The 72,089-nt window shown below is 33.0% G+C and overlaps 5 protein-coding genes and 2 long non-coding RNA genes across 9 annotated transcripts; 1 reads left to right on the top strand and 6 right to left on the bottom strand.

The window, feature by feature from the left end:
• Window positions 1–17,610: 17,610 nt before the first annotated feature.
• Window positions 17,611–22,657, bottom strand: LOC111998737 (uncharacterized). The gene is given in 9 exon segments (XM_024030826.2): window positions 17,611–17,966; window positions 18,816–18,892; window positions 18,980–19,027; window positions 20,047–20,133; window positions 21,283–21,407; window positions 21,410–21,419; window positions 22,102–22,137; window positions 22,239–22,322; window positions 22,421–22,657. Coding segments are annotated over 8 exon segments (606 nt in total). The 5' UTR covers window positions 22,314–22,322; window positions 22,421–22,657; the 3' UTR covers window positions 17,611–17,818.
• A 1,856-nt stretch (window positions 22,658–24,513) lies between these two features.
• On the bottom strand, window positions 24,514–33,645 carry LOC112026729 (uncharacterized). Its single transcript, XR_002884396.2, has 2 exons — window positions 33,143–33,645; window positions 24,514–25,147 (listed from the first exon to the last, which is right to left on the bottom strand). It is a non-coding gene; the product is annotated as an uncharacterized LOC112026729 (long non-coding RNA).
• An 8,566-nt stretch (window positions 33,646–42,211) lies between these two features.
• LOC111998733 (LEAF RUST 10 DISEASE-RESISTANCE LOCUS RECEPTOR-LIKE PROTEIN KINASE-like 1.3) lies at window positions 42,212–49,911 on the bottom strand. Its single transcript, XM_065768580.1, has 4 exons — window positions 48,698–49,911; window positions 48,403–48,459; window positions 43,907–43,942; window positions 42,212–43,672 (listed from the first exon to the last, which is right to left on the bottom strand). The coding sequence occupies exons 1-4, from the start codon at window positions 49,614–49,616 to the stop codon at window positions 43,503–43,505; spliced, it is 1,182 nt and encodes a 393-aa protein (XP_065624652.1). The 5' UTR covers window positions 49,617–49,911; the 3' UTR covers window positions 42,212–43,502.
• LOC111998734 (PR5-like receptor kinase) lies at window positions 42,582–43,421 on the bottom strand. The gene has a single exon (XM_065768582.1). The coding sequence runs from the start codon at window positions 43,419–43,421 to the stop codon at window positions 42,582–42,584; it is 840 nt and encodes a 279-aa protein (XP_065624654.1).
• A 4,167-nt stretch (window positions 49,912–54,078) lies between the features above and the next one.
• On the top strand, window positions 54,079–61,760 carry LOC112027802 (uncharacterized). Of its 3 annotated transcripts, none has more exons than XR_010627048.1 (2): window positions 54,079–54,255; window positions 59,809–61,760. It is a non-coding gene; the product is annotated as an uncharacterized LOC112027802 (long non-coding RNA). The 3 variants fall into 3 exon arrangements; XR_002884535.2 differs by having other exon boundaries at window positions 60,489–60,930; XR_010627047.1 differs by having other exon boundaries at window positions 54,355–60,843.
• On the bottom strand, window positions 61,172–68,837 carry LOC112027784 (probable LRR receptor-like serine/threonine-protein kinase At1g56130). The gene is made up of 18 exons (XM_024060436.2): window positions 68,587–68,837; window positions 68,329–68,485; window positions 68,171–68,242; window positions 68,018–68,089; window positions 67,853–67,924; window positions 67,642–67,713; window positions 67,486–67,557; window positions 67,308–67,379; window positions 67,122–67,193; window positions 66,531–66,602; window positions 66,366–66,437; window positions 66,111–66,182; window positions 65,315–65,383; window positions 63,982–64,047; window positions 63,789–63,833; window positions 63,119–63,177; window positions 62,052–62,428; window positions 61,172–61,402 (listed from the first exon to the last, which is right to left on the bottom strand). The coding sequence occupies exons 1-18, from the start codon at window positions 68,708–68,710 to the stop codon at window positions 61,172–61,174; spliced, it is 1,848 nt and encodes a 615-aa protein (XP_023916204.2). The 5' UTR covers window positions 68,711–68,837.
• A 1,033-nt stretch (window positions 68,838–69,870) lies between these two features.
• On the bottom strand, window positions 69,871–70,766 carry LOC112027783 (heavy metal-associated isoprenylated plant protein 7). The gene is made up of 3 exons (XM_065768581.1): window positions 70,689–70,766; window positions 70,440–70,521; window positions 69,871–70,202 (listed from the first exon to the last, which is right to left on the bottom strand). The coding sequence occupies exons 1-3, from the start codon at window positions 70,764–70,766 to the stop codon at window positions 69,871–69,873; spliced, it is 492 nt and encodes a 163-aa protein (XP_065624653.1).
• Window positions 70,767–72,089: the final 1,323 nt, after the last annotated feature.

Here is a 72,089-nt window from a genome sequence, read left to right as displayed (position 1 = left end):
GTTTTGCAATTTTGTGGTTTTACTTTTTTTAGAAGAATGATTTTTTTTTTTTTTAATTCTGTAATTTTGTGATATTTTTGTGGATTTTTTATTACTCTTTTTTAGAATGAGTGGGAATAATAATTAGGGGTGGGTTTAACAATTTTTTTTAATTAAATGGGTTTTTTTAGAACGTAGATTTATTTTATAATTATTTGGCCCGTTTTACTTCTTTTTTTTAAGAATAAGGATTTGCATTTAATTATGTAATTTTGTGATTTTTTATTTCTTTTTTTAGAATGAGTTGTAATTTTTAATTTTGTGGGGTTTTTTTTTTTTTTTTTAACTGGGGGGGGGGATTAATGTTAAAATAAACAAAAAAATATGGGTGTCCTAGTCTTTTTGTTTATTGTGGTTGGACAGTCCCTTGATTCAGACTCCACGTGCGGTGCTCTTTATCATTCAATCCATAAAGACAGTGGTTGCCGGAGCATGGGACCCAAACACCCAAGTCAAAAAAACTGAAAGACTGACTGACTGGCCAAGAAAAGATAATCAAGTGGCTCCCATCTCATTCAAGTAATCATTGCCTTTTTCACCTTTGCTCCTTTGCCTTTGCTCTTTGCCTCTAAGCCCCTTCAGTTTCCTCCAAATCCCATAATCTATCTATATCAACCTTTTTCTTTTTCATTCCCTCTTAATAGTAATATTCCCTTGAAACTTGGCTAGGGTTGAAAATTGAAATTAGGGTTTTCAGTTGTCACAGTCCATTTGTGTGTTCTCCCAAGAATTTTTTCTTTCTTTTTCTTTGCCAGGAAGCACTAGAACTTATACTTTGATGTTTCTGTAATTACATATCTTAAGAGATTATATAGGTGTCATTACAAAAGTTATGTCTAAGAATGCAAAAAAAAAAAAACCCACCTCAATCGAAAGTGATATCAAATCATGTAGTTTTATGTTTTTAAATTATACCGACCATGTTATAGGCATTAAAGGATGGGAATAAAAAAGTATATCCTTTTTTTTTTTAGTATATACACATAAGATAGGAAAAAACACTTTTTTTCCATTGAGTTTCAATCGTTCAATTTGCCTTTAGTTTCTAATTTTATATAGATCCTCATTATCTCAATGATCAAGTTAACTACTAAGATTGTCTTTGATGTTGACATTATAACATTATATATTAATTGCCCAGCCTAACAATTGAAAGAACAAAATGCTAAACATTTAGTTATTGGATTTTGGAATTGCTAACTCCTAGCCAATTTTGTCTCTTAAACAAAACGTTCATTAGTTTTCTTAAAACACATTTCTTTAATTGTTTATCATTTAAACTCATCTACATATAAGTCACAATTAATGTTAAATAAGAGAAATTATTCGGTACATATAGAGTATTACATTCCTCTCATACTTTAAGGTGAGTTACATCTTTCATGTGCTGGGAATCACAAAATAAAATCCACCATTATGAAAGAGGAGGATGTCATACATTGAGTGCACTAAATAATTTCGTGTAATATCGAGCTTAATTCCCCAAGCATAATTGCATGTTTGGACCGTTGCGAATTCTTACTCTTTTGTTTCTTAGATACTTCACAAATAAATCCCACCAAATGTGAAGAAAAATAAAGGTTGAAAATAAGTGAATACGTACAAGCCCCCACCTCCCAAAAGAGAGAGAGAAAGATAAAGAGCATGGCACGTTTAACCCATGTGCCCAACACCCCCAAGTGTAACTTAAAAGGGAACAAGAAACTAAAAGGACATAAAAACACATAGCAATGAATTGGCGTAGTAAAATTACATTCCAACAACCAACATACCAAACTAATGATGAATGGGATCGATATCAAGCACTGTTATTATATATATATATGCAGTATGGTTCAGCTAAATGCATGCTTAGATGGGGAAATTTATTTTATTAAAAAGAAGAGGTTTCTGTTGAAGAAAACCACACATCTAAAGGGCATTAATAGCAGTGAACTCGATAATGACAATTCCTAAGAGAGAGTCTGGAACTTTCAATTGTGTTTGATTTGTACTAAACTTGATTTCTGATGACACTTAGTCATATCATATATTCACTACACACACATGAAGATGTACTTTCGATGCACCCACCATGGACAAAAATGTTGCACTCGAAGTTGTGTCATCTATGACCTATACAACAAAGTGTACGTTTCTCTTTCCCCTATCTTTTCTTTTTCTCCCACATAATTGTAATGGAATCAATAATATCAAGGTTGTCTCATGCATTGTCACTCTAGCTAACAGCATAATCACGTTCTTCTGGAACCTAAAGGGATGGACAATTATGCCTGTCAACAACCTGCAAGAGAATTGAAGCAAAGAACCTTCTATAATTGCAAATTTGAGATTTTTTTTTGTTCACAAGGAAGACTAAAAGGGTGTCAAGTTGCACATTTAGTTAAATTTTCTTCACTTAGATCAAGACTTTATGTTCTAATACTCTCTCGCTCTTGCTCAAGTTTGGGATGTCGATTCTCAAAAAAAAAAAAAAAGAAAAAAAGAAAAAAGAAAAAGAGAGATATGAGTGAGTGAATGTCATAAGGACGCATGTTAAGGAATAAATGCTATATTATGAATTGTAATTCTTTTTTTTTTTTATTAAAAATTTATTTTTCAATAATTTATTGACTTGCACACTAAAATTCATTTTCAGTATAGCTATATTTTGAATTTTTTTATACAATTAATTCTTTTTTGAAAAACAAAATTATTTAATTAATGGAACTATATTTCAACTTATGCCCTCAGGAAATTTGTTAATATATATTTTCTTAAAAGGAAAAATGTCGAGCAGCGACATAACATTAATTGAACTTGTGGAGAAACATGAGTAAACTGATTTTGGAGGAAGGCAAGAGCCTCTTACATCGAAATCTCAACATCATCAATACTCTTCACTTCCCATATCGAGCAAGTAGATGAGCAACTTGATAAGCGGATCACAATGCATGGCTAACAGTGCGGAATTGGAACTGCTGCGTTAGTTTCTAATTAACTAAAGATAAAAGGATTAATTAATTTAACTAATAAAATCTCTTGTTAGCTTAATCCTAACTATGGGTACAAGTTCTAATTAGATTAATTGATAATTTTTCTTGTTGTTTAACGAGAGACTTAGATTCGAATTTCACCTACATTAAAAAAAAAAAAAAAAATCATTGGTGTCTTGGTTTTATGGAATCATCATTGGATAGACGTTATAAGTTTCAAATCTTTTTTTATTTATTTATATATTTTTTTTTTTTGAGAATCAATAAGTTTCAAATCTTAATCCAAAATATATATAAATAACGATGTATAATTTTAATAAAATTTTGTACGATTTGTCATATATTGGGACACTTTATTGGAGGATGAAAGCCAAATTTGTTGCTAGAACATGTTATTGATTTCTTTTCCATATACAATCCATATATATATATATATATGTGTATATATATATGTATATATGTAACTCCTCCATTGATTAAGGCTTGCTCAAGCATATAGACAACTGAGGCAATGACCTAAGGCCCTTAAATAAAAGAAGACCCCCCCTTTTAACTAATACTATAATATAATATAATATATTTATGTGTATATTTTAATTAAGGCCCCTTTGCCTAAAAAAAAGCCCATTTTTTTGGTCAATAGAATGCATTGTGTATTAAAAAGACTTCATATTTATGTTATGTTCTTTTGAAATTTGAACAAAACCTATCAATTTATCTACAACCAATTGAGACAAGTATTGACAACATACACACCTCTAGAGTCTATTTTGTACCTTTTTGTTTTGCCAACACTAGACTACCAAAACTTGGAAAAGACTTACATAGTCTTGGAGCAGTGCTCCGAGATCTTACAAAGGGGGTGGGCTCCACACATGGGACCCACCATGGGCCCCTCACCCTTTGTGAGAGCTCAGAGCATTGCTCTAGGACTAGGTAAGAATTGCCTCTGGAGCTTTGTATCCATTAATCATTATGGCATTATCACATCACCTCACATCAACCCATTTGTTATGCTGATAAAAGTTTTTTTTTTTTTTTAAGTAAAATATTTAATTAATTAGTTTGACTTTTCCCATTTCCATTGGTACACATTTTTACTTAAAAAAAAAATATTTCCAATAATTTATTTAATTTGTATTGTTTAGGTATATTTTCATTAGTTATCTTAGAATAATTTACTTTGTATTAGTACTATTTCTTGAATTATGTGATAAATAAATTTTTATTTGAGCTCATTTAGAGTGTAAAGTGATCATGTCATTTAGTAAAGTCACAATCTTGCTTTTGATAAATCTGGTTCTATTGTTCTATACTTTCAATTTTATTTTAGAAAAATTATTCTTTTATTATAAATTGTGTTTCATTTATTTAGAAATATTTCCCAATTATAAATGTCTTCTAGAAAATATCCAATTGGATATGAAAAACTTGAGAGAGAGAGAGAGAGAGAGAGAGAGAGAGAGAGAGAGAGAGAGAGAGAGAGAGAGAGAGAGAGAGAGAGAGAGAGAGAGAGAGAGACTTGAAAAATAAATTTAATCTAAAAAATAATCCATGGATAAATTTGTTACTAGTATAAACACAACAGAAAATATGGGTGGAAATATAACAATAAATTCATCAAAAAGAGTTAGAGTGAAATTATACAACAAAAAGATAATAATAAAAATATTCATAATAATGTTCAATTGAAAAAGAAATGTTAGCGAAACTTAAATACAAAAACTTAATTAGTAATTTTGCATCTCAAAAAGTAAGAAAAATATATTTTAAATAAAATATATATTATTTAATTAATATTTAAATATATGTAAATGCCAACTTAAAGTTTTTGTCTTAGGCTCCAAAATTTGTTGAGTCAGCCTGCTATTAATGAATTAGTTTCTATTTCTATACAAATCCAAATTTATAATAATCCTAAAAAAATACATAATAACCTACATAATATTTTCAAAACTAGGACCCCAAATGCAACCATTTATAAGAGTTCTCTGTAGATTCTAGTTAATTCAATTGGTAAAATCTCTTATTGTCATCTAGGATTTAAACTTTGCATACACCAAAAATCAACTAGCATTTTAGTCTAATAATAAGAGCAATTATCAAGAAGTTAATGCCATAGTTTTAAAAGATATCGGACCTATAATCATTTTGGATAGAAAAAGAAAAGAGGAAATATCATGAGGCCAAAATTTTGGGCTCACCAAAATCTCACATGTATTGGTCCCTCCCAATGGCAGTGGTGGTACTAATGTACTATATATCTAACATAAATAACATTGACAGCCTCATTGAAGTGATATATATAAAAGGACTATTGATTAAGCTCACAATGGCTTTGCCACGAGATTTCACGTGTGTTGTTACCTACAAATGCCAGTGATGAAGAAAGCTTACCGTCCATATTGGCTTAATCATAAGAACAATTTTGTCGGAATGTTGGTGGTTACCGAGCTATATATTATATCATTTTCGTCCTATTTCAGGTCAAGCCGGTCGCTAGTTTTGAAAGTCACACACAGATCCATGACTATTCATCTAACATTTTCAGCCGTGTTTGTAATATCCTGATCATGATAAATTGTTGAATTTACGTTTATGGTTGCACTATATATGGTCCAAGATCATCCACAAGCATCCATGCAACAGTGCACAAGGAAAAAAAGTCAAGAAGATATATTTGCTTTTGTTTTCGGGGAAATTTACTTAAAAAGGTCTACAGAATATTTCATGTTTCAAGATTAGGTCCTAGGTTTTTGATGTTGTGAATTGAAGTATCAAATTCGTGAAATTATTTCAATTTGAAGTGCTTGTCCATTTTTGTTGTTCGTTCATTATTCTTGATGGTAACATAATAGAGAAAAAGGGAAACCGTTAATAAAACTTCATATTTTACCTAGGTAATCAATTTTGTGGCATTTCTTGCCGATGAGTTCCATGTGCCGAGACTCACAAAAGAGTCAAGATGTCTTTGCTTTCGTTTTTGGGGAAATTACTTAAAAGGTCCACAGTATATATATCATGTTTCAGATTATGTCCTAGGTTTTCAATATTGTGAATTAAAGCATCAAATTTGTGAAATCCCCTAACAGAAATGGATGGGAGTTCTGAACTAAATAAAGTTAAAACTTAGATAACTGAATTAAATTAAATTGAAATTACAAGACTTAATTGAATTTTAGGTAAAGTTAAAAAGTGCAATTTATTATTTAAATTTTTTTCTTATATAATGAAGATATCATTTTTTTTTTTCTTTAAGAAGCATAAGCAAGATAGATGTTGAATAACTCCATTTATTTTACTATGTAGTTTTGGTGAATAACTCCATTCATTTTATTATGTAGTTTTGGTGGTTAATAATTGTGCAATTCTAATGGAAACTAGCGAAAGGACCACAGTGATGCTCTTATCTTTATAAGAGTACTATCCTGTATGTAGTCTATATGTCTAGTGAGCATACTTGATAGGAGATAGAGACAGGCAGTAGCTAGAGAGGTCCCCAAGTTTGATTACCGCCCTGTTGGTATCTCTGATATGAGATAAGGGATTACTCTGATAGGTCTTTTAGGTCCGGTACTGGCCGGTAATGGACCTACTTACCTTGCTTGTGGACTAGTTGCAAAGCNCCTAGGTTTTCAATATTGTGAATTAAAGCATCAAATTTGTGAAATCCCCTAACAGAAATGGATGGGAGTTCTGAACTAAATAAAGTTAAAACTTGAGAAACTGAATTAAATTAAATTGAAATTACAAGACTTAATTGAATTTTAGGTAAAGTTAAAAAGTGCAATTTATTATTTAAATTTTTTTCTTATATAATGAAGATATCATTTTTTTTTTTCTTTAAGAAGCATAAGCAAGATAGATGTTGAATAACTCCATTTATTTTACTATGTAGTTTTGGTGAATAACTCCATTCATTTTATTATGTAGTTTTGGTGGTTAATAATTGTGCAATTCTAATGGAAACTAGCGAAAGGACCACAGTGATGCTCTTATCTTTATAAGAGTACTATCCTGTATGTAGTCTATATGTCTAGTGAGCATACTTGATAGGAGATAGAGACAGGCAGTAGCTAGAGAGGTCCCCAAGTTTGATTACCGCCCTGTTGGTATCTCTGATATGAGATAAGGGATTACTCTGATAGGTCTTTTAGGTCCGGTACTGGCCGGTAATGGACCTACTTACCTTGCTTGTGGACTAGTTGCAAAGCTAACTCTTGTTCTATTGGTTTGGCGGTTGCTACCAAGACAATTTCTTTATGCCCATCAAAGGACCTTGAGATGCTAATCCACAAAAAACGATACAAGGTTTGAAACTTAGAAGATTAAATGAAATGAAAATGAAGTTAGATGGCCTTGAATTTTAGGTAAACTTAGAGAGTTTAATTTTTAATTTATTCATGAAAAAATGAATAGAAAATTCAAATTGAAATGGTGTCATAAATTAAAAATGTGGGACATAATTATATGAAGTATGATATAAATTTTATTCTTTTTACATATATTTTTTTAATAGCTAAATTACAAATTGCACATTTTAATTTTGTCAAAAATTCAGTTTAATTCTGTAACTTCAATTTTATACAATTTTGTGGGACACTTAATGATAATCCTGTAACAGAAGTAAACAAAAGGACCGAATTACATAAAGTTGAAAGTTAGTTGACTGAATTGAACGAGATTAAAATTACAAAAATTGAATTAAATATTTTAATAAAATTATAAGATATACAATTAGTAAATTAGTGCTTTTTTTTTTTCTTTCTTAAGAAGATATCATTTTTATTAAGAAGCATGTGGAATATATCATTTGATTGAAGCTAGATGTTGAACAACTCCATGTGCAAATTTATCTTACTTATGTTATACAACACATGATTAAGAACTTTATCTAATCCTTGCTACAATATTAATTTGAAAAGATATATATAATTAATTACATTTATAAAGAAAACTAAAAATATATATAATACAAGAAAGAATGACAGGTTGGTATCCACAGTCCAAAATCCAAAAAGAATGACAGGTTGGGTTGTTGTTGATAAGGGAAATCATCATCATCGTCACAACAACAGTACAACTGCACTATATATTTCTGGTGATAAACCAATCAAAACAAGTCTTTATAGGAATTCTTTTTTCTTTTTTCTTTTCTTTTTTCTTTTTGAGAAACAACTACTCTTTTTTAGATACCCTGCACTAAAAGTAATGCAATATTAATGCACACAACTGATCATTCTACGCTAGCATCTCTGCTGTTTTGTGACATTACCTTAGTAGTAGCTTTGAGCTGTCCCAGTATGTGTGCTTTTCTTCTCCGTACTGCTTTGTTATTATAGTGAGGTCTGACACATTTTTTTGGAGGTCCATGCATGAACCACAAAATCAAACCAATTCCTGTGACTCATCAGAGCTAAATAATTGATATCACTGAATCATATACGGTCTAATTATTATGATAATTCAATGCCTCTCTCACTATACACGTAAATCTGCCTAGATACCGACTAAATGTCACATCCCAATAGGGGTCAGTTATAGACTTTGCCATTTGTTTGTAACTTCACAGGAAAAAAAGGGTTTCGAAGGAATGACTTAGTAGAGAAAATTTTGACATTTTACTATAATTAAAGTCCAATAATGAGGCCAGTGATGTAAGATTTTTCGCAACCGTAAACGATAAACGGTGTGAAAGTGATACAGTTCCAATTTTCAACCATAACAAGTTATGTTAGTAATTGTACAAAATATTGTGCTTACTATCAAATACTTTTGGAATATAACCACTCAGTAATCACCTAATGCTAAACTTTTTTGACGAAAGTCTAAACTTATGTCGTATTATATGGGGTATCACATTAATCGTACTCCAAAAGCTTTTAATAATTATTCGTCCTTCACGTTACTCTCTATGAAAAGGTAAGTGATTTTATAGTCATGAGCCAGTCAACTTAAACTAAATAATGGGTCGAAAAGTTTCGAAAAAACAAAGCTTTATAGCTTGACAATGAAGGATAATAGCTGGTAATTAACAAGCTAGAGGAAAAAAAGGAACAAAATTCCAACTTGATTAATTAGCCATGGTCTCAAAGGTAATAAGAACAAGAAACCACCACACATTAGTCCAGCATATGAAAGTTGTAAAATGTTTCCTTAAGACATTTCAAAAAATAGATAATCCCAAGTCCTAACAACAAACAAGAGTAGTCACAGATCACCTGCTTTTAGACCACAAGTGAAAGAAAGAGTCCCTTTTCAGTCTTTGTCTCTATGATATAGACTTTGCCTATTGACCATGATAATCTCGTTGCTGGATTCATCAAATCAGCTTTTGTTTTTTCATATTGTGCATGGTGCCATAATGTGTACAGCTAACTATTAGTAAAAGGAATTGACAACTCTAGTTGAGCATCTCACAATAATGTCGGCAATATGTAAGAGGCATGATTGAGGCACATTAGCATAACGAAGAAATGTTGGGTCAACAATACTTTCACAATAAATTTTAGGCGTCAAATTATTGCTGATTGGTAAAAAATTGATATCAATAGTGAACTCAAATTATAAACTGTAATAAATGTCAGCTAGAATTTATTGTGAAAGTGTCGTGGATGTAAAATTACTTTAAGATTCTTGGCCGATAGCTACTGCAAACTAATTTCCATGAGCCACAATAAGTACCTAACTTGCATCACTTTGTAAAGTTCATATTAAAAAATTTAACTTCACTAATAGACAATACATACGTTGCTCTTTTTATTAATTTATTTTTATCCAAAATTAATTAGAGGGAATCTTATCCAAAGATTTGAATGCTAATTTTTTTTGGAAAGAGCCAAAAGTGTCACTTAAAAAAAAAAAAAACCCCTTGACTAATAGGCACTTTGCTCCTCATTTAAAAGTTATCATGACTTCTGAGCAAGACTGTCAAAATCAGGATTCTACGTAAGATCGTTGGAGGTAGGTGGGATCATAGATCGTAAGATTGGATTGTGGATTATAAGATCTTACATTATTGGAGAAAAAAATAAAAAATACACATTGGTGTGTTAAATAATTACATAAATTATACATTTATTGATATAATTACCATACATTACTACATCTATTTGTAAGCATCATTTAAAAATGCCAAAAACCTCAAAATGTAACACTTTATTGGGATTTTTTTTTTATTTGGGTCCAACTGACACTCTCTCTACATTAAAGTGGAAAAACTTGGTTTATTGAGATTTCATTTTTCATGTAGGTCCAACTGAACCTTCTGTCAAGTTAAAGAAAATTACAAAAAACCAACATCATTTGGGATAGTCAAAATCGTACAATCCTACTGATCCTAAACGATCACAAAGATCCTTGAAAGATCTAGATCTTTTGGGCAGGTGAATTGTAAAATCATAGGATCATAGGATCCAGATAAGAATTTTGACAACCATGCTTCTGAGTGAAATTTATAATATATATTTGTGTTAAAAATTAGAACTTCATTTTCTTTTCCTTGCGTGCTTGATTAAAAAAGAAAAAACAAAGTTAGACATTTTGTTTTGTTTATAATTATTATTACCAAAAAAAAAAAAACATAATACTAATAAATTAAAATCCAATTATTTAACACTGAAAAGACTTCACCATCCTGCCCTGGATAGCAAGAATGTACACAAATAGGAGGAGAACAAGGACATTATTAGAGCAAATTAAGTAAACAAAGTTCAGCCAAGAAAACCATCTTACAAAAGTGGGCCTAATTCGAGTTGGAGCTTATCAACTAATTAATGACACTATAACGTGTTTGGGTTAATCAGTTTATTTCCTTTAGCTTATTTTACTTAAAAGAAATAGATTAATTAAAATATAATTGCACCTCTTTTCTATTGTTAAAAAATTAATTATTACCTAAAAAAGTGATATTAATTAAAAAATTAAAAGCTAATAAAAAACTTAGCTAACCCAAACTACCTTAATTTATGGAGGAGAAGGTTGAAGTGGGTTAAGACAAAAAGGGGTCAGGGGTTGGGACCCATAGTCCAGCTCGTTTAATGGTATGTCCTTCTCGAGTCTCTCTGGCAAAGTTGGTGGGTTACCTGACAATCCCAACTCAGACTCAATAGTACTGTTGGAACTTTCTTCAATAATATTCACATTTTAGATTATCAAGTTCAAAGTCCAAAATTCAACTACCTCAAATCATATAAAATTACATTATAGATTATATTACTTGGGTAAATTTACATTGATACTGTTCATTTTTCATTTAAATTTTTATTGTTTTTTTTTTATGTATTCTGAGGATGAAAAAAGATATTAGATATTGGTTGTTGTTTTGTGTAAAGAAAAAGAAACAATTAAAAAATAAAAAAATTTAATATTTTAATAAAATATAGTGTAAAATAGATAATCTGATGTGATATATTTTGAAAAGTGAGTATGTAATGTACAAAAAAGTATGTTCTTATACTAAAATAAATAGAAATTTTTGCACGAGCTAATGCGAATGTTCTAAATGAAGAGAAAATATGTGAACAAAACTTTTGTGTTATAATTTTTATCGTAACCTTGACATGTGCGGCACTGAGTGGTTAATTAATGTAAAAATAATAGTTTACCCATATATATCATCAAGTTGTATATTATGATCCTAGATTAATCGGTAAATAATGATCCATCATTCACAATCAATTATACGGTAAATTATAGCAAACGTCATGATCAACTTTTATTCTTTTGCAATCTATATGGTATCAATCCACCTACAGAAACAATCATTCTCTTACATAATTTTACAACTTGTCGACTCGTACAATTGTGAGTGGATAACGTAAAGTGATGGGTTGTACAAGACGAAAAATGTTTATCACTCATGATCATATAAATTAAAAAATTATAAAATTAGGTATGTGTTTGATTGTTTTTGTAGAATTATTCATTTGATATTCAACCCTACCCGTGGTGTACTCCTATCCTAAAGACTTAAATCATCTCCATTCACATATTGTCACGTGGATTTCCAATACTACTTGAGTGGCTGTCACCACCATCCTTTTCTACCCCCAAAATGAAGGTCTGACATAATCATTCTTTTTTTTTTCTTTTTCTTTTTTTAATGCTAAAAAATAATATCAAAACTTAAAGGGCCAAAAAATAGCTCTTAATAATATTTTATTACTTTTATCTTTGCTTTGCTTTGTTTTTATTTATGTTTTACGCATATTGTTGACCTTCTCGGTCTCTAGCCCATGTTGACGTGCAAATTGGGTTGGGCTATATTGACAAGTCAAACCTATAATAATAATAAAAATGTTAAATTATGTATTTTAATTTTCAATTTTATCCTTTGTTCGCAAGTCGAATTCAGTGGAGTTTAAAAATGAAAGATCGATTAAAACGATCATATCTTACTTTTGGGTTAGTAATTGGGATCGGTGGGTTGGGTTTTACACTTTTACTTTTACTTTTACTCAAGGCTTATCAATTGTTTTAATTTAGGTTTTGAAATTCTAAAATCATCTAAACCTTATACTGTCTTACCCTAATGTCATTATGCTAATGGTAATGACTAATGTAGCAATTTCCTTTTTAATTTTTTGAACATATTATTCTAATAATGTTTATATGACACGTTAAGTCACATGCTTGTCTCACAAATTTATCAAATATAAAGACAAAAAATTATTTCTAAAATTAAATGTAAAATATTTGTGGTCATGAAATTTTGATTTGTGAGATTGGCATGTAACCTAATGTGACATTTCAATATTATAACAACATGTATTAGAAAAAATTGTCACCATTAGTAATTATTTGTTGTTCGCATAACAATGATAAGACATGGTAAAAATAACATCAAGTCATTTTTACAACTTTATAGAACAAATTGAAAATAGTTCATGAATGAAACTAAAATTGGACTCATAATTTTGGGACCAAAATTATATTTTGACCTTAACTATTTAAGTACCTTTCCTTAATAATAAAATATATAATTTTATCCATGACATACTTATTTATTTTTAATAATTTGATAGTTATAATATGGAATGAGAGATTTGAATCTTGGACATCTCATTTGGAAATGTTGCCAGTTGATCTAAGTACAAAAGAGAGAGAGAGAGAGAGAGAGAGAGAGAGAGAGAGAGAGAGTCTCTCTCTCTCTCTCTCTCTCTCTCTCTCTCTCTCTCTCTCTCTCTCTCTCTCTCTCTCTCTCTCATATGTTAACTATATGAGAATATTCACTTACATGTAAAGTATAAAGTCTTCGTTTCAGTGTAGAAGCAAACTCTTCAAATTTATGACCAACTTTTTCTTTCATAATCATAAGGCATTGAATAGATATAGACTTAAACCTAAATCCTCCTTTGGGCCCTCATTCTCAATTTTGTTTTCGTACTATTTAATATATCTCAACATTAAAATATAAATACTAATAATAATATAATTTAGTGGTGCTTCTTTTTTATAATGTTCAATAGTAAGGTTTAAATATAAAAATAAATAATTCTTTAATTGATTCCCCACCCCCCACCACCTAAAAAAAAGTTAGGTATAGATTATCCTAAACTTATTCATGTCACATAGTACGTAAACCTTAAATAATCAATGTTAGTTGACAGATGATATATTAGTACGATTCTTCTTTCAATTGACATTACATTAACATATTGGGTGGAAATGGAATCATTAAAAACCCTACTCCATTACGTGATACATAACAACTTAGCCTTCATAGCAATCCAAGTTATATTTTATAATTTTTTTAAAGCTAGGTGTGAAAAAATTTATACCTATTACCAATATATTATCCTTCCGTCTATTATTGCACCTCACTTCTCACTTTTTCATACGACTCTTTTTTTTGGTTAAACAATAATTCTATTAATTATATTGAAGGCTATGTTTAAACGCCAAGTAACGTGGTTTTATATGTCGGCATTTGTGGTTGGTTGACCTCTCTTAAATAAATATATAAATTTTCAATTGAATAAAAACAGGAAGAAATGATTGGTTTCAATTTAATAAAACTTTTTTTTTGGGAGGGCTTCCAAATGAATATTAAGAAAAGAACTCACTAACGAATGCTTGTGAAAATGAATTACAATTACATGCAGCTTTGCTCGTAATAGAGTAATTAATAACTAGTAAAACTTCTATTCTTCAAATAAGAGATATGAGGTACAATCTCACATGATACATAAAAAACTAATTAGTATTTTGGTCTAATTTTAAAGAACAATCATTAAAAATAAACGTTATAGTATGTTCCAATTAGTTCAACTAATAAAGTCTTTGATAGTTGAATAAAAGATCTACGGTTCAACTCCTGACTACACCAAAAACCGATTAGTGTCTTGATCTAATGATAAAGAGCCGCAATCATTAAAAGCATGAAACTCTCACAAAAAAAGATTCAATAATTTAGGCAAAGGCCTTTCCAATTGAAAATTTTAATGTTTGATTTGAATACCTTTAAATTATGTACGTCACAATCATAATTACCATCTAGATTTTGCAACGATTTGATGTGAATTGCCGCCCAATAATTTCAACCAAAGTCTACATCAAATGTGTGAAACCATATCTAGTGCGCTCTCTACCATAGTGTATATTATTCGGCCCTCAAAATCAAAAGTGTTCGCAATTTCAAACTATTTGTTAATCACGTGATTGGACTATAGTATAATTTTTGGAGTCATTGTATTTGTGGTGCCATTTGTACTTCGGCAAATGGCAAAATACCAATCAAGGTCTCTCAAGTCTTGATTCTAGGACTAATTGAGTCTCAGTTTACTTCGTAAGTTTGTGTAATTTGGAATTATTGCTTGATATTCTAGATGAAAACAATGACTGAGAAAAAATAATGACCGAGAAGCAATCTAGAAGAAAATTGAATGGATTTAATTGTGGGGAATTTATAGCTTCGAGTTTGGTAGACAGTGGAAGAGTTGGATTTGTGGGTTTTCAAATAGTTAGTCCACATGTTGCTTTCATAGGAGACAAATTTATCAATTCTAACTGTGCGTGATTGGAGCAGTAAAGAAATACCAAGTATTGCAATTTTTTTCCATGCACATACTATTAATTGTTTGATAAAGACAGAAGTAGTTGAATTTCAGGAAATTCTTGTTTTTGACATTTGAATAGTAAAAATGTTTTCTAAAGCTAATGCTAAATTTAGGTGTGTGGCTGTAAATCATATCAAACTTTAAAGAGTAGTATACAGCTTTAGAAAATATAATTCTTTAGGGGATAAAATTGCATAGACAATGCAGCATGTACTACTTCTGTATATCTTTCTTTTTACAGACCCTTATGCAAAATGATGAAATGGCATCCACACCAGTAGTCCACATCAAGAAAGCAAAGGTAGCATTTAGGCCATGACAAGCATTGACAGCAATGAAGCCACAATTATCTGACCCACTAAAAAGTAAAGAGTTGGAACAATTGTGCACTGTAATAAGCTGTAGCCTGTAGGGGAAGGAACTGTGTCTGTGTAGCTTTAACCAGATAAAAAGTTTTTCATGTCTTTAGGACAAAGAAATAAAAAAAAAAAAAACTGAAAGATAAACTCTGCTTTTTTGTTTGAATGTTCCTAGTAAGTAAAAATATACCCTTCACATGTCCAATTTCAAGTTATTTCTATGGTGAATTTGTCACACTTTACTTACTTGTTATCATCCTAGTGTCAATTATCTCCTTGGAAATTTGATTGATGCATTTTTTTTTTTCCTCCTGAGCTTTAATCTTTATCTCAGTTTGCAATCTCTCTTCAATTATTAGCATACAACCGTCAAATATGATGTGTCAATCAATAGTCTTATGACTCAATAATTTTGTCTAGTTTTTCTCATAAAAAGAACTAGGATTCAAAACCGCCTCCTCACATTTGTTGTAAACAAACAAGTGCACGAATATAATGCAACAATAAGAGTTGATTTTTTTTTTTAGGTGGAGATAGTGGAGAAGGGGGAAGTAAGGTTTGAATTGCAAACATGATATACCATAAAAGATGTCATTCAAAAGTATTAATTTCTAATTACATTCAAAAGGTATAGAAAAGAAAAAACATAAAAGTTAGTGATCTTACCTTGAATTTGTTTATATATCAAAGGCACATAACATATTATGCTAAATTGATTATCTGTAAGGTTATTTGCATGTACATGAATGTAAAGGTTTTGTAACAGCAATATGGGCTCTAAAATGAGTCAGAACTTTTCCTTTGGTTGAAGTTTTTGAAAATTCGTTGAAAACTTGAAATGGAATTGCCAAGAACTAACAAAGTTCTAGGGGCAAAATGCTTCAATTCAAAACTCAAAAAGAGGTAATTTACACAAGGAAGAGAACAAGAAGGAAAGTACAGCAAAGTTTCACCATAATTGCAACACTTAAAACAACTTATAAATTGGCCAAACTCTCTCTCTCTTTTAAAATCTAATTAAACATAATCATTTTATAGCCGATTTTGCTCGTCAGCTTTCTATAATCCTTCTTTAGCAGATAAAAATTGGTCATTTTGATGAAGTGGGTGAATTGCTTTCTCAATTGTACCGGTACATCACAAATATGATTATTGATTAACAAACTATATGACCAAATGAGCTTTATGAGAAGAAGGATATAATTAAGGCCTTAGTAGAAGTAGGATAAAATCTTATCCGAGTATGGATGTAGCAAATGTTCATTTGCAATGCCCATCACAAAATTTTTCCAATGCCACTCTCTTTGTTGGACTCATTGATGATAGATGTATTTTTGTCCCCAAAAGTTGTTTGGCCTACAGCAACTTATGGTAACTGTGCTCCGCGCACATGTAGGCTGGAATTGACCCAAAAAACATGTAGGCTAGAACAAGAAGATGCTCGTCCTTTTGGGACTTGCTTGGCCTACTGCAACATATATGGTACTGTTCACATGTATTCTGGCAAGAGATGCTATTCCTTTACTCCTTTTCTTTAGGCCAAAATGAAGGGTTCCAAGGCATGCTTTTACTTTGAGGTTAGCTTTGTGGCAAAAAGATGAAATTTTCAGGACAAGACTGTTGGAGATAATCAAGACCATTTGTCCTTTGCTTGTAAATACAAAGGCTAAATTTGAACAGAGGTGCTAAAAAAAAGCATAGGGCTATAAGAACAGCTAGGCATTGATATAGGGATGGTGTTACAAAATTTAAAAGGCTTGCTTTTGCTGCTAATTGTTTATAATATCACAAGAGAAAGAAACAATAGATTGTTCTAAACATTCTTATCACCTGATTGTTGTTGCTAAAAGGGTAACCAGAGCAGAGATATTAGGCTTCAAATGCTTTTAGAGGAAAAAAAAAAAAAGGATTGTACACAGGTTACTAAATTGAGACTTTGTTGAATGGAATTGCTATTTATGTTCAAACAAAAAGCTAGAGTTAGTACTGGCTTTTGAACATAGATTGTTTTATAATCTTCGGTATGCTTTTGCCTGTGCTATAACATCGGATTCAGTGTTAAAAGCAAGATTCAAAGACCAGGCAAAAGCATACTGAAACTAATTCATATTTTGCTGAAACTCAACTATTTTCAAGTGAGAAAAGGCAGTTAACAGAATAAACAAAAGCATCACCAACTTCCAAAACATTCTTCCAAATAAATAGTAACATCAACTTTCAAAACATTCTTACAACTATGAACCATTGAACCAGCTTCCAAAACATTTTTCCAGATAAATAGTAACATCACCTACTTTCAAAACATTCTTCCTGAATATGAACTCAGTTGAGCCCCCCTAGACTACCCAATAATTTTTCTCTATATAAAAAATTTCCTCAAGCACATTTAGACAGAAGAACCAAATAGGTTCCACTCATTAACTTTGAAGCTAGAAACTGCCAGTCTAAAAACATCAGCCATTGGCATACAACCAGCCTGTGTGGCAGGAACAGCTAAACCAGCGCCGACTGCGCTGGCACTTTCACTCAAAGGGCTGCAACCACAAGAACATAACGGAAATGTTAATAAAAAAAACAAGCAACAAAGAATCTGCATCCACAAAAACAAAATTTAACTCCTTTCATCAATTTTATTTACCTAAATCAATTTAGAAAATAAGTTAGGCTGGGTTTTGGACCTCCAATTAAAGCAGCCAACTGCTTCTCAAAGATGTTACGATTTTTTTAAAATAAAAAAATAATGCCCTGATCTTTAGCTATTGGCAAAGTTTTTCCACCCAGGCTCCTGAAACAGTAGCGAAAATGAGGGAGCATATGCTGTAATGGCAATTAAATTTTACTGGCTCTACTTTTGGAAAAATTACTCTCAACGAGCACTGTAAGGCTACCATACGTCAATCCTCAAGAAAGACTCCTTGGACCTTAAATGTTTCAGGAGGTTAAGAGATTAGAAAGGTGGATCCACACAGACACACTTCGTGAATTGTTGGTACATCCCCTCACAAATCTATCCTACAACTACAAGTGCTCCTGTTTCAGATGATTTAAAGCTCTAAAATTTATCAACTATGAAAGATCTCTCATATAAACTCCCGTGTCATAAGACAAGTCCTACCTAATATGTGAATTCTACTAGCATGAAAATCTAAGCATATTTACATCTCTCTCTCACTCTGAATATTTGTATAAGTATAGGACAATAGGTATCTTGGCCATCTAGTTCATGAGAAGATATTTACACTTTTCTGGCCCAGTGTAGATCAATTGGTAGACTCTCTGTGTGTATCAAGAAATCTATGATTTCTGGTTAATGGGGATCAATTTGTAAAATATTTTAATAAACAATTTTATTTGGTATATGGCATCTAATTACTGGAACTAACTTTATATGAAGGGGCTCATATGCAGTAATTAGCACATCTGTACCAACTTCCTTAAGACGTAGATTTGCCAAATAGACCTGTAGAAATTAAGGAACAAACTCTACTTAGAAATTAACACTACTTGAAGACTTTAGAGGAGAAGAAAAAAACAAGAACAAGCTTACCTTAACAATATTTTGCGCTTCCCTTCCTTGCCGCCCCTTAGAAATAGCCTATGTATAAGAATCACCAAAAGTTAGATAAACAGGACAAAAAAATAAACAGAGATCATAAGAAAATTATATGATGATTTCTACTATAATTTTTCTTAAAAGTTCATGGCCTTAAATTTAAGATATGATTTTGTTTCTATTTTTTATAAAGGCTGTTAACTGTGCATCATGAAAATTGATAACACTTCCCTACACAGTAGAAAGAAGAAGAAGAAAACAAAGATAACGCTTCCCTACCCAGTACAATTACTAGCAAGAAAATTGATTTGAGTGAAAAACTCAAGGAGAAAAGGCTGCAGGAAGTAAGATTCCAATCCAAAGGGAAATTTGTTGAGTATTGTACTACAAAACTGAGTAATAGAGAAGTTGTATTCCAGCAACCATATAAAGCATATTCTTCTTAAGGTTTTAATTGTATCCCACATTAATTATGTCCAACATTGTATAGAAATTGATTGTGGAGAGGGGAAAAAAAATAAGATGACAGTCTTAGGTCCATCCAAGTCACAATAGAAAGCCCATAAGCACAACAAACATTGGCTCATGCCTGTGTCCTATTTACAAGGCAAAAACCTTCCATAGAATCAGACCTATCAAATCCTCAACTATTGAGCAACCCAATGTATGTTCCTTTCATTTTTTTACAAGCGACCAACCAAATGAATGTTATGGTTTGAACTTTCAATCGACAACTTTGGACAGGCTAAACATAACAATCCAAGTCCATTAACATCACAGTTTTGAGTAGCAATGAACAGGTACTAACAATCACAAATGCAACAATTGTTAATAAATTTGGAACTACACCTTGATTCCTCACTATAGTTTGTGATTTGAAAAGTCAGAGGCCAAGAAGCCATGTCTTACTGTAGACATAATAAATTATCCACATTGTTCTCAATGGGTAGCAGCAAGATTTGGAATTGGAAGATAATAGCACTGCAATAGCACAACTGAAAGAAAAAGCTAGAATAGTAAGAAAAAGGGGAAAGTATTTATGCAACAAATAAGGCACATACCATCTGGCCAACCGCAGTTGTGACAACAGCAGGTATGTTTCTGTAACACAACCCAGGGGCTTCAATTACTACAGACTGCTCAATCACCTGAAATTAAATTGAAAATCATGAGTGCTGCCCGTAGCCACTGACTCAATGATCTGTTGCCAAATCAAAGTAGATAATACAAATTGGGGCATCATAATTATAACAAAAGTGGAATCGCCTAGGCTTCCTTTTGAAGGTTATTTCAGAACTCAAACCAACCTTAGAACCCAAAACTCAAAATCCCCAACAAAATAGAATTGTTTGTCTCCCTTTGCTGGCCAATACAGAAATAACCAGAAATATAAAGGAAAAGTAGTAGATACATCATAGAGTGCACCAGTTCCACATATCACAATCCATGTGCAATCCACATTCATAATATTCTTAATAGAGACAAACTTCATAGCATTACCAACTCCCAAAAAACAGTGACAATCCAAACTGCATACTAATTATTTATAAAATTACTGTTTTGTTTTTAGTATATAACATTATAGTGAAACTAACTCAACTATAGGGGTAACACCATAGACCTATGCTGTTTCAATACATTCAAAGAATTCGAAGTATGAAGCACAAGTATTAGTCTATAACAATTTAGTTTGAAGTGGTAGAAAGATGAACTAATTAGTTAATTCAAATACGCCATCGCACTATCAGTGTTTCCTGAACATAGAGGTGCAGTGCCAAATTACTAAATCAAACAATGAGGACAGTATAAAACAACACTCGCTCTATGCCATATTTTGTAGATGACAAGGCATTTTGATGAAACAAAACAAACATAATAGCTTTCATGAAAATGCTTGAAATCAAACGTCAAAAGCTAGCATGGGGTAATTTCAAACATACATTGTCCATCTAATAGCATTTTTGGAAGATTGTTATGCTTGGATCATTAAAATAGTGCTATTTAGTGAAATCAAGAGTATGTGAATCAACCCATTGGGTGGGGGTTAAGGCAGCCTACCAACTGCTTTCCCTTTTAGAAAAGGATTCTCTCCATTTGAAATGAATCCATTTCATGGTTCAAATGAAATATTACAAATCATAATGTATGTATGTCTAGCGCCACATCATTTAAATGCATGACACTTTATACATTGCTAAATATATACTAGAAATAAAATCTTAATCATGAAACAGACTCTCTTGAAATAGATATGCAAGAGTTTAGTATCTTTCTTATTAAGTAAAAAAGAGATTTACCATGCTTCCTTCAGCTTCTTGCTCAGTGGCAAGGTCTTGAAGAAACCAGACAGCACTTCCATCATCTCCAACTTCATGCTTCAAATCTAAGAGCTCAAAAATCAGACTCTCATCACGAGCAGGTCCACAAACACTTCCTATAAAAGAAACCCACAAATTCAAACTAAAAAACCTCACAAAATTATTACTGATACACATCAAACAGAGGATTAATAAGTAAACACTAAATTTAGTACATTTTTCACTAGTCCATGTGGAAGTGACACAAATTTTTTTTCCACATGTGGTATTTTGTAATTAATACAACAAAAACCAATAAAATAATACTTCACAATTGTCAAGACAACAAGTTGTTAATGATATATAATAGATAAGTATTACGTTCACAAAACTTTCACAACACATCTTAAGTGGCAGAAAGTAATTTCAATAGTGGGTTCAAACAATAAAAAGTGATGTGCCATGATAACTAATAAAAAACTGCTAACTCAAATATTGTGATTTTTTTTTTAGAAAAGTTTCATCCTATGTTGTTCATCCCTACTAATAGCTCTTTTATAATTAGACCAAAACATCAGTTAGTTTTTTATGTAAGCGGTATTTAACCCAGATCTCTTATTTAATTACAAGATCGTCAGGGACTTTATTAGTTAAGTTAACTGTAATAACCAAATATTATAAAAATTATTGTCCATGTGGAAGGTATATTTAAAAGTGACATTAATCCAATCAAAATTTGCCAACTAAGCAGGTTGTGAAAATACTAAAAATTCCTAAGTTTTCTTTTTATAAGTAAAAAAAAAAAAGAACAAAACAAACCTGATGATCAGGGACTTGCCGAATATTGCTCACGTCCTGTAATTTTTAGGTACAGCAGCAAAGTCAATTCACAATTCAACACAGCCTCCAATGTAATGTACAACAACAGTGAAAGTAAAATACTAAATAAAACAGACCTGAAATCTATTAGGGAATGTACTAGATATTGCACCGCCATACAATGGACGCTCCGAACATAAAGCTGTACTCATTTTTCTTTTCTTTTCTAAGACAAAAGACAGAGAAACCTTAAAAACTCCGAAACAAATGAAACCAAATCACAGAAATTGAATTAAGCTTAGGAATCGAAGAATTGTACCTGTGATGAAAAAACGAAGTGAAATGAGAGAGAGAGAGAGAGAGAGAAGGGTGTAGCTAGTTTGTGAAAATTCGCGGTTTTGTGGATTTGGGTTTTTATATGGTGTGGGTTTGCGTTCAAATGCAGCGACGTCGTGTGCGTGATAATGAAGCTAGTCGAATTCCAAATCGGGTCGGGTCTATCTCTCTCTATAATCGGGTTCTCATTTTCTTGCTTATTATCCACGTCAGTATAAACGGTGTCAAAATCAATTTAACAGATTGGGTAGATTGTAAAGAAAAAATAAAAATGGTAAAATACTATTTTGGTCTCTAAATTTTAACAAAAATTTGTTTTTCATTTCTAAACTTTAAGAAATTTTTTTTTCGTCCCTAAACTTTGTAAATATAGTTTAGAGACAAAAATAGAAACGAAAAAAAAGTTTTTTTCAATAGTTTAAGAGTAAAAAAATAAACTTTTAGTAAAATTTTAAGACATAAATTAAATATTTTCAATAGTTTAGGGATGAAAGATAAAATTTTCCATAGTTTAGGAATGAAAAATGAATCATTTAAAATTTAGAGATAAAAAACAAACTTTTAGTAAAATTTAGAGACAAAAATAGTATTTTACCAAAAAAAAAAAAAAAAAACACAACCACCCACCTTAACCCAACAACACTGACAGAACCATCATGTGAGAGAGCAAAAAAAACCACTCAACCCGACAGTCTAACCGCAAACCCAACAACCTACAGCCATGAAAACCCAATTTTGCATCTCAATCTCGTCACCAAACACAAACCCAAGACGTTGTTTGGGGTCATTGGAGTCGGTAATTTTGTGGCTTGGTGGTGGATTTCAGCCTGGGTGTTTATTGGCGGTTGGGTTTTTGTTTTTGATTGCTATTTTTTTTCTTCTTATTATTAATCTATTTATTGACACCATTTGTGTTGATGTGCCTTAATTGACCACATGGAATGATTTAATTGGGTAACTTACGAAATAGTACCTAAGGTACTATAAATCTGTGCCTAAGTAATTTTGCCCAAATTATTAAATGCACTTTTTAACTTTACCTAAAACACAATTCAATTTTCTAACTTTATTTTCTCTCAATTCTGTATTCTAATTTTTAAGTTTATTTAATTTAGGCTTTCCTGTCTACTTCTATTAGATGTGTTGCCATTAAATATCTCAAAATGATATCATGTTGAATATCATTTAGGGGTCTTCTATGGAGTTTTATTTTTTATTTTTTATATAAAAAAAATAAAGGCTTGAATTGAATAAACTTGAAAGATAGGTAATCAAATTGAACAAAAGTAAAATTAAAGGATTGAATTAAATTTTAAACAAAATTAAAGAGTAAAATTTATAATTTAGCCTAAATTTAAAGAGAAGTGTTTGCTCTAGATGATAAACTTTGTTGTGTAAAAAATAATAATAAAGATAATTATTATTAGATAGTGTAAAAGACAGGTTTACAATTACATTCCTTTAATTTATTCTCATAATAAAAAATAAAGTTAGTGCAGCAATGTTTACTTTAATTACAAGGTAATTAGTGCTTTTTCTCTAAGCCATAGCCAATCAACATTATAGCTTCAACCTTAAGTTTCCCCCTTTGCACTTACTTTAGAAGTTAGATATATGAGTTCAATTGTGATTTTCTGTGATTACATTGTATTTAAGAAGACACAATTTTGCGTGACACTTCAATAAATAAATTCATATCATTTCTCCTTCCTTTATTATTATTTTTTAAAATTATAATATTATTGTCTTGTTAGTTTTTCATATTTTAAACACCTTATGATTTTTTTTTTTTTAAATAGAGAAAAACACCTTTAGAATTAGTAATCTTTACTGAATCTTATTGCTAATGTCTTGCATTCCTTTGTCATTTGAGTCTTAACAAAACTACACCATTTAGCTAACGACCTTAACATGAATAACAATTAAAATAGAGGTAGCAATCAAAGATTGGGTGGTACTTAACATTTGTAATACTAAACTGACTCCAGTAGTTATTAAGAAACGTTTTTTTTTTTTTTTGGTGAAAGACGATTCATCAACAAAAACTAAGAAGCTACAATCAGTTTAGGACATATCTTATCAAAATACATCCTATTGAGGTCATTCTTAAAAACATTTTCCATGTCCACAGGCGAACTATCAAAAGAAGAAAACTCAGCTTCTTGACTAAGACTCAACCTAGTAAGACTATTAGCACACCGGTTTTCTCGACGAAAACAATGCTTAAACTGAATTTGTTGGAAGCGAGGAACCAATCGCCTGCAATTGTCCAAGATGGGAGAAACAATGTTATTAACATAAGAGGGTTACCCAAAACATTTACAATAGCTTTAGCATCTAACTCAACAACAAGAGAAGAAATGTTAAATCTGTAGCATAACATAAGCCCTTCCCTAAGCCCCCACAACTCCGCTACAAAGCTGTTAGTAATGCTAATCCGTCTGCTAAATCTGGCAACCCAGCACCCACCATCATCACGAATCACACCACCATAACCTATTAAACCTGAGTTGCCAATTGATGTGCCGTTTGTGTTAAGTTTCATCCAACCTCTAGGCGGTCTCTCCCAATGAATTCTCTTCACCATGTTATGGGTCAGCTGCCTAGGGGAGGCCACGGAATGCATAAATTCCGCTTCATGATCTCAACAGCGATTGCTTGATGAAAACAATGCTTAAACTGAATTTGTTGGAAGCGAGGAACCAATCGCCTGCAATTGTCCAAGATGGGAGAAACAATGTTGTTAACATAAGAGGGGTTACCCAAAACATCCACAATAGCTTTAGCATCTAACTCAACAACAAGAGAAGAAATATTAAGTCTGTAGCATAACATAAGCCCTTCCCTAAGCCCCCACAACTCCGCTACAAAGCTATTAGTAATGCCAATCCGTCTGCTAAATCTGGCGACCTAGCGCCCACCATCATCACGAATCACACCACCATAACCTATTAAACCTGAGTTGCCAATTGATGTGCCGTCTGTGTTAAGTTTCATCCAACCTCTAGGTGGTCTCTCCCAATGAATTCTCTTCACCATGTTATGGGTCAGCTGCCTAGGGGAGGCCACGCAATGCATAAATTCCAGCAATTGCTTCATGATCTCAGCAGCTAGATTTGGGTTACGGTTCAGCCTATTAAAAACAAAACGGTTTCTACTCTTCCAAAGATTCCAAATTGCAAAAGGAAAGACAAATTTCCATTGGGGACTCAAGTGGTCAAAATACAATTTTGCTTCCCATTAAAAGAAATCTAGTTCAGCAGATTACTTCTCCAAAAGGAATGGTTCGACGCATTAATTCCTAACTAATTCTATACATGTTTAATGTGCATGCAATCACGGAGAGCATGAAGAATAGTCTCTGAACCTCTTTAGCAAATGGGACAAAGGGTGTCTTGAGTAATACCTCTTCTTTGAAGGCAGACTTTAACCTCAATACTATTATGAGCACACATCCAAATGAAAGTTTTGATCCTAGGAAGTGTATTCATCTTCCAAATCCCGCTAGCCGAGAAATGAGTGCTATCTTCAGAACCTATAGCAAGCTTATACACACTCCTTAGCTCAAAAGTGCCTTGAGATGAACCGGCCTAAATTAGCTTGTCAAAGCCTCTATTTGGGATAGATGTAAGAGTTGCTTGGATCATCATTTTAATCTCGAAAGGAAGCTCAAAAGAGAATTTTCCCCAATCCCAACTCGTGTCTAGCATGACATCTTTGACTTCCAGCATACTAACTTCTTGAGTAATAAGTCTCGGGATGAGGTGTCTAAGAGGGCCTCCACTAGTCCAATTACTCAGCCACAAATTTAGATTACTCTCCCTTCCAACCAGCCATCTACTTCCGTTATTAAAGGTAACCATTCCTTTCTTCATTGCTGCCCAAATAGAGGAACAAGGAAGATGATTCTCATTAACAACAGCTCTTCTTCTTTGATTGCGGTATTTCTTTTTTAAAACTTGTACCTAAGGAGTCTCTTTCAATACAAAATCTCCAATTTAGTTTGGACAGCATGGCAATGTTTCTGCCCTTGCCTGCTTGCAACCTGAGGCCTCCCTCCTCCTTGGATTTGGTAACCTTTTCCCATCCAATCCAATGAATTTTTTTGGTTGAATCCATAGATCCCCATAGAAAATTTCGATTGACTCTATCTAAGCCATCCAAAATCCTTGCATGAAGGGAAGTGCATTACATAACATAGGAAGGGATGGCTGCCAAGGATGCTTGAATAAGAATAGAGCGACTAGCAAGTGATAACATATTAGCTTTCCATCCTGAGAGCTTTTGTTTCACTCTATCAAGAACGAAATTGTAGTCCTGGGAAGAGGAGTCAAGTTGCTTTAGAAGGAAACCAAGATATTTTCCCAAGAACGAGGCAAGAAGTCAGGCTCCATACTTGTGGAGCCCACGTTTCCTTTCAATAGCTCTTTAACCAAAAAAAAAAAAACAACAACAACAACACAGCTAAAAAATTATTGTTGCTGTTAATTTTTTTTTAGCCGTAATTTTTGACTTTTCTATCAGTACACTGACAAAAAAGTCAAAAATCATGGCTAAAAAAAAAAAAAAAAATCAGAGAAGTAGTGTGCTTTGTGTCTATGGTTTTCATTTTTTTTTTTTAGAAGCGCGTTTCAACAAATATTCTGTTTTTTTAAGTGGATTCCATGCATTGTTCACGAGACCTACAAACCTCTTTTTTAACAAAACTTTCATTAAAAATAAATCTCACGACACTATTCACACATTTAATGTTTTCAGTTTTCAGCAAAATAAATAGTATCTATACACAATCTTAGTCAGTCTGAACCCAACCTAATTTGTAATGCAACATTCATCTCCTAAACAGCCCAAAGAAAAAAAATCACATCCTATTTTCATTTATAGACAAAACAGTCTAATGCTTTATTTCAACTTTCAACTCCAATCCACAATAACAATTGGAATTAGCTCTTAACAGTTAACACACTAAATGACTTCTTAAAAAATCACATATAAAATTACAACAATAATTTTTAAAAATAAACAATTAAAAGCTTACCAGAAATGTCAAATTTGAACAAATTAAATGCTAAATATTCAAAACTTCTGATAATACTTGGAGAATATTTTTTTTCAAAAGTTTTTTGAACCCTATAATACAGTCAAATTTTTGGAAACCACGAACTAAAAAAATAAAATAAATATTTATTTTATTTTTTTAATTAATGGTTTTAAAAATTGTAGTATTATATATCATAATTGCAAAACAACTTTTGAAAAAATTTCTCCAAATACCATATAATTTGAGGGAGGTTTTAAATTTAAACTATTCAACATTTAATTTAAACAACAAATTTATGTTATTGTTTCACAATGTTGGAGTACATGCTCTGACGAAGGAAAAGAAAAATAATCCAATCCATCTACGCAGAACACTTAACTCATTACTTCCAAGAAGAATGCAAACCACAATATTTTATACCATTTTTGTTACAAATCACCACATAGAGTTATGAGTAGTAGAGATATAAACTTAGCATTTTTACTCCACTTACAACTCTTCACATAGCTAGTTGTGACAAAAATTATGTAAAATGATGTGATCCTATCATTTTTCTATGAGTAATACTAGGAGCATGTACTAGCCTAGTGTTGGAATGACTTGAATTGTCAAAATTGGTGGCTTGACAATTAGACAACAAACCATCAAAAAGTTGTATAATTGCTATCTCCGTACCTCACATAAATAGCTCTCATTTGCTCCACCTTTATTTATAGCCAATGATTCAGCCGAAGTGTCACCAATGTGAAACACCAATTGTTAAGGAAGTCAACAATAGTGGTCAAGCATTTATTGCCAAAGAATTCATACAATTCAACTAGCATACTCTTCTTGATAATTCATGAATTCAATGAAGTCATATATTTTGGCTGTATATGAATATAGTTCAAGTCGGTTTTATTCCCTACCGTTTCTTGACAATTCATGAATGCAATGAAGTCATATATTTCGGCTGCATGTGTTTTAGACCAATGGGAATGCTAGACTTCTATCAACCAAGAAGTCAATAAATTTGGCTGAATCCATGCAACAATTTCGTGCAATTTCTTTGCATTTCTTCACGCATAGCAATTATGCAACTTTCTGATAGTTTGTTGTCTAATTGTCAAGTCACCAATTTTGACAATTCAAGTCATTCCAACAAATCTCCACCTTGGCTTAAATTGTATCAAATTTCACAAATTAAACTCTTTAATTGCCTCCACCTTAGCCCTTATGGGCTAACATAAGCCACAAACACTGATCAAGTCCAAGCAGTAATTTCATTGGGAACCCTAGACTCTGGTGGCTATTGCTATAAGTCTAAGAATGGGTTAATGAATGTGTCAAAGGGTACTATGGTTGTGATGAAGGGGCAAAAAGTAGAAGGTAATATCTACAAGCTATTTAGCTATACCATTGTAGGTGGAGTTGCTGCAGTGACTATCTGAGCAGGATGATACACTCTTGTGGCATATGCGATTAGGGCATATAAGTGAGTGTGGTATAAGGGAATTGTAGAAGAGAAATCTATTGGCTAGAGTTAAGTCATGTAAGTTAGATTTATGCAAATACTGTGTCATGGAAAAGCAGTGTAGGATGCGATTCAAAACAGCCACGTACAACACAAAGGGTATATTGGATTATGTACAATCTGATATTTGGGGGCTGGTACAAGTGGTCTCTAAAGGTGGAGCTCGGTATTTTATGAGTTTCATTAATGATTATTCCAAAAAGGTTTGGGTTTACTTCTTGAAAAACAAGTCTGAGGCATTTGCAAAGTTCAAGAAGTGGAAAGCCGAAGTAGAAAACTAGACTAGAAGGAAGATCAAGTGTCTAAGATCCGATAATGGTACTGAGTACAAGAATGGGAAGTTCTTGAGGTTTTGTGAAGAGCATGGTATCAAAAGGCACTTTATAGTACGAAGAACACCTCAACAGAATGGAATGGCTGAGAAACTTAACCGGACAATCAGTGAGATAGTTAAATGCATAAAACTGAATGCTGGGCTTCCTAAAGTCTTTTCAGCTGAAGCAGTGAGCATGGCTTGTTACATTCTTAACCGATCGCCTAGAGCTGCGCTTAATGAGAAAGTTGCTGAAGAGGTATGGATAGCAAAAAAAGTTGATTACTAGTTAATGAGGATATTCGGGTGTCTAGCCTATGTTCATATTCCTATCGAAGAAAGGTCAAAGTTTGATTCAAAATCCAAGAAGTGTATTTTTCTCGAGTTCGAAAAAAGAGTAAAAAGGTACAAGCTTTGAGATCTAGTGACACAAAAGGTGGAGATTAGCAGAGATGTGTTTAACGAGAATTCCATGATAAAAGATTTCAAAAAGGAAGAAGAGTCTCAAGAAAAGGGAAGCAGTAGTGATAGCAATAGATCAGTGGTGCAGGTGGAGCTAGATGAAGTGGAGTCTCAGCCAGAGAAAGAACCTTACAATAGTGATCGAGAAGATCACAACATGATATCAGAATGGCCTAAACGCAACATAAGACCACCGGTCAAGTATGGATTCAAGAATCTTGCTTCTTATTGCTTAGTAATCAGTAGCGGGGATCCTTTCACTTTTCAAGAAACAACTGATAGCTTTGAAAGGGACAAGTGGATGGAAGCTATGGTAGAGAAGATGGAGTCCTCGAATAAGAACAAGACTTGATAGTTGTCAGAACTTCCAAAGGGAAAGAAACTGATAAGTTGCAAATGAGTGTTCAGAAAGAAGGAAGCAGTATCAAAAAAGGAAGGAGAACGATTCAAAGCAAGATTGGTAGCAAGGAGATATTCACAAAGACATGGGATTGACTACGATGAGGTTTTCTCACCTGTGGTCAGGTATACTTCTATCAGGGTAGTGCTGGCCTTGGTAGCACATCAGGATCTAGAATTAGAGTAACTGGATGTGAAGGCGGCATTCTTTCATGGAAATTTGGAAGAAAAAATCTTCATGGAACAACCAGAAGGCTTCAAGAAACCTAGTACGGAGAATCTTGTCTATATATTGAAAAAGTCACTCTATGGGCTTAAACAATCTCCCAGACAATGGTACAAGAGGTTTGATTGCTATATGATTCAAATTGATTATACCCGTTGTGAGTATGATTGATGCATATATGTTAAGATGCTTGATGATGGTTCTTATATTTTCTTGTTATTGTATGTTGACAACATGTTAATTGCTGCAAAGAGCATATGCCAGGTTGACAAGTTAAAAGCATTGTTGTGCAAAGAGTTTGACATGATAAACTTGGGTACTACCAAGAAAATTTTGGGTATGGAGATTCGCAGGGATAAGGAGTCAAGAAAGCTGTGAATATCTCAGAAGAACTATATTAGAAAAGTTCTTGAAAAATTCAACATGCAAGATGCTAATCTTGTAAGCACCTTATTGGCGAATCACTTCAAATTATCTAGTAGTCAGTGCCCAAAAAATGAAAAAGAATTTGAAAACATGTCAAAGGTTCCATATGCAAATGCAGTTGGGTGTTTAATGTACGCGATGATTTGCGCTAGGCCAGATTTGGCTCATACAGTAAGTATTGTCAATAAGTACATGGCAAACCCAAGTAAAGAGCACTGGAATGTAGTGAAGTAGATATTCAGATACTTGAATGGAACTGCAGGATATGGTATCCTGTTTGCGAGGCAACATGCAGATAATTTAGTGATAGGTTATGTGGATTCAAGCTATACAGGCAATATAGATGACAAAAGCTGAGTACATGGTAGTAGCTAAAGCTGCAAAGAAAGCATTGTGGGTGAAAAGGCTAGTCAAAGAGCTTGGTTTGAACCAAGGAGGAGTTCAGTTGCATTGTAACAGTCAAAGTGTTATTTACTTGGCAAAACATTAGGTTTATCATGCTAGGACAAAACATATTGATATGAGATTTTACAAAATAAGGGAGTTGACTGCTACAGGAGAAATTATTCTTGAGAAGATTGACACTTCAGAGAATGCAACTGATATGTTAACGAAGCCGGTATCTACAAGCAAGTTCAAGCAGTGCTTGGGCTTGATCAGTGTTTGTGGCTTGTGTTAGCCCGTAAGAGCTAAGGTAGAGGCAATTGAAGAGTTTAGTTTGTGGAGCTTGATACAATTCAAGCCAAAGTGGGAATTTGTTGGAATGGCTTGCATTGTCAAAATTGGTGGCTTGACAATTAAACAACAAACTATCAGAAAGTTGCATAATTGCTATACATGAAGAAATGTAAAGAAGTTGCATGAAATTGTTGCATGGACTCAGCCGAATTTATTGACTTCTTGGTTAATAGAAGTTTTGCATTCCCATTGGCTTAGAACACTTGACATGCAACCGAAATATATGACTTCATTGCATTCATGAGTTGTCAAGAAACGGCAAGAAACAAAATCGACTTGAACTATATTCATGCATAGCTGAAATATATGACTTTATTGTATTCATGAATTATCAAGAAAAGCGTACTAGCCGAATTGTATGAATTCTTTAACAATAAATGCTTTGCTACTATTGTTGACTTCCTTAACAATTGGTGTTTTATATAGGTGACATTTCGACTAAATCCTTGGCTATAAATAGAAGTGGAGCACATGAGAGCTATGTATGTGATGTACAAACATAGCAATTATAACTTCTTCTGTGTGTATGCACCAAAGTGTAAGAAGTTAGTATCTTGCAACTTTTATCTAAATACAATAGGGTGTTCTCTATTTATTTGTGAGAAAACTAAGGGTGTATTTGAAATTTAGATTTGTGTGAGTGTTTTCAAGTCATTATTGTAATTTTCACCGTTATAGTGAAAATTTATTCTGTCGTCTCCCGTAGACGTAGGCATATTGTTGAATCACGTAAATTTCTTGTGTCATATTATCTTCTCCCTTTTCTTTAACCTTGTGTAAACAGATTTATTTCACCCAATCACACAACACCTAGTACCACCACATACTAGAAGCATGTAACTAGTTACGTATTTTTCTTTTCTAACCTAAATGACATTTTTACAATAAAATTTAAATAGCAAATTATTACCTATTAATGGTTAAGAAAATTTCAATAATGAGTTTAAATTAAAATTAATAATAAATTACTACTCTAATTTATGAAAATGGCAGAAATACACTTTTTTCAAATTAATATTTTCATAACAAATCTTAGTAGTAAATTTTAACCTCAAATTATTTTTTGACCAATAACATCTAATACTAAGATTATTATTGCGTAAAGAGTAATGCTAGAAACACATAAATTGACATAACTTTGTACCATAACTCACCATTGCACGATGAATTATAATTGATAAGAGTATGATGATGGCATGGAGACCCACTTTAACAATTACAATTTACCGCATAGCAAGTTATATACAAAATTATATCAATTTACGTATCTCTAGCAATCCTCTTGCCTAGCTATCATGGAGAACTCCTAAAACAATCCATCAACTCAGCTACCATCAATAGGGCTCTCATAAAAAAAATAGAGTTCTAAAAAAAAAACAATAAATAAAATTTAAGAGTGGGACCTGGTTTTTTTTTTTTTTTTACCCAAAATGAAATGTTAAGAAAAATAGTAAGAACACGCAAAACTAATAAAACTTTTGCCACAACTCAGCAAAAAAAAAAAAAAAAGTAATATAAATTCTGTGACAAAAGTTTTATAAAATTTTGTGTTCCTAACATTTTGCTCGAAATATAAACTCATCTTACCATCTTTGTGATCTGCTTGTGTGTGGATCTGCAGCTAATAAATGGATCGGTTATGTAGGCAAAGATAACGAAAAAGAATGATGAAGAAGAAGCCGTGGCGCCGCCGCGCCTGCAGGATGCATATATAACGAGAGAAGATTGAGAAGATGTGAGAGGTAGCTGAGAAATTATGATCGGTAGCTGAGAGGAGCTGCTGCAGAATTATGAAGAGTAGTACAGAGAGAGAGAGAGAGAGAGAGAGAGAGATGCTGAAGAGTTCTATGAAAATTAAAGAGAGAAGAGTCCAAAGTGAGAGAGAGAGAGAGAGATGGAAGATAAACAAGGGAGTAACGGGTAAGAGACAAACCCTTGAAAGAGAGAGAGATCAACCGGTTCTTGTGTTGCCACGTCACCGATCCGTGTGCTTCTCAGTTCCCACCCTCAGATTCAGAACTCTCTTGAACTCATTTTCATATCTTTATACGTGTGTTTGTTTCCTCTCACAAATAGAAACTCTTTATGTGTGTGTGTGTTTGTTTTCTCTCCGTACGGGCAGAAATTTTTTTTTGGCTTGCCACATCATCGATCAATGTGCTCAATCCTACAAGAAAATTTAAAATTTATCATGAATAGAATGCTTTTTCCGCTCCTGCAGCACAATAATTTTTAATTTTTAAACAATATTACTTGTATTTTTATATATTTTTTTACTCACACGTATTTTCAAAAAATACAAATAACATTATTAAAACAATATTACCAAATAAGCCCTCTTGCTAGTAATTAATATTGTAATTACTTAATATGTGTTCTCTTCTTACATTTATGGCAAATTCTATTAATTAAATTTAGGGTAAACTATGGTAACTACTTCTAAGATTTGGACTAAGGCCAATTAGGTTGAAAACATTTCAAAATAGATTAACTCGTTACCTAAGCACAAGCATACAAATAGAAAAATTGTCTATGTTAGTTATAACAGTATGTATGATCTAAGTGATCTTCATATAAGTTAGTTGTTGTAAGGCTGTTTGTTAGTCAAATGGTCAAAACAAAGAGTCTGAATGACCAATGGTGTAACATGTCATTTGTGTTTAGAGACCAAATTGGTCAATTTGAAATGACTTAAACCTAATTGGTATTAGCCCAAACTTCAAAAGTAATTTGCACATTTTACCCTTAAAATTATAGAGAGATTTCTAGAAAGAGCACCTCCAGGAATTCCGATTAATTTTTTTTCTTCTTACAATGACTTTTTCCTTTTAAGCTTGGGACTTCTAAACCATAGGACTGGCTTACCAGGCCAGCTTTATGATTTAGTGTCACAAACCAATGAATAGTTGACAAGTATGCACAATAGCCACATAAGCAAATTTCATCCATTCAAATCAAAACCATTTTCCTCAAACTGTTTGATTAGAGTATCTGCTAATTAGTTATTGCATATTGGATTGATTCTATTTACAAGGAAATCTTTTTTTTTTCTTGATTTAATTTATGTGAAAATGGATTGTTCACACTTCACAACCTGTTGGAATAAATACTTCTTTGGCATCACATTAGCAAATTTCTGTGAAAAGGGGATTGGTTTTCACTCCTGAGCTTGTAATATAAGGGGTTTCTTTTTTGCTTGCTGCTAATTGAGAAAAAGAAAAATGTTTTTGTTTGACTTGCTTTTTTGTTTACCTTCTTATTACTGTGATTGACTTTAGCAAAGTTTGAAGCTTTCACCTCACATTGATGGTAATTGTAGATCCTCTTTGTGTTTGTACGAATGTTCACTATGTTGGACTAGGATTTTGTTGTACTACTTTTCGTATATGACAGAATTGAATATTGGTGTTTTTGTTATGTGCCTTTTTGAGGTTAATCAATGATTTCTTCAACTGTGCTTAAATTTGGGAAAATCACATAAGCAGTGTATCTATAATTGGCTGTAAGTAAGTGTAGTTGGTCAGAATCTTTGTGCTTTAATAGTTTCTTACTTAAATCTGACCTTTTGTATAAGAAAGGGTATGATCTGGTGATAATGAGATGGGGTTTGTAGATTTTTCAGGTTCTTTTGGTGTTTCATGTCAAAATTAGGAATTATCTAGCTTATGGGAACTTTATAGCTATGTGTCATGCATTCTTGTAGTTTGTACTTGTATGTTGTATCTAGTCCTAGAGGTGAGGAGAGAAATAACTAAGCATGTGCTTACAGGTACTTAGTTAGGAGGTTATTATGGTGAACTATTTTTGTGATCTGTTATGCTAAGCAATCTGTAAAGTCATTAAGCAATAAATAACACTCAGATTGGATTTCCTTCATTTCTTCTCTAATAGTTTCTCACTATAATTTCTCACTCTTATTACTCTCTCAATTCTCAAGGAGGCCAGTCTACCTCGAATTAGCCTGAAACTTCAAGACCTGTAGAAATTTATCACTGGTCTTAAACACTAAAAACCTTGCTTTCATTAAATTTGAGTATTGACTTTGTTCTTGCCCAATTTGCACATTTCTTTGAACCACTTGAATCTATTTAAACCATATTTGACTCATAGTGTCTAGATAAGCAGCCTGTGGGTCTTAGCTAAATTGAGATATATGAAGAGAGAAAGTATCAACTGAGCTTAGCATTATCTGTAAAACTAGAACAGAATAGAAAGAAATATTGAAGACTTTTAGTAAAAATGTAAGATTTCAATCTTTTATTTTTCCATCTGTCACTCAAATTTTCGAAGTTAAAACAAAGCTGTGAGTAATTGAATTTGTAAATCATGGTGTGGTAGATGTCAATCTAGAAGACCATGCAAGAACCATGAAAGTGCATGTACTATTACCAAGCTGTCAAAGCATTGGAGAGGATCCTCTATAAATATTTAAAAGTTTAAGTGTAGCACTTATTATTATTATGCTCTTGTTGAGCCATATCAGCATAACATTTCTGTCGATTAGGATCATTTGGTTTGGTTCGGTCCGTTCTGTCCATTTTGGTCCAGTTTGGTCTTTTTGGTCCACTTGGTCCAGTTAGGTCTATTTCAGTCTATTTCTGTCCATTCAGCCCAGTTTGGCTCACTTTGGTCCATTCTAGTCCATTATGTGGGGAACGAATTTGATCTTCTGATTGAGACATTGTTAAATCAAATATTAACATTTGGTCCTTTTCGGTCCTTTCTGGTCCATTATGTGAGGAATGAATTTGATCTTTTGACTTCTGAGTGAGACATGTTGCTAGATCAAATATCAAACATTTGGTGCAGCAAACATTGAAAGTTGCTGGAAATTTACTGAAAGAGATATTCTCCAAACTAAATAGAAGGCTTTAGGTAGCAATACTAAACTGCATAAGATACCATTCCAGAATCCAAAAGTGATTCAGTTTTTTATGTTACTTGTCATCTTGGTTTGGTGTTGGACTGCTATTTCATTTAACCTGAGGACACAAGTGATAGGTTTGCTTTCATGTGCAGAGATTGAGTTTATGCAGGAGAATAGAGTATATTTATTCCAGAATGAAGCCAAAAATTTTGAAGGCTGCTAAGAAAGTTTGAAAAGTTCTCATTAGGCATTGAGACTGGGGTTACTCAGGTTTGCAAGCTGAAGGTAATTCAAGAACCATTTATGCTACATTAGAGGAGAATGGCGTTGGGAAACTTCGTTTACTTTTTTTAGCATTAGACTAACTTATCTTTGTACAGTTGACAACTTCTCAGTGATAGATATGGAATTCTAAATACTTGTGAAGTAGTTTGACCAAGACAGATTTGGATGCATAATTTGTGCAATAGAACATCTTCATGGGGTACATGCCTGTTCAGAATATAACCTCTTAAATAATAGATTTGTCATTTCAAAATCATGGATTGTTGGAAGTGGTTTTCTTCGGGTCAAAGGGAACACTAGCATACAAAGTGAGAAAGATTCAGATGGTTTGCTAAAAGGTTGTAAGAATATATAGGAAGGTAGTTAAAAAATCTTTCATGAATTATTGCTGTCCTAGTGGATAGCCAGTTAGCTTAAAGCTTCCTACAGATTCAACTGGTGATATGGGTTGACGCTATTGTTGAAGTATTAATAGAAAGAAATATTGAAGACTTTTAGTAAAAATGTAAGATTTCAATCTTTTATTTTTCCATCTGTCACTCAAATTTTCGAAGTTAAAACAAAGCTGTGAGTAATTGAATTTGTAAATCATGGTGTGGTAGATGTCAATCTAGAAGACCATGCAAGAACCATGAAAGTGCATGTACTATTACCAAGCTGTCAAAGCATTGGAGAGGATCCTCTATAAATATTTAAAAGTTTAAGTGTAGCACTTATTATTATTATGCTCTTGTTGAGCCATATCAGCATAACATTTCTGTCGATTAGGATCATTTGGTTTGGTTCGGTCCGTTCTGTCCATTTTGGTCCAGTTTGGTCTTTTTGGTCCACTTGGTCCAGTTAGGTCTATTTCAGTCTATTTCTGTCCATTCAGCCCAGTTTGGCTCACTTTGGTCCATTCTAGTCCATTATGTGGGGAACGAATTTGATCTTCTGATTGAGACATTGTTAAATCAAATATTAACATTTGGTCCTTTTCGGTCCTTTCTGGTCCATTATGTGAGGAATGAATTTGATCTTTTGACTTCTGAGTGAGACATGTTGCTAGATCAAATATCAAACATTTGGTGCAGCAAACATTGAAAGTTGCTGGAAATTTACTGAAAGAGATATTCTCCAAACTAAATAGAAGGCTTTAGGTAGCAATACTAAACTGCATAAGATACCATTCCAGAATCCAAAAGTGATTCAGTTTTTTATGTTACTTGTCATCTTGGTTTGGTGTTGGACTGCTATTTCATTTAACCTGAGGACACAAGTGATAGGTTTGCTTTCATGTGCAGAGATTGAGTTTATGCAGGAGAATAGAGTATATTTATTCCAGAATGAAGCCAAAAATTTTGAAGGCTGCTAAGAAAGTTTGAAAAGTTCTCATTAGGCATTGAGACTGGGGTTACTCAGGTTTGCAAGCTGAAGGTAATTCAAGAACCATTTATGCTACATTAGAGGAGAATGGCGTTGGGAAACTTCGTTTACTTTTTTTAGCATTAGACTAACTTATCTTTGTACAGTTGACAACTTCTCAGTGATAGATATGGAATTCTAAATACTTGTGAAGTAGTTTGACCAAGACAGATTTGGATGCATAATTTGTGCAATAGAACATCTTCATGGGGTACATGCCTGTTCAGAATATAACCTCTTAAATAATAGATTTGTCATTTCAAAATCATGGATTGTTGGAAGTGGTTTTCTTCGGGTCAAAGGGAACACTAGCATACAAAGTGAGAAAGATTCAGATGGTTTGCTAAAAGGTTGTAAGAATATATAGGAAGGTAGTTAAAAAATCTTTCATGAATTATTGCTGTCCTAGTGGATAGCCAGTTAGCTTAAAGCTTCCTACAGATTCAACTGGTGATATGGGTTGACGCTATTGTTGAAGTATGGACAAGAAAAGTAAAGGAATTTTTGTGTTGTTATATACTCCACTTATTCTGTTCTACTTGTTCATCTTGGGAGTTATCATGACATTTCTAAGTTACGGGCCTGGAGGAACCTTTATCATTTAAGAAACTTGAGGCGAAACGGATAAATGGTTATTCCTTTACTACTAGGAGAACTTTGACTTGGTTTAACTGCTAACTGCAAGAAGTGCTACTAGGTGAACTAGGAGGCAGCATTTGTAGAACCTAATTTTGATGTTGCAGAATCTAAGTTCTATGTTCAGATAAGGGAGGAAGAAAGACACAAACATCTTGATTTATGTTTAGAAAACCATGCTTGACATGCTCCCATTTTGATGAACTTACATGGCAGGAACTTGCTTATAGGTGTACATTTTAAGTTTTTCATTCATGTATGGTAACCCTAAATCTGCAGAGATCATGGCCTTGAGAGAGTTGCAATGTTTTGTAGTGTCTGCGAGGTGATGATGTATTTCTTTGTGGCTCTAATGAGAGAGTGGCTGGAACAGAAGCAAATATACTGATAAAAGGCTTGCCTTTTGTTCTGTAACTTATATGCATAAATGTTTTATTTATTGATTTTTAGAATATTTGATTCAATAAACTTTTGATGCTTATTTCCCCTAATAATTTTCTGCAATCTCATCATGGGAATATCTCATTCTGTGATTTGTGATTAAGATTGTGGATAAGCAATCTGCTTTATAAAACTATTGTGCAGTTGGGTCAAATCTAACTATAAAAGTATTAGCTTTGATTTGGTTAAACCTGGATGACTAAAGGTTCTTGATGGCCACACAAATTAGTTAGTTATTTATTTGGTTTGTTCCCCTTTTTTTTTCTCTCTATTTCTTTTTCCTGATGGCAAATTTATAAATTCTTCTTCCATTCTTTTTTACTGTTACTAATATACACAATGTCTGTATGTCTTTTATTTTGGTAAAATCTAGGTTTGGTCTCTGCTTCATGATATTAAATATACTTTATGTAGTCTAAGAAGTTTATCTGATAGTGGTGATCTAATTTATGTGATTCTCAATTGTGTGCAGAGGCTCCAAAGAAAATCTGTGGTTCAGCGCAGTGTATCAAAAAAGTGTCTAATTGTTGAACTTGGGACACAACCAATCTGATGCAACTGGTGTTGCAAAACAGATAAGGTGAATAATGGTAAGTCTTTAGTGGGCACAAGCACTGGAACATGTTAGAAAGTTTCTCATTAAGGTTCGAGCTTTGGAGAATGATCCACTGCAATGGGCATAAAAGGTACTGGAACATTCAATAAGGAAGTTTGCAAGGTAACTGCTTCAGAGCCTACCAAGTTTCTTACTACCCCTTATATTTCTATGAAAAAATTATGAACATGTGATTTAAAAATTTTACGTAATAAATTACGAAGGAGAGTTAGTGTTTCCATTGCGTCTAGCACTACTATTTGTGCATTCTGCATGTATATGCCATATAGCAAGACAAATCAATCACAATGTTCAACTCTTATTGCCAATGTGGCACAATGTTTGAATCATTAAACTACAACTGCAGGAATGATATGTGTTTTTGTTGTTGTTGTTGTAGTATAACTAGAGTTTATTAGGCAATCTTCTAGAGTCATCTCTAATTCTGCTCTCCACATTATGTGTTTGATATGAGGAGAAACCTCAAATACATGGAAGTCTATGAAGCTACTCCTAAAGAAATTCAGTCTAAAATTTAAATGATTAAAAGATATTTAAGCTAAAGACATCTATATTAAGGCTTGTTATTTTGGTTGATTACAAAAGGCCGTGCTCTCATCACTGGCGGAGGTGTGCAATGAAAGCTAATAGAAAGAGGAAAACAAGTGTTTTAACACCGTATCTAATGTGATTATAGAACAATGCCGAAAAATGTGCCTCACCCTGCTGTAGCTGCAGCTAGAAAGGATCACTTCATAATACTGATGATGATGATGATGAGAGGCTTCTTCAATCTCCTTCAATATTATTAGTCCTTTTAGACTTCAGAATTCTTTAAGAAATTGGCTGATGAGGCCTGTGACAGATCCTGTGATGCTTTTCTTTACGATGTTTGAGAGGTTTGATTTTTGTAACTTTTTTTTAATCTATGTTCTTCAATTTCTTGTTTTCATTTCTAATGAAATTTCTGCTTTTGCAGAAGTCTTTCCCAATATGCATATATATGTAATCCTCCTAGATAAAATTGATTTCCACTTAATTACATTTTGTAGACTCAGAATTAGAAAGCATCAATCCCAATTGTTTGGTTGAAACACATTTTGACAAAAAGAGAGTTTAGGAAGTTGTGCCTTGTACTTAGTTCAGAGGAGGTGATGTGAACTAATTCTCATTATTTTTGTCATGGACAGCACGTAAAGGAATATATGCTTGTAATAAATCATTTATACTGAATATGCAACAATACAAAAAGATCCACAACATGGAAGCACCACTTTCCTTTTTTCCATCCACCACATTGCCAAAACTTTAATTAAAGAATTCAATTCTTAAATTTGAACTGAAAATCTCAGTTACTAACTCATCCCAATTGCCCCTTGAGAAGCGATTCCTGCAAAACTTGACAAACATGGGGATGGCGATTTAAGAATTTATGTATTATTTTCTTCATTTTCATGTAAGCAAGTATTGAATGTCGAAGGAAGACACCAACTTGGAAACTTTCATCCAAAGCATACTTGCCCTCAGACTGAAGCCAAATACTCTAAATAGGTACACTTTATCAAAAGCTACACCCTTCCATTGTTGGCTTGTCTACAATATGAAAATCAATAACTTGTTACTTCATTGTTGTGAAAAATGTTATATATAATAATCAAAAGTGAGGTTTTAAATTGATCTAACCAAAGTGGGGACCAGTTTTTAACATTTAAATCACACAAAAGAGTCTTCAAATGGGCTTACCAAACTAACCCTTAATCTCTGACAAAGACCGTTCACATTCCTCAAAACATCTAGGATTCCTCACTCCAAATACCGTTCACATCCTTTAAAAATTTCTAGAATTAACAAAATTACCAAAATACCTTTAATTTATAGGGGATTGTAAAATTACAAATTTGACCATAAATATAAAATTAACTAATACTTTTATAATACAAATTTAAATTAAAAATTGTTTTAACATTAGGACACATAATTAGACCTTTAAAATCACATGACTTTTAATTCAATTAGGCTCTACATTACCCCATAAAATAAAATCTTGTATAGACGAATTGTCAAAGTATTAACAAAATTTATTCTTCCATGACTGGAGCAACTAATTGAGGCAAAAACAATTTGATCAAATTGGTATCAACAGCTTTTTAGGCAGGGCATGGTTATTACATACTTTTAGACTTTGTTATTTGAAACTTTTGAAATCTTTGCTATAAATATTCAGATGTAACTGAAACATTATCATTTAGAGCTTTGCAATAAGAGTCCGAAATTGGTAAGAATGTGATGTAAAATCTATGTTCTCATCTCAATAACTTGTTTGACAAATTATAAATGTTGTGATGCAAAGTGTTTTAGATATGAAAGTCTAGGAAGCAATAGCTTTGTAGTAGCATTTTGTTGTATGGCCAAACAAAATAGTGCTATTTCTACAGTATAGTTATTTTTGGGGATGAAGCAACTTTTATTCAACAGACCAGATTACAACAATATTACAAATCCCAAACATTAAGCTGCAATCTACCAAGAACTAACATCAGCCTAACACGTATTAAAAACAGAAAAAGGAGTTTTCACAAAGCTGCATATTAGCTTTAAAAATAAATTTATTTAATGTTTCTACACCAAGAGAGCTAATATCTTACATCATGCACAATGAATTGCACATTTGCGCCATACCAGATTCAGATCAAATCTTTCTATTGTGAATTCTGGAATTTCAATTAATTCAACTTTGGTAGATAACAGCTGCTCAGACTATATTGCAATAATTGTGACGACCGTTTTGTAGTGGGATGTTAAGGTGATCTAGTAGGAGAAGACAAGGAGGGATTGGGTGGCATTGGCAAGGACTGAAGGCTACCTTCTAGCATTTCTACTACCTTAGTCATTGATGGTCGGTTTGATGGAATGGTCTGAATGCACCACAAACTTATTAAAATCATCTTCCTTGCAATTTCTTCTTCCTCTTCATTTGTAATCCCATCCAATCTTAAATCCTTACCTCCTTCAAGATGCTCATAAACATATTGTGGAAAATATATTTCACTGGTGTGAGACACTCCAGCATCGATATTCTTTCTTCCTGCTACTATTTCAAGAACCATCATTCCATAGCTATACACATCAGACTTGTGAGATACTCTGCCAATGTTTCTATACTGCACTTCAGGAGCAATATATCCAGCAGTCCCTCTAGCATTCATTGTTGATACAACACTATCTTTCCTTTCACACAGTTTCGCAAGGCCGAAATCAGAGATTTTGGGACATAAATTATCATCTAAGAGAATGTTGTGAGGTTTTATGTCAAAATGCAGAATCCTTGTGTTACAGCCACGATGTAAGTATTCTAATCCTCGAGCAATGCCTATTACAATTTCATTGCGTGTTTTCCATTTCAGTAGACCGTTTTCACTTGACGATCCTTGAGTATATATGAACTTATCCAATGATCCGTTGGACATATATTCATAAATCAATGCTCTTTTTTTCTTCTCATAACAGAAACCCAGAAGAGCGACTACATTAACGTGGGAAGTTCTACTAATACTAGCAATCTCATTAATGAATTCTTCTCCATTACCCTTGGACTCACTTAGTACTTTCACTGCCACTAGACGACCATCAGGTAGCATTCCCTTATACACAACACCATATCCTCCTTGGCCTATTTTATTTTTGAATGAGTTTGTCACTTTCTTCACGAACGAATAACTCTATCGCTTTGGGGCAAGAGATCCATAATTCCTTATAAATGCCTCGACTTTTTGCTCATTTCTGGTCTTTCTTCCATAAGACCATTGCCCGCATGATAAACATTCTCTCTTAAAGTTGTAGAAAGCCACAATTGAGATTAATATAATCCCAGCCACAACTGTGGAAATGCCTGTATGCAAAGAATGGTTTAAGAATTGTGTTTCACTAATAATAATAATATTCATCAGGGCAACCACGAAAAAAAGTGAAAAAAGAAAAAAGGAAAAAGAAAAAGAAAACATGTACATCAGTATTAATAAGTATATGTTCATCCTACAGATCAGAGGTATTTACTTCCCATTTTATACAAGGGCCAGATAGCAGAACTTAGTAAGAAATACTTTTTGACAAACGTTCAAAATACCTATAGCAACTTTAACTGTCAAATTGCGTTTTGAACCTGCATAAGGAACAAAAGAAAAGTTAGACTTCTTTTTATGAGGTGGATGTTGGTATTAAAATTTATGTTGGGGTTAAGAGAGAGTGTAAAATAACACATAAAAAATTAAAATAGTTTGGTCTAATCGTCCGTATCCATAGTGAAAAGCCCTTAAGCAGCTATATTTATACTATTTTAAACTTGCGTGTTACAGTAAGCTCATAAAACGTATATATAGAGAGACTAAACCTAAAATACCCATACACTAACATTGGATTATTTTACTTACTCGACAAGTAGGCTTAATATTACTTTGCTTACACTACAAAGAACATTGATATCTCCAATATCCCCCCTTGTATTGATATATCTAACATCCTCCTCTACCTCAAAGTGAAAACTTGAAATCGCCTTGAGTTTGGAATATGAAAATGAGAACTAAAGTGTGACCATGAAGGACGGGATTAAATGTAGAATGCTCAAGAAAAATATTGTGTAAGCAAATGATGACGATCGGCAACAAATGAAGGCTGGAAGATGGTTATTGTGCCAAAGGATTGCTGCTATGGTTGGAGGATGGCTACAATAGCTAGATGATGACTGCATTGATAGGTTGGGGGACATTGGTAGAGGAACGGTGTCTCGCACATGCCATCCTCAAGACAATATTCCTTTGTTGATGTCCCCTAGGCCATCGGTGTAGCAATTCTTTGGTCATAATAGCTGTCCTCTTGTGAAATTGCAGCTTTAGACCTAGACAGCTTAACTACCAATTCTTAATTAACTTATTCAATTATTAGTCAAAGTAGTTAATTAACACAAGATTCAAATCACAAATAAAGCACAAGTTGATGATGCATAAACATAGTTAAAAGTACTGAAGTACAATTAACACAACCGCATAGAGAGAGAGCAATATTGGTTCATGAAGTGAAAACCCTTGTAGAATACCTACCAAGATGAATGTTAGAATTCAAGCACATACATCTTCAACAATGGTGGAACCCTAGGGAACCATGTGAGAGAGAAAACTGAATGCGAATGATTCTATATTGAATAAATTTATCAAGTTCTCTGTTTTTTATATAAAAAAAGAACAGTGGCGGGAAACTTAACAAACTAACTAACTAACTAAGAAATACACTAATGCAGGACTAACACGTGTCCGCTACAAATAACTAATTGTACTAAACGACCTGTAGTTTTATCAAAACATATACACTACGACTTGTAGCTTTGCTCAGTCTCTGGTTCTTACTCTCTATCTGCTTCATCTTCGAGCTTCATCCTTTAACAATGAAAACACTTTTAAGGAGGTCGACTCAAAAAGAAAATCCACTACTATAAAAGGCTGTAGTAGTACATGCATGTTTATAGGCTATTATACTTGAGCTCCTGCTCTTGTTAGTAACCAGGGGCGGAGCCAGGAATTTTCGTTTGGAGGGGCCAAGTTGCAATTCTAATATATTTATTAAGACAATCCCATATACACTTATACACACGTTTTTTTATTATATAAACACACTTTTTTTATTTGATAAGTTATATATACACACACCAAACAAAAACAAAAAGAGCTTAGTAATTTTAATCAAAATTATGTTTGGTGACGATCTTTTATAAAATAAAATTCATTTTTACTATTTTTATATAGTGAAATTCTTAAAAAATTTCATTTTCGATACAAATTATCAAATTTTATACTAAAGTAAAAAATCTTTCAATTGAACTAATGAAATTTTTAAAAACATAAATGATCCAAAACTTGGAGGAATAAGTTAAGCTTCAAACATATTTGATGTTATCTTACTCTAACCCATTATGTAGTAACTAAAAAGACATTTCATGTATAGTTTTTGTGACATTATTTTTTTAATGAGTCAATGACTTGTTTATTGCCACATAACTGGTTGAAAAAGATACAGATTCAAATATGTTTAGTGTCAAACTTTATCAAATATTTAACAGATATAAGAGCATATTTTACAATAAAAAAAATAGAATTGTGAAAAATAATGTTATGTCTCTATAATTATTAGACCAATTCTTTTTTTTTAAGAGCATCATTGGACTAAATCAAATATTTGAAGGGGCCAACTCTTATTTTTGTAGACTAAATTTTTTAAAAATTAAAATAATTATATATATATTTTAAAAAAATTCAAAATTTTGGGGGGCCATGGCCCCCACCCTTACACGTTGCTACGCCCTGCTAGTAACTGCATACTCCTACATTTTTCTTCTATGTAATCTGTTTCACAAACGATTGCCGCTTGTAGATTAAGTGACGAGCTGGCAAAATCAACCCAAACCCATTTGCTCACCAAACTCACCCACTAAATGAGACCCAAATCTAGTTAGACCCAATTGCCAATTATGATCCAAGTATCATTTCTACAAATCACCCAATTTTAAAATACCTCAAAACCACTAAAAATTACCAAAATACCCACAAACTTAAAAACCAAAATACCCCCAAAACCAAAAATTGACCAAAATACCCCCAAACTTAAAAAAATGACCAAATATCCCTGAAACCTAAAAAAGACCAAAATACTCCCTAAATTAAAAAATTACCAAAATACCCCCAAAACCTAAAAAATTACCAAAATACCTCAAAACCTAAAAATTGACCAAAATATCCCTAAACCTAAAATTGACCAAAAATACCCTAAAACCTAAAAATGACCGAAATACCCCCAAAACCTAAAAAATGACCAAAATACCCCCCAAAACTAAAAATTACCAAAATACCCCCAAAACCTAGAAAATGACCGAAATACCCAAAACCTAAAAATGGACCAAAATACTCCTAAACCTAAAAAATGACAAAAATACCCCCGAAACCTAAAAATGACAAAAATACTCGCTAAACCTAAAAATTGATTGAAATACTCTTGAAACCTAAAAATGACCAAAATACCCTCAAAACTTAAAAAATGACTTTTATTTCAATCATTTTTTTATGTTTAGGGGGTATTTTGGTGATTTTTAGTTTTCGGGAGTATTTTGGTTATTTTCTAGATTTAAGAGGTATTTTGGTCAATTTTTACGTTTCAAGGGTATTTTGGTCATTTTTTAGATTTCAGGGGTATTTAAGTCTTTTTCTTAGGTTTACGGAGTATTTTGGTAATTTTTAGGTTTTTGGGGTATTTCATTCATTCTTTAAGTTTTAGGGGTATTTTGGTCAATTTTTAGGTTTCGAAGATATTTCTGTCATTTTTTGAGTTTATGGGGTATTTTGGTAAATTTAAGAGATTTTATGAGTACTTTGGTCATTTTCAAGTTTTAGTGGCATTTTGGTAACTTTGATTATTGGGTAATTTGGTGGGTTGGAGTTTACCCATAATAACTGGGTTGGTTTAGGTTTGGATTAGAACTTAGAAGTAATTAGTTAAATGGGCAATAAATGGGTAAATGTGTTTTATGTACCCAACTCAATTATGTCCATCCCAAATCTATTCATTTGACACCCTTAAGATTAACCTACTAGGCACTCCAAGAGATTCTTGTTAGTTTGCACAACTAAGGACACCTATGCGTTTTCAGAGAAAATTCCTACACAGACATAGGTGGGTGATCAAGGTATTTTGGTTAAGTATCTCTCAAGGATATTCAAAGGAGAGGCTGGGAAGACAATCATAGTTTCTCTTAACTGTTTGGTAGCTGTTCTCCTTTCAGAAAGTAGGGTTAAAGTTGTGCAAAGTAAGTTTGTAACATTTTATAAAGTTTTCGCTCAAGCAAGTTACGAGTGAGGGACTACAAAAATTTTTGTATAATTTTCAATTTTGTTTGAATGAGATTTGGTTTTATATCAAGCAAGCTCTTCAATCTTTCACAGTGAACAACAGCCTCATTGTTAAACCCATTTTATACCCTTTATGAATACTAAGAAAATAACCGGACATTGCAAACTTTTTGTCGTGGAATATGCCAAACTCTATATTTCCTAACAATCTCTCACCTGTAGCAACTCTATGACAAAACACCCTAATATTGACTTGAGTATCTCTGCAAGTCTATGAAATCACAGAACAACCAAGACTTACACCTATTCTAGAGACATAATTCTGGGACTAGAACAATTTGCTTGTCTTTCTTGAACATGAACAAATATATTAAATGCAACTAGTATAGATAGTAAAAGTAGCAATATTGATCAAGCATACCATAAGAATATGAATATCATGAAAAGCACGGATAGCTTGACCATAAACAAAAATGGTGCACAAGCAAGAGCCGTAGCATGTCATAGTAGCAGGAAGTGCATCAAGAATAGTCAAGTTGATGACTATAATGGTCAATCATCAAGGATATGACACGTTCGAACATGTGAAGCAAATTAGAACCACAGAACTAGTTATTAAATTCAACATTTTCAACATAAAGCAGTGATTTAATATGTCCCTAAATTTTCTTCCCAACTACTAGTCAAATACTCCTGAATTGAGGTAGTTGGGCTAGAAAATTTATAATCGTACCTGGTGTAGACGGATTCTCTAATTGTGATTGTGGGGGCTGGGCAGTCGAGGGAGGCACTGTCATAGTAGAAGGAAGTGCATCAAGAACAGTCAAGTTGATGACTATAATGGTCAATTATCATCAAGGATATGACACATTCGAACATGTGAAGCAAATTAGAACCACAGAACTAATTATTAAATTCAACATTTTCAACATAAAGCAGTGATTTAATATGTCCCTAAATTTTCTTCCCAACTACTAGTCAAATACTCCTGAATTGAGGTAGTGGGGCTAGAAAATTTATAATCGTACTTGGTGTAGACGCATTCTCTAATTGTGATTGTGGAGGTTGGGCAGCCGGGGAAGGCACTGGCAAGACCCGAGGAGGTGGTGGTGGTGAGGAACTTGGTGTAGACGTATTCTCTAATTGTGATTGTGGAGGCTGGGCAGCCGGGGAAGGCACTAGCAAGACCCGAGGAGGTGGTGGTGGTGAGGAACGACATGTTTTGGATCCATATGGGCAGTAGCAAGTAGGTCCATTGGAAGTGCGGTTAAAACCACAAACTCCATTAGATCTAGTGCAGGCACTACAGGCTTCACTGTCATTCCATTTCACATCATAGCCTGCTTTGATGGTTTGTTCCACTAGCGATAAATTCTTAACATCAGTAATAGAATCTGAAGGAATCAGAAGACGCACACTACCAGTACATTGGTTGCATTCGTCTGCCAATACTAAATACCCAAGCCCATATTTTGGACAAGTGAATCTCTGGTAATCCTTCCCGGGAAGTTGATCTTCTCGACAACCATAGACTAAGGTAAGGTTTTGCAACAAAGTGGTGTTGTCGAGAACTTTAGATTCAAGTATGCTGCTATTCGCGAAAATGGGTGAACAAATTCCATTTACATAGTCTTCTCTCGCAATAGTGAGTGTTTTGGTTCTGGTATTCATTTCCAGAACTCGGTACGAGACGAATAAAATCTCTATGGTGGTGTCATTTTTCTCACAGGTGAGCTCTAACTGAGAAATGCCACAAGCTTCAGGTCGGGCAGCTCCCCAGAATGGATAACCCACGTTTGTGATCTCTCCACAGCTGAACATATTGTTACTACAAGTTGAGTACCAATCAGAGTCGCATAAAGTCGACGCAGGAAACTCCATGAAAATCAAGGTTGTGAAAAATGAAGAAATAAGAAAAGTAGACCGAGAAAACAGTTGGGAGTTCATTCTGGTGGTGCTGTAATTGTCGGCCGGCGAAAGTGTTGTTATTTGATAGATGACTTTGAATTTGCTTCTTTAGTGTGAAATGGGAATGAGTAGTGACAAACGATATTGGCAGGAAGCTCTGACACAAAAGACTTGGGCGATGACTCACATGCATAAAATTAAGTGCAATGCCTATTACAATTTACACACCGCCTGTTACGCACAATTACACAAAGCTTGTGGGACGCGTCTTTTACACGCAATTACACCGAAATTGGAGGAAAGACTTAATTGTGTCGCGAAGTGACCTGGCAGCATGTGGTCACTAAAAGATTTAAATTATACATAATTTGAATATTATTTGTTATAATAAGCCAATATCTTGCGCGATGTGTGATATAACTTGATAAATTTTGTAAGAAATTATTTTTAACCTATTGATTTTATAAATACTATTATTGTTAGTCACACTTAATCTATGAGATTTTTTACTAAAATTAAATTCAAACTAAATACATTGGAAGGGAAATCCTTCTAATTCATGCAACTAAGAAATGTCATCAAATCATAGTGAAATTGTTACCTACAAACCTGTTGGTTCTTAAGTGTCTTTCTTGTATTATTTATGTTTTATATATCAATTGGCTTTGAAAATTTCTAGAATTTCATGATACAACAATAGAAAGTATTAATACCATAGTGATGCAATAATATCACAATTTAACCTCCAAATTTTAATTGAACTAAAAGTAGCCAAAAATAGATCCTTATCAAGTATAAACATCATACAGAAAACCAAAAATATAAATTGGCACATAATATGAAAAAATAAGCCTAAATAAATTACAATGCTACATAAGTAAAACCGTATACATAAAATCTAAACAAAATATTTAAGATGAATGTAATATTTTGAAAATTAACATACCTCTCAAGAAGAAAAACAAAGATATTGTGAGAAAAGTATGGAAGTTTAATTTTTAAGTCTGATAGAAATGGAGATTTATATTGGACAAATGTGGAGACAAATAATATTTGCCCAATTCATTGAAATCGACTCTTGCAATTCTGCAGTGAAGTTAGTCTTATGTAGAAAATTGAAATTTTTTTTTTATTCATACCTTTCCCATGACTTTTTAGATCCATCTGTATCAATTCAAAGCATGTAAAGTTATAAAGGTATACAAATTCTTTGAATTTTATTCCTACATTTCCCATGACTTTTTAAATTCATCTGTATCAATTCAAAGCATGTAAAGTTATAAATATATACAAATTCTTCGAATTTTTTTAATACATAGAAATAAATACATTTGTCATTACTTAATAGTTTGACATAAATGCTAAATTTAGATGAGGTGGAAGCCTAAATGAGAAAGATGTCATACAATGTACCACTTGGCAGAACCTCATACTTTCCCACATGAGATCTTTGCTTATATATATATATATATATATATATATATATATTTTATATATATATATTGATGTGGGGACAAATAATATTTGTCTAATTCATTGAATTTGACTCTTGCAATTTTGCATTGAAGTTAGTCTTATGCAAAAAATTGAAAAGTTTTTTTGATTCTTATATTTCCCATGAGCCTGTAATACGAAGGGCTTCTTTTTTGCTTGCTACTAATTGAGAAAAAGAAAAATGTCTTTGTTTGACCTGGTTTTTTGTTTAACTACTTGTTACTGTGATTGACTTTAGCAAAGTTTGGAGCTTTCACCTCATGTTGATGGTAATTGTAGATCCTCTTTGTGTTTTTTTGTATGTTCACTATGTTGGACTAAGATTTTGTTGGTGTACTACTTTTCGTGTGTGACAGAATTGAATATTGGTGTCTTTGTTATGTGCCTTTTTGTCAATAATTTCTTCAACTGTGCTTAACTTTGGGAAAATCACATAAGCAGTGTATCTATAATTGGTTGTAAGTGTAGTTAATCAGAATCTTTGTGCTTTAATGGTTTCTTACTTAAATCTGACCTTTTGTATAAGAAAGGGAATGATCTGGAGATAATGAGATGGGGTTTGTAGATTTTTCAGGTTCTTTTGGTGTTTCATGTCAAAATTAGGAATTATCCAGCTTATGGGAACTTTGTAGCTGTGTCATGCATTATTGTAGTTTGTACTTGTATGTTGTATCTAGTCCTAGTGGTGAGGAGAGAAATAACTAAGCATGTGCTTACAGGTACTTAGTTAGGGGGTAATTATGGTGAACTATTATTGTGATCTGTTATGCTAAGCAATCTGTAAGAGAATAGAAGTATAAAGGGGAGAAAGCAATCTGTAAAGGCATTAAGCAATGAATAAAGCTCAGATTGGATTTCCTTCATTTCTTCTCTAATAGTTTCTCACTATAATTTCTCACTCTTATTACTCTCTCAATTCTCAAGGAGGCCAGGCTACCTCGAATTGGCCAGAAACTTCAAGACTTGTGGAACTTTATCACTGGTCTTAAACACTAAAAACCTTGCTTTCATTAAATTTGAGTATTGACTTTGTTCTTACCTAATTTGTACATTTCTTTGAAACGCTTCAATCTATTTAAACCATATTTGACTCATAGTGTCTAGATAAGCAGTCTAGTAACCATTGGGTCTTAGCTAAATTGAGATATATGAAGAGAGAAAGTATCAACTGAGCTTAGCATTGTCTGTAAAACTAGAACAGAATAGAAAGAAACATTGAAGACTTTTAGTAAAAATGTAAGATTTCAATCTTTTATTTTTCCATGTCACTCAAATTTTCGAAGATAAAACAAAGCCATAAGTAATTGAATTTGTAAATCATGGTGTTGTAGATGTCAATCTAAAAGACCATGCAAGAACTATGAAAAGTGTATGTACTATTACCAAGCTGTCAAAGCATTGGAAAGAATCCTCTATAAATATTTAAAGGTTTAGGTGTAGCATTTATTGTTATAACGCTCTTGTTGAGCCATATTTTCATAACATTGCTGTCCATTAGGATCATTTGGTTCCGTTCAGTCCGTTCTGTTCACTTTGGTCCAGTTTGGTGTATTTGGTCCACTCGGTCCGTACTTTAGTCTATTTCAGTCCATTCAGCCCAGTTCGGTTCACTTTGGTCCATTCTAGTCCGTTATGTGGGGGAACGAATTTGAACTTCTGATTGAGACATTGTTAGATCAAATATTAAACATTTGGTCCTTTTCGGTCCACTTCGGTCCTCTCTGGTCCATTGTGTGGGGAACGAGTTTGATCTTTTGACTTCTGAGTGAGACATATTGCTAGATCAAATATTAAACATTTGGTGTAGCATACATTTAAAGTTTCTGGAAATTTTACTGAAAGAGATAGTCTCCAAACTAAATAGAAGGCTTTAGGTAGCAATACTAAACTACATAAGATACCATTCCAGAATCCAAAAGTGGTTCAGTTTTTTATGTTACATGTCATCTTGGGTTGGTGTTGGACTGCTATTTCATTTAACCTGAGGACACAAGTGATAGGTTTGCTTTCATGTGTAGAGATTGAGTTTATGCAGGAGAATAGAGTATATTTATTCCAGAATGAAGCCAAAAATTTTGAAAGCTGCTAAGAAAGTTTGAAAAGTTCTCATTAGGCATTGAGACTGTGGTTACTCAGGTTTGCAAGCTGAAGGTAATTCAAGAACCATTTATGCTACATTAGAGGAGAATGGCGTTGGGAAACTTCGTTTACTTTTTTTAGCATTAGACTAACTTATCTTTGTACAGTTGACAACTTCTCAGTGATAGATATGGAATTCTAAATACTTGTGAAGTGGTTTGACCAAGACAGATTTGGATGCATAATTTGTGCAATAGAACATCTTCATGGGGTACATGCCTGTTCAGAATATAACCTCTTAAATAATAGATTTGTCATTTCAAAATCATGGATTGTTGGAAGTGGTTTTCTTCGGGTCAAAGGGAACACTAGCATACAAAGTGAGAAAGATTCAGATGGTTTGCTAAAAGGTTGTAAGAATATATAGGAAGGTAGTTAAAAAATCTTTCATGAATTATTGCTGTCCTAGTGGATAGCCAGTTAGCTTAAAGCTTCCTACAGATTCAACTGGTGATATGGGTTGACGCTATTGTTGAAGTATGGAGAAGAAAAGTAAAGGAATTTTTGTGTTGTTATATACTCCACTTATTCTGTTCTACTTGTTCATCTTGGGAGTTATCATGACATTTCTTGAAGTTACGGGCCTGGAGGAACCTTTATCATTTAAGAAACTTGAGGCGAAACTGATAAATGGTTATTCCTTTATTACTAGGAGAACTTTGACTTGGTTTAACTGCTAACTGCAAGAAGTGCTACTAGGTGAACTAGGAGGTAGCATTTGTAGAACCTAATTTTGATGTTGCAGAATCTAAGTTCTATGTTCAGATAAGGGAGGAAGAAAGACACAAACATCTTGATTTATGTTTAGAAAACCATGCTTGACATGCTCCCATTTTGATGAACTTACATGGCAGGAACTTGCTTTATGGTGGCTGATTATTTCAACACTTACATGTTGGTGCATACACATGTATGAATGAAATTTGCTTATGTGGCTGAGGTGTAACCAATGTATATTGAAGACTGAATTATATAATGGATTGAAGGATTTGATTATCAAAGGTGATACAACTTCAACATCAACACTAAGGGAGAGTGATTGCAGGTATTCTAAACTAATTATTGTTACTTTTTTTTTTTTTTTTTTTTTTTGGCTTTATATTTTGTGTGTATAAATATAACCAAGTTAAAATATTACTTCCAGATTTTAACACCATTGAATATCAAAACAAAAGACTATCTCATGGATATTCAGTTGTTGACTTGCTCCTCTCTACATCTTGATGACAAACATCCAATACCAACAAAAATATATAGGAGAATATCAGCATTGAACAAGAAAAATCTTTGAAGAGGAACAAGACTAACTTATTACTAAGATTCTTATGATATCATGAATTTTTATCATATCATGTTTATGTTATTAGATTATGATAGTGGTGGTTTTAACAATAAGTGAAAATTGTAATTCCATACTAATAGAATTTCTTTATAACTCATGAACCTCACATTCTGTACACTGAGCACAGTGCAGTTTTTGGCCCTTTTTGGGAAGGTTACTGTTTTGACGTTGAAAGGTGATGAATTGTATTCTTTGGCATATTGATTGGTGGACTTTTACACTTTTCAAACATCTGGAGAATCTTTCTATAACATATTATACACAATGATTTATTATAACTATTGCAAAAACAGATAGTACAGAGATAAAGGGAAGGCATATATATGTGGATTCAATGAGAAGAAAAAACAAAACTCAAGAAAATCATGTACCTATAAGCAAGCCATTAGGGACCCATAAACTTTAGGACATGAACATAAGATTGAGATCACAAGGAATGAAACCAAACAGCAGTAGGCAAAAAACTGTCACTCACTGGATCATGGCAGTTTGGCATTATCAATGTTTCTATTCTACCTATAGGAAGGGACCCATCAGAACAAAATTGTCTTGATATCTCTTTGATGCTATTGGTTTTGGTAGCATTTGCATGAATGAAACTAGGTCATGGACATTATTTGCATCCTCAACATTCCACGCTTGGAAAAAAGACCACTTAAAATTTTGCCATGTTTACAATTAAAATGCCAAAAGTCGCAATGTTTCGCTAAAACACTGCACGATCTAAAAACTGAAACCCAAAACACTACATCAATTGGGCATAAGAGATCAAAATGTTAAAAACATGATGTTGCAGACCCAAAACCTAGACTTTCGGTAAACAAAGAAGGCACGAAGTGGGGACTAGGGAGAGAGAAAAATCTGAGACTGCCAACCGCTTCAAGCCATAAGACAATCCAGCCTTTGCCACCACCAGACCCTCTACCTTCTCATTTGGCCGATTAAGCAAATTGCTTCACTATTTTTCTACCGTTTTGTCACCACGATGAAACCTTTACTTGTAAGGTTTTTTGTTTTGTTTTAAAATTATATTGTTTAAATATGATTTAGGCTTGGCTATTTCAATTGAATTGATTTTGATTTAGGCTTAGGTTTGGGTATGTGATTTTTTGAATGCGAAATTCTTTAAAGAAATATTACGCTTAAGGTTTCAAATATGCTCTTGATTTTTTATTTGTTCTTCACAATGTTGTTTTGTTAATCATCTTATAGGTTCTAAACACAACTCTGTTGGAGATAGTTCTATTTACATTGTTTAAATTTGAGACAAAATTAAGAGATAAGAGTCCCTAAGGTTTATAGAGAAATCTGAGGGTCACCCCTACAAAAGCCGCCACCCGTTATCATTAAACCAATCCATCACTGTCAGATTTCTAAACCTCTACTAGTAATTTAAATAAATAAATAATTGTGTTTTATATAGTTTTTGATTGGCTTAGTTTTGATTAGGTATTTGGGTTAATATTAGGCTTTGAATCAGGTTGGTTTTTTTTTTTTTTTTTTTTGCGGAAGAACATAAATTCATGCCACTCTTTTATGTGTTTTTAATTTAAATAATAGATAATTCCATCTTCTTTATGTTTTGGTTTCCTATGTTCTTTTTTGTGGTTGTCAAATTATTTAAGGTTTTTCTTTTTCTCTCTTAATTAAGCTTTTCTTGCAGTTGTGATATAAATAACAAATATTTCACAGATCATATTGTTTGATGCAAGTAATTTCATTACAATGAGTATCAGCAAATTAACATCAAGCTTTTCGAATTCCCCCTTTTATATTATTTTCAGCTTAATTGTTTTGTTTCCTGCGTTGCACATTGAACCAGATTAACAGTTTTTTTAAGACTCACCCAATCTCATTATATCTCACGGTCAAGGTATTTTGTCCTTTTTATGTTCTTTTCTCCTTATTCTTTAAATGGTTTTCTTTTTGTCTACAAGAATATTAGATGGGGGACAGTATCTCTAGAAAACCACCCCATTCTCCCTCTATCAAATTTTGCCTTTTGTTATATGCACACAAAGTGTTTAATAAAATAGCTTCATTTTTTCTCCCTTTTAACTTCAACGGACTTTAATATAACTATATGAAAGGTTTGTTGTCTGTGAAGTTGAGGTGGATCTATGAAAAGGGTTTTGGGTAAAATGGAAGGTTTGTTGCAGTCCTGTCAGTTTAAATTATTTTGGTTGTTTTAGCTGCACACCTCTAATTAGTGGCATTATCTATAAGAAATTGTAAACTTATATTGATCTATCAAAAATAAAATTTGCATTTCTTTCAAGTTGCTTTTTTTTTATTTTTTATTTTTTAATGTAACAAAAAAAAGTGTTTTGATAGGAGCTTTGCTAATTTGTTTATATCATGTCTTTGAATGCAAGTAATCGTATCCTAAAATTTTAGTTTTTTTGTGGTTGGTTTTCTTTGTGTGAGTGCCTTCGTTTGCTTGAGCAATTTCATACTCTGTGAGATCTAAATAATAATTTATGTTGTCTTTTGACACTGAAGCTACTAAATCTTACATTACTAGCAATGAAGATAAGTTAATTAATTAACAATTAAACATCTTGATAACTCTGTTTCAGTTGACCAAAGTGAAAAGTTGAATCCATACTACATACAGCTCTTTTGTCCTAATTTTGTTTTGTTTTGTTTTTTTTTTTGATAGGTAATAAGAGTATTATTAAACAAATTGTAAAATAGAAGAAAGCAAATACAAGGTGTTCATGATGGTGAACACAAGGAAATGCAACAAACAAACAAACAGCAACAAACAACAAGAAAAAACTTGAAGTGCAATACTAAGAGAAGAAATAAACTCCAAGATAGTGGAACAATCCGAGAAGCCCCAACACCTAGACCAATCAAATAAAGTCTTCTGACATAGAGCTTGTAATTGAGCCAAGGATTTCTCGGTATCCTTAAAAGAGCGCTGATTTTTTTCTGTCCAAACAATCCACATCAAATAGCCAGGAATCATATTCCAAATGTCTGAATTAAATTTACGCAGCCAATATCTTCAACAATACACCAAGCTTTCCATAGAGCCTGGCATGACCCATTGGGTCTCAAAGATCTGAAACATATAAACCCACAGAGAATGAGCTACAGGACAATGGAGGAGAAGATGATCCATAGTTTCCTCATTTCGATGGCACATATAACACCGATTCAGCAAAATGCGCCCCCTAAGCATAAGATTATCCAATGTAAGGATCTACCCATGAACCGCTGTCCACACAAAAAATGCCACCCTCTTAGGGATCTTAGCTTTCCAAACACCCTTCCATGGAAAATTGGAGGCAGCTACACCCCTCATCTTATGGTAATAGGACCGGGTATCAAACTTGCCATTCTCGTTGAGACACCAATGAGAAGTGTCACTCCCACCACCCCTAGGGATCCGAGATTGAATGAACTCAAGGAAAGAGAAGGCAGCCTCTAATTCCCTTTCATGAAAATCCCTATGAAATCTCAAATTCCAAATTTTATCGTTTCCACCCTCCTGGAAGCATAATACGTCAGAAATGCAAGCTTCCTTGTCATTAGAACACACATATAACTGAGGATAGAGCCTTTTAAGTGAGTTATCTCTCACCCACTTATCATGCCAAAAAAGAATACAAGTGCCATCACCCACTAGGGCCACATGTTTGGAGAAATTCTCCCAACCATCATGAATACCATGCCACAGATCACATCCATGGGTCCTTCTACAAATTTTAGTAGTCCACCCCCCTTGACCCTCTTCATATTTAGTTGCAATAACCCTCCTCCAAAGACGAGTGCTTTCTCGTCCAAACCTCCATAACCATTTCCCTAACAAGGCTTTATTAAAATGTACTAACTTCTTGATCCCCAAACCCCCCATATCTATCGGTAAACACACCTTCTCCCAAGCTGCCAAAGGATATTTGAAACACTCCTTTGAAGATCCCCATAAAAAATTTCTCTGAATATGCTCCAATCTATCAGCCATAGCTACAAGGATGACAAATAATGATAGACAGTACATAGGAAGGTTAGAAAGAGTACTCTTCAACAAGGTAAGTCTAACCCCTTAGATAAATAAAGATGCTTCCAACTTGAGAGTTTCTTCTCCATCCTTTCCAATATAGGATTCCACACAGATGCTGTTTTGAATGGGGTGCCCAACGGCATTCCCAAGTATTTCATAGGCAGACTACCCACCCTAAATCGAAGTATGGTAGCCAAAGCATCTATATTTCCAATCTCCCCAACTGGAACAATCTCTACTTTCAACTTATGATGAAGTTTGAAAGTTTTTCAGTTTCTCCTACAAAGCAATTTGGATATGTGTAGTAGTAAATACAAATCTTTTCGTCCTGCTCTTGGTTTTATGTAATTGATATTTTCAAGTAAAGAATTATCTTTTGGCTAACATTCAGAACACTCTTTTCATATGGTTGGGACATGTGCACATTTTATACTGATTTAGAAATACTATGTTTGATATATTTGAAGGTTATTACATAATAAGTAGGGCTAATTGTCATGACTTTCACATTGAAGTACATCTGAATCTACTCTTTTCAACAGACATAGGAATATTATGTTTGTCATATTTGCTAACTTCAAGATAAGAGCATGCTATAACCCATTAAATTCATTTACTTTGAGAGTTATATCTAGGAAAACCTTTGAATTATCTATGACTGGGGAATTTCAGTGTACGTGTTTTTGTTTGATTTGTTTAATATAAAAATTTATTTGACACATTCCCATTGAGACAACCTTTAAATTCTCCATTATTGGCAAGATTGGCAGATTGTGAATAAATGTGTTTAAAAAAAAAAAAAACTATGAAATGCATTCTCTTAGAGATTATTATTGTGGATGTTTATATGTAGAAGAGCATAAACTCTGAACCTTACTGAATAGTGATAGCAATGTTACGAGCTACTAAATCATGAGTATTTGAACACGCACCCAATCAGATATCAATGGATCAAATAGCATGCTAACTAATTTCCATCTTATTTTATCTAAAGTCTGTAACTTCACAGTTTTTCTATATTTTGCCTTTTCCTTTGTCTTGGTATTTTCAATGTTTATATATTTTCATTCTAGATAAAAGTCTATGTTACAAAAATATAAAACAAAACACAAAACTTTTATTGCTTAGGATGTCTTCATCTTGATTTGATATTGATCATTAAATAGCATTATGATGTTTGAGCAATATGCATATATTTAGACACTTTTTGATGCACCATTTAATTAAATTGTCAATCATTGCAGGAAATAAAAAATGTTGTTGTGGGAAAATCAAAGAATGACAACTCTATTGAAAATCAGCAAATAGAAGTAGCATATACGTTTGCCAAATGCTTCATAAACATCACAAGGCTACTAAATAGAATGCATCGAATAGGGAAAAGAATTGAATAGGGTACAATAGCAACTTATTGCTAAACTTCTATGATATAACATTTATGTTAAGATGATTTATACAGCTATATTAGAATTTTTATGATATAACATTTATGTAATTAGAGTTTATCTGTGGTTGATTTCACACTCAATTAAATTGTAATTTCCTACTAAAATTTTATTGTTTTTTATAGAAAGTATTCATATGATTAACAAACTTTACATGTTTTAACATGACTAATACATAAAGTACTCCTGTGCATTTGGGTTTATTTATGTAAATCTGAATGCATGTCAATTCCAAATACAACTGCATTTTTTTTTAATAGAAATTTATTGTTGATGATAAATGGTGATTTTAAAGAGTTGGGAGTTTGGTCATGCCAAATCAAAGAATCAAAAAGATACTGTTAACTGGTACTATACTTAACTTCCATGTCCTCTCTCTCAAATATCTCTCTATAATTTAATTCAATTTGTGCTTTTCAATACTAATGTTTTGTTCATCTTCTTATGCAAAAACTAATAACAGAAGTCCTTCGTTCCAGGTTAATATGAAAGGTTTGGATGGAATACTAGGAGCTAGCTTGGGACTAGAAATCATTCTATAATTATTATGCTACTAAAGCTAAGAAGCCATCAACTAGGACATCCAACTATTTGCAAAGGTGGTGCTGCTGTTGTTATAGATAGAGGAAAAGGAAGGTTATAAGAAGCTTAAATCTAAGATAAAGAAAGGGTATTTCTTTTCCCATTGTTAGGAAGTTAAATTCTGCAAAATATTGTTATAGATGTTGTTGCTTTTGTTGGTGTCATCAACCCAAAAGGTATAAGATACAGTGATTGATAATCTAAAGTGCTTCTCACTTCCTAGAAATGCCAAAATTAACTATTGCGCCTTAATTTGGGACTTCTCTGAATTGAATTGTTTAAAAACTATGTTTGTCTAAAGCAATTTCGTTATAATATTATACCTTTTTTTTAATCCTACTTGGTTTCTAAAGATGGCCTTTTCATTTATTCTTTGTTCGCTAATAGCTTCTTCTTTCTAATGGTCAAGTTTTCAATGACTACATCTTTGCACTATCAATGCTAAAGTTGTTCTGTATATACAGATGCTAAAGGTATTACTGTGGCCACTGCTTCTAAAAAATAGCACCCTAAGGAAGAAATTGGGTTTAGGAACAAATAAGTAACACCTTAAAATAATTGACTTATGAAAAATGCAATTTTAAGTAAGAAATAACAGGAAAAGATATAAAGAACCTTGATAAACATGGACTGCTGACACTAACGGTCCATATGTGCTCTGAAATGGGATGCAGCAAGTGCCTTTTCCAGCCCAGAAGAAGTGGACCTCAATGATTGTGTTTGTTACATTCGCCTCGAATGTTTTGATCAAGGCTCTTTTAGATCCTCCAGCTTCTTTCTGAATGTTGAAGTCTTGGACAACTCTCTCACCCTTTAGCCAATTGCAGCATTAGAACATATTGATAAAAGCTATAAAACAAGGCTACAAGCACAGGAAAATATGTGCCTTGGAAGTTATTTTCCTAAACCCTTTTTAATTGTAAGTTATAAGCTCACCCTCCATCCCATTAGTATGGAAGGAGGAAGTGCCATTTTAGCTAGAGTTCATTGGTTAAGTTCTTTTCCTGTAATAATAGCTCTGTATCAATTAAAATGAAAAACACAAGGGTCAATGGGTCATTGGCAGTTTATGCAGAAACACATATCAGATAAATATTTAGAACAGAAAAATGTAAATGTTGTTATTCTATTGATATCGTGTAATGCAGAAGTTTTACAGGTGATCTGAATATTAGTTGTACAGTGATCAAATTTTCCTTTAAGTATTGAGTTTCCATATGTCAAATCAGTTTGAATATGCTTTACCTAGAAATGGTGTCTATGGCTTTAATGTTTTTCTTATAGTTAAAAAAAGGGATAATACCAGATTTTTCTGTTCCAGAGGAGTAGAACCAAGTTAAATGTACATTACAGGATTAAGTATTCAAATAATCTTTTTACCACAATTTTGTTGGTTCCAACTTTGTGATATTCATAGTAAGGGAGCGTTTGCCTTTGCAATTAAATTTTTACCACTGTACCTGAATGTAAATATCAAATAATCGCCTCCCGAGACCTTTCCAGGATTGAGAATCATCCATTGTTATCTCTGCAAAGTGAAGCTCAACATTGTACTTTCCATTCTCCAAACCGAGGCCATAGTACCTTAGTGAGCTTGGTGAAATCCTTGCTGTTTTATATAGTTCGGAATCTGAAGTATTGGTTATTTGGGTTTCAGTCGTTACCATATATTGAGGTCCATTTGGATTGGAAATGAAGTTTCCAGTGTTGCTTACTGCCCACTGATCGTTAGAGTTTGTGTACAGTGAAGCAGCTCCCAGACTTTCAGAATCATTATCAAATTTGATGCCAGATGAAGATGTTTGTTCCATGCCTCCGCATTTAATAGAAAATGAAGCTGCAACAGAATTATGTTTTCCAAAATTATAGGAACAACTTGAGCTAGAAAGTAAAAAAAAAATTTCTAAACTTATGGAAAACTATTTACATTTTTTCCCCGTTTGCATTCCTTTTTACTAGGTTAGCTCCTAAAGTTTCATTTTTAAGTTCAGAACTTCCATGTCTGATTACTACATAGAAATTTGAAGGAGAGTATACTTGTTCATTTCATTTCATTCCAGTTTCCAATAAAGATACGGAAGTTGGAAGACACTAGAAGCTTTTCAGAAACTTATCATTATTCCTAGAAAGTGATCTATTTCTCATTCTTCAATGGTTGTTTACGACAAAAATAGGGAAGTACTTAAGAGTACACAATTCAGCACTATATGGCATGGTATATATTGAAGCCTAAATTTAAACATGGAATACTCTTTAAATCAAAGCAAAGCCCCTCGGACCAGCCATGCCCAATTTGAATTAATGCTCATGAAATTTTGTATTTTTTTAACTACTTAAAAACCATGTGCTACTTAATACTCTGGACAGCAGAATGTCTTAATGTTCTAAATCTCGAATGCTGATCTAAAATTTCCAATTAAAGTCTTCTTGTAACATTCCAATCTTTTGTCAAAGTTGTAAAGTATCCAAGTGGTTTACACGATGGTCAAATCAGTGTAAATGAGGAAAAAACACAAATTGTACTCACAGGCTTGAACTTGGTTAGTGCACTCGTTTTGGAGGCAGTGCAGCATCCCAATTGCCTTCCTACATGAATGACCATCAAAATGATCAGAAAAGTTTACCATGGAATCATAAGTTTACTAGGAAGATATTCATATACACAACCCCTGGATCATTAAAAATTTTGTTTTTGTTCAGAACTGAAAATTTTGATTGCTATTTGGAGGCTTGAAGCATGGAGCAACAAGAAAAAAAGTAGTATAATGAGTCCAATTATGGCTAAAACACATGAAAACAGTTAGAATCTAAAACCATTGAAATTAAAATCCACTTGTTACCGAGGTTCTAATAATGGTTTCTTTTAAGCTCCTATTTTTGGGTATGGAATGAATGGTCAGAAGTCAGAACTATGCACTTTATTCACTTGTTCTAGTTTTTCATTTTGGTTAGAAGATGCAGCTCTTTATACAAAAGATTCATTTTGGTTAGAAGATGCAGCTCTTTATACAAAAGATACGAACATTTTGTTTCTGGAAATGATATTGACTTTGTTAACTTGAGGAAAAACAATAATGGCATAAGAGTGGAAACTCCAGTCGGTGTATAAACCAACACAAGGCGCGCACCCCCCCCCCCCCCCCCCCCCACCCCCCAAAAAAAAAAACAACAAACAAACAAACAAAACAAAACCTCACCTGTCCGGTAAACTATTTGCATTGATGGATGTCCCGAGAACATTCCTGAATACACAAAGGTAGTTATTTCTTGCAAAATGATGCCAGAAGATAATTCAATGACAAGACACAAAACTTTCAAACAACATTCTATCAATGGTCCATATTGTATCATCATATAGTCTTAAGAAATAACAAGGAAAGATAAACTTACATTGAAAATCCTGCTTTTGCAAAATTTGGAGGTAAATTTCCGGTGATGGGATTGAAAGAGACATCTCTGCCCAGAAAACCAGAATATTGTACATCTTAGTGTTACAAACTGGTGACTAGAATTAAGAATTTTACAGCAGGTATAGAAGCATAACATGCTTCTTCTTACGGTTATATAATTTCACATTCTACAAATTTGAAAGATCTTTGAAGGCTAGAGAAAGACATATTTTCTTACAACAAGACTTTGGCATAGCAAGAGCATTGCATTGATATTGTAGATTGTACTCTTTCTAGACCAGTCAATAATGTTAGGTTCTAAGGAATTAGGAACTAATGTATTAGAACTTCAATTTGTAATGTTGGCAAATCATGATCAAAACGTTTTAGTCTTGTTTAGACTTGCTCAAAGTATATGTTTTTATGTTAAGTTGGAATTGAGTTACTGTAGGATTTACTGTGTAAATTTGCCTGGCTCGATCGATCGAAAATTAGGCTCAATTGATCGAAAGTCGTGCAGATTGTTTTTCTACAAAATTTTCCAGCTCAGCCCAAGCCCGTTTGACATGTAGTGTTTTATGTTTTGTCTTAAGTATAAAAGGGAAAATCCTAGCTACGTTTTGAGGATGCTCTTTATGCTGTGTGTGTGAATCTTCTGTGAAATCTAGAAGTATTTGCTTTCACACATACTTAGGGTTATCAAGAATCAAGACTATGTCAAGAACTTGGTGATCATTCAATTGCAGATTCAAGAGCTTAAAGATACATAAGCGAGAGTGCTTGTACTTTCTGGGAATTTAAGAAAGAAGTAGTTTGTGGACTCAGAGTTGTCATGAGGTCGTGGTAGTAAGTTTTCTACTTGAGGTAGCAATAGGATGTTAGTGGTCTAAGTCGCTATTGTGTAAACTTCAATTCTTTCGTAGTGAATTTGGTTTACCTTGAGGATAGCTAGGTTAAATCCTCCCTAGGTTTTTTATCGGTTTAGTTTTCCTGGGTCATCATATTTTTGTGTTCTTTATTTTCCGTACTTTACATTGATATGATATATTTGTGTTAACTTATATCTGATAATTTGACTAAGTAATAACTTGGCTAATTAACTAGGTTAATCTGGTTGTGTTTTAAGAGGTCTAAAGACGTACAAATAATATCAGTGATTGACTATTTTGAGAAATAGCAACTCAAGACTTCATGAAAGAAATTTTAAAATATTCAAAAAGAAACTCAGTTAGCACTTAGCAGTGACTTAATAAGGCATCAAAACCAAAATTAAAAGACACCACATCTGCGATATTGGCAGTCAGAGCAATATCTAAGTTGAAGGTTGCACTTACAATGCGATGAGGTCGAGACTAATGATATTTGAAGGCAAATCTCCACTCAAGTTGTTGTTTCCAAGATATCTTAGACATATAAAGAGATTATTTTTAAAGGAAATTCTTAATAAACAATATAGAATGGCATTGATAGATTAGTGTATCACAACTCCCCCCCCCCCAACAAAATGTATCACAACCCCCCCCCCCCCAACAAAAAAAAGTTCATTTCTTTCTGATCATATGATCAAACAAAGAATCTTTTGTGAATTTAACCAAAAAAAAAAAAAAAAGAATCTTTTGTGAAAGTGAATGCATTTTTATTTCAAAGAAACAAAGCCTGTGATGTTTCCATCTTGTGTCACCAATATATGGCTTACTTATTTTCCTTAATGATTTGAAAGACAGTTTGAATGGGTCACATGTAAGAATGTTGAGTGAATCCATTCTGCCTGATTTAAATCATTCTGTTTTGTCATTCTAGTAAAGGTTAGAAAATGATTATTGGCCCATTTTGAGTGGGAAATGAGTGACATCATCATGTACTAATATACTTCTTAATGTTGTCAAATGAGTGATGCTTTCTGAAGTACTGCAGATATGGATATAAGATAGGAAACAGAAAGATAATTGAACCAACTACAATAGTGATCAAGATTTTCTAACGGAGAGAATTTCAATATATTTTCACATTGTCAGATATATATGAGAGAAAAAATTGAAACTGTAACACATTCAATCATGCAATTCCTGTTGGATTGATAATGCCTTAATTATAATATTGAATGCAAAGAGCCAAATTCAGTATACTTACAAATTTTGCAACAAGGAAAAATTTTGGAATGAGTTTGGTATTTGGCCTGTCAACTTGTTGAAGCTTAAGTCCCTGTCATTGTGATTTCGTTTCCATAAGAGGAGGTAAAAATCAGCAAGAGTCCTTCAGAGAAAAAATCATGCAAAATTTATATAGAAAAGGGGAAACCAATATTATTTCATAAAAAAGAACAAAGAAACACACACAAGTGAATGATTCTAATCATATGAACAAACATACGTCAAGGTTACTTACAGGTATTGCAACTTAGCAAATGTGCCAATCCACTCTGGAATTTCACCAGACACTCGGCAGTTTCTCAGAGATCTACGAAAAAGTTGAGAAAGTTAATAAGATATTTATGAAAGAGGAAAAGAACAAAGTTCCTGTTAGAAAGATCTAAAACATAGAGCATCTTACAGTATGGACAAACTTGTTTGGTTCTCCAAGAAATCAAGAGTAGAGTCCTCCTTACTAAGATCGCCAATTCTCCTATTTAGGAACACAAGCAAATAAGAAATTCCAATTTTTTACCAAAAAACAATCCCAAATGAGTCAGAAAAAGCATAAACATGAATAACACCACAAGACAATCTGACAGCAAGTGATAATTGATTTTATGTAACATGATCCGATAAGCGATATGTGGCATTCCTATCTAAAAAACAGTACAAAGTGGAATGAAAGATTAAGCTCTCTAGCAAACACTATTTTCAAAATCAACTATTTATAGCAGATGAAAATTAAGGTGTTTCTTTATCCTTCTCCCCTTCTATTTAATCTTTGTTTGTTGAGGGCTTGTCCATACTACATACTCAATATTTTTGTGATTAGGCTGTCAGCCTCGTCACTTATTTACTCCCACCAATCCCCGCCTCCCACCTCAAAACTACAAGTGATGTGACATGGAAGTCAGGAACTGCTTGTAAAGGGGGGAAACAATTTAAGGGCAACGGTTAGCAATGCAAAAGACACAGAAAAATATAGAAGCTCATGTTCTTGAGGCCTTACAGGTTCACTAGCTTTGTTAGAGCACCAAAACTTCTTGGGATTGGGCCTTCAAGTGATGTACCTTGAAGTCGACTGTAAAAGATAAAGTGCATCAGTCAACATAATATATGTTAAATACCTTAATGTAAAGAAGAAACCTCAAATTAATTTTGAAATTATAGTAATGCTAGGGAAATCGATGCACACAGGTCGATCAGTTCTGTAAGAGTCCCAAAGAATTCTGGAAGCATTCCAGTAAAGCCATTATCAGATGCCCATCTGAACAAAAGATCAATCCATAAATGAATTTACATTTAACATAATCAAATTCTTCCATATTTCAAAACCACCATATACTGATCTATAAAAAGAGATATATAAGTACAGAGTTTGAAGGACTTTTAAGCTTGCAAGTTCTTGTGGTATTGGTCCACTCACTCCACTGCTATCAATGTACCTGAAACAATATAGGTAAAGAATGAGACTGCACCGCTAATAAGAAGAAATTACTTCATGTTTGACAGGTATGTATAAAAATTACAAACGCTGTAAGGAGGTCAACATTCCAAGCTGCGTGGGTAATGTTCCATTGAAATTGTTTGCGCTTAAACTTCTGTAACATATGAGAAACTTTTACAATTAATGTAAGTTCTAATAAATGGATTCAAAAAAAGGTTAACAAAAAGAAACCATAAATAAAGGGAAAAAAGAAAAACTAAAAAGGCATATGAAAACTGCGTATATGTACATACAGGGAAATCAACTTGCTTAAATTGCCAAGCTCTGGAGGCACTGGACCTGTCAGATTGTTTATGCCTAGGCTACTGTTCAATCAGTCAGCATAACAAAAAATATTAATACACCTAAAATAATAAGAACAGATGTAAATTGATACAAATAAGAAGTTTAGCAGCTACAGGTATTGTATCTTTGATAGCTGTCCAATTTCAGCTGGTAATGGCCCACTCAGTACATTTTGACCCAGATTCCTGCATCATTATGCAAGATTACGATCTTAATCACATCAAAGCAACAAAGGGTACTTAAAGCTTAAGAATTTAATCCCTCACAAGTCCATTAGCTCCTTTAGCAGAAATAGTTCTTGGGGTATTTCACCAAAAATGTCTAAAGCATATATCTTCCTGCATCAAATTGAAAATTGGAAATTTCCTTAATTAGCACAACAACAATATATGTAACAGTTTAAAATTGATAATGGAGAACTAACAGCTGAGTGATGTGGCAGGTGCTGCCAGTGCAGTCACAAGCCATGCGGGGATTCGCATTATCAGGAGCCCACGGGGCATTCTGGCTACAAGGGTCTGTGGTAAGATTCAATTTTCCACTTAAGTTCCAGTGAATTATAATCTTCTTGAGTGCATCCACTGCCCAACAAAAGGTGTAGTTAGAATTAAAAAAACCTTAAATAAGTATAAAAGATATTCAACTTCGACAAGTTTCTGGATTTTTAAACAGCTAAGAGAACCTTCATTAGGATCAGTTGTTTGTTGTGCATGTACAAGCTGAAAAGCCCAAAAAAGAAGAAAAGAGATTCTGCATAACTCCATTACTGAGAAACCGGATAGAGCAGCCTCTCCAATAACTGACATGGTTTGCTTGTAAGGAATCAGTTTGCTTGTAAGGAAATATAGAAAAGTAACCAAAGAGACTCAGAAAATGAGTTAGGAGTGAAGATTTTTACTTAATTTGTTCTAGGAAAGTTCAAAAAGTCTACAATGTTTCTTGTTTTTCTGATTTTTTCTTAGGCTTACCCCAATTTGTGGTCTAGGTTGCATGAGACTTTTCTACTATGCAGTTCGAAGTCATCTGCATGAAGACTTTTGGAAGGTAACGAGAAATTAACCAGATGTAATCAGCTAATGAGCTTGAATGAAAAAGTCATGTCTGGTAGGTAGCATGTGAAGAGATTAAAGCAGTGAATACATTTGTTTTGATTGGAAAGAAATATTTCTATAACTATAAGTTAATTTAGGATCACACTCTTTACCACACAATTTGTCATAATTATATATATTTTATGTGTCGATATGTGACAAATTGTCTATCACTTTCACATGAATTTACAACTTTCTCTCTACTACAAATTATATATTTATATATATATATATATAAATATATATATATATATAGAGAGAGAGAGAGAGAGAGAGAGGATATTTTAAGTATTTTGGGCCTATAAAATTATTTCCCACTCCACTACAAAATTGGGCCGAAAAATCCATTCCTTTATAAGCCCAAGAATATCATTCTCTATCTCACTTCATCCCAATGTGGTCCAAACCCAACGTAAATATGTTGCTTCAGTGAAATATTTTTTTCAAGACATTGTTGCAAGTGAACTTATAAGATGAGTATTATTTATGTATTTATTTTTTGGATGAATAACATCATGAGTTGTATGAACATAGTCTTTAGTATATATATATTTTTATCAATAAAAAAAAACATTTTTAGATTGATATTCAATTTCTCATGAATTAACATTTATACGCAAAAATATGTGAAGCTCTATGTACTAGGAATTACTTGACTGCCTCTTTTTGGTTCTTGCATGCTGGGATTCTTTCACAGTAGCAGTTTTGTAAAAGTTTGAGAATTTTAGATTTGACTAAATCAGAAGCAATTTTGCTACTAAGCATTTTTATTTCAATTATCATATTGCTATAAGCTTATGATAACTCAGAAAGAAACTTTCGAAAGGGGATTTTAAAGTGCAAAGGGGGTGTAATCCTAGTCTTCTACTGCGCCCTTATCCTCCTCCATTGTTAATTTCCTTGTTGCCATGTCCTCCATTGCTAGCTTGTCCCTCCTCCATTACTTGTTTGCCCTTCTTTGTTTGCTTCTTCTCCTCCTCCATTGCTTGCTTGTTTTCCTTCACTGCTTCGATGCTCTTCTGTCCTCCACTGCTTGCTCCTCCTCCTCCATCTCCCTTGCTTGTTTTTCCTCCTATCCTTTCTTCCTCAACAATTTTTACCCTTTTACTACACTTTGTCCAGAGGATTTCTTCGAGCTTCTTTGGATCAAACACACCAATCACAGTTACCAGCCGGAGTGTAGCATCAAGACTTGCTTTAGAAACTCCTAACAAATATTACAATTCAAATAAATTATAACTGATAATGGAATTGATTGTTCATAAGGTCCTAACTGCAAAAGTAAGTTCTATCAGACAAGAATTAGATTTCATTTATATATAAAAGAAAAGTATATACAGAAATTTGATGATGAATCTTTCAGTTATGTCCAACAAAAATAAATATATCAGAATGACTAATATTAAGAAAAAGGTTGATTTGGATAAAAGATTTAGAAGTATACCAGGAAACCTTTTACAGCGTTTCAGGACATCTTTTGCACAACAATCGCAATGCTTGTTGTACTCTATCACCACTCTGATCCCCTGAAACAACAAGGGCACTAAAGTTGAAGCCAACATGATGACCCATATATTAACAAATAAACCAAATGTTTGCATGTGATACTAAAAGATCTTCTCTCCTTCATTAAATTGAGAAAAGAAAAGAACATCATTAAAATTTAAATTCTAACACTCTCCTGTCAACACACATGTTTTTCTAATTCTTCTGCTGTAGGGGGCTCCACTTTCTTTTTACCCTTTAAAAGATCTAAAATATCGAACGTCATTTCTTCCTTTTCTTCACCTGCCTTCTGTGTTACTCTGGTATGTTTTTCTTTGTGCCTGTTTTTGCTCTCTATTCAATCTGGTTGCTTAATATATAGGAGAGAGAGAGAGAGAGAGAGAGAGAGAGAGAGAGAGAGAGAGAGAGAGAGAGAAACATTTGCATTCATGCTTGCTATCATTAAAATTTATATAGCAAGTGCATGCGAAATTGATGGTATGCACAAGTTGGAGCCCAAGTTAATTCCCACCTGTTGCATGTTTAATGTCAATCAATCAATTCACCCACGTTGAAAATAGTATTCAGGTGATGATTTTTTTTTTTTTAATAATCTCATTTATTGAAAAAAAAAAAGGCTAAGGTTTTAAACTATCGGGATAAGATCTCCTCCTATTAAATTAATCTTTCAATTTCATCATATTTTTATTTAAATGTAAGATATACATGTAGCATTTAAAAATCAAATAAATGTCACCTATTGCATATCTGACTAAAAATGGGAGGAAACTAGAGAATTTAATTGTAAGTGATTTTTTCACAAACCTATATGCTTCCACCAAAATTGAGATGATCCTTGACATGGATGAGATGTAAACAAACATGAACCTTAGGAACCTTAAAGAGTATAGCTAGAGTTCCCTAATCGGCCAAAAGATGAAAAACTATCTTAGACCTGGCAAATGGGTCAAGTTAATTAGGATACAGGTCATTCTAAATAGGTTATGAGCGTGTTGGGTTGATTGGGTTACTAGTTGACCCATAGTTTTTGCATGCATGAAAAAAATATTAGAAAACTTTTTTCCTCAAAAAAATAAATAAAATACTCAAAAATAAAATTTAAATAATACATAAATTATTAAGTTTACACCATTTATATTTCAGTGATGATATCATCACCATAAACAAGCGAAAAAAAAAAAAAAACTAAATATTGTGGGCCATAATTTGTTTTAAGTACTATATATCATTACCATAAATATAAAATGTTGTGCACCAATGCTAAAGTTGATTAAGATGAAGATGTGGTTATAAAATACTTAAGAGATTGCGCGTCGCTTAAGAGAGTTGTGACCAAAAACTAAAAAAAACTAAAAAAAAAAAAAAATGCATTCTTACTTTTATTGTGAAATTATATAATAACTGGATGCAATACATGAAACTTCAACAATAAGTATTAATAAATAAAGATTAATAGGTATTAATATATATATATGAAATAAGTATTAATGAATACAACTTTAAAAATAGAAATTTTATAGAAAAATTCATACCTCATTTTAATCAGAATTTGTTTAAAGTAGATGAAACCTATCTTAATCATGATTTG

Source organism: Quercus suber, unplaced genomic scaffold (genome assembly GCF_002906115.3).
Source record: "Quercus suber isolate HL8 unplaced genomic scaffold, Cork oak 2.0 scaffold_966, whole genome shotgun sequence".
NCBI classification, from domain to species: Eukaryota; Viridiplantae; Streptophyta; class Magnoliopsida; order Fagales; family Fagaceae; genus Quercus; species Quercus suber.
This window is presented reverse-complemented; position numbering and strand designations above follow the sequence as displayed.

Excerpts from the sequence above, each read along its gene's own strand:
- LOC112027784 (XM_024060436.2), bottom strand. The coding sequence starts at position 68,710 with ATGTCAGTTATTGGAGAGGCTGCTCTATCCGGTTTCTCAGTAATGGAG. Across the intron at positions 66,603-67,121 it reads CTAACAAAGCTAGTGAACCT|GAGAATTGGCGATCTTAGTA; the intron begins GTAAGGCCTCAA and ends GTTCCTAAATAG. Across the intron at positions 64,048-65,314 it reads AGTCTCGACCTCATCGCATT|AGATGTCTCTTTCAATCCCA; the intron begins GTAAGTGCAACC and ends TTTTCTGGGCAG.
- LOC112027783 (XM_065768581.1), bottom strand. The coding sequence starts at position 70,766 with ATGACGTTCGATATTTTAGATCTTTTAAAGGGTAAAAAGAAAGTGGAG. Across the intron at positions 70,522-70,688 it reads CAGAAGAATTAGAAAAACAT|GGGATCAGAGTGGTGATAGA; the intron begins GTGTGTTGACAG and ends TTGTTGTTTCAG. Across the intron at positions 70,203-70,439 it reads ACGCTGTAAAAGGTTTCCTG|GAGTTTCTAAAGCAAGTCTT; the intron begins GTATACTTCTAA and ends AATATTTGTTAG.
- LOC111998734 (XM_065768582.1), bottom strand. The coding sequence starts at position 43,421 with ATGCTACCTGATGGTCGTCTAGTGGCAGTGAAAGTACTAAGTGAGTCC.
- LOC111998733 (XM_065768580.1), bottom strand. The coding sequence starts at position 49,616 with ATGAACTCCCAACTGTTTTCTCGGTCTACTTTTCTTATTTCTTCATTT. Across the intron at positions 43,943-48,402 it reads AGAGAATCCGTCTACACCAG|GTTCAAAACGCAATTTGACA; the intron begins GTACGATTATAA and ends TTCCTTATGCAG. Across the intron at positions 43,673-43,906 it reads GACAGTTAAAGTTGCTATAG|GCATTTCCACAGTTGTGGCT; the intron begins GTATTTTGAACG and ends CTTTGCATACAG.